The 72089-nt window shown below is 41.8% G+C and overlaps 1 pseudogene; it reads right to left on the bottom strand.

The window, feature by feature from the left end:
- Window positions 1–32556: 32556 nt before the first annotated feature.
- Window positions 32557–34284, bottom strand: LOC147427521 (uncharacterized; annotated as a pseudogene).
- Window positions 34285–72089: the final 37805 nt, after the last annotated feature.

Genomic DNA, 72089 nt, shown 5'->3' with positions numbered 1-72089 from the left:
TGAGAGACTTTATTAGTCATTTGAAGCATTTGAATTCTTGTTGTAATCCAAATGAGAGCTTTAATAATAACCAATTGATTGATAGATTCATTAGAGGATTACAACATGAGGATATCTACAATGGCCTAGTCATTAGAGGTATCACCACGTGGGAAGCAGTCACCACCAATGTGGTCCAATTGGAGGATAATTTAATGATTTAAGGAGAAAGAGTGTTTGCTGAGCCTAAATCTACTAGCTCGCAAGAATACGGGCATTAGCCAGTGACCCTAAAGCCTATTGCTAAGGAGCCAAAGATATTTGAGATGACTTTAGCAGATCTCACTAAGGTCATCCAAGAGAGTCTTAGAGACAATCAAGCTCCACAAAACAATCATATGTATCCAAGAAGGGAGCAATAATGGTGCTCAATTTTCTATGGTGTACATAGTACCAATGAATGCCCTAAGTTTAGAGTAAAATCTAATGGGAATTTCAATGCCTGTGGAAGGTTTGTTCATCAATCTAAGGGTTGCATAGTATTTAAGCACACGATAGCCAATAGACCAACCTTAGTATGGACGAACACACCTCAAGTGCCTGCATTGATGGTGGCCCCACCTTTTGAACAAACATCACAACACATGTCCCTAGGGCCCAAAATGTTGTTCAAACAACACCCTTACCAGCTCCAGTGCTAGGACCGCAACCACCACATCCATAAAATAGTTCTGTGAATCAAGTGGGTTGTGAGTCGTCTATTGCTTGTTGCGAAGGCTGTGAGGAATATATAGACCCTAATATTGCCTATGGGATTGATGCACTTAAAGAAAGTCCACAATACTACATGGAGGACTATTGGGGACAAGTCAAACCTGTCTATCAAGTAGCTACTCTTGCTACCACCTCTTCAATGCTATGAGTGTGGGGGTCCACATCGTGTAGCCGAGTGTCCTATTAGGCTACAAAAGAATGCTACACTAATGAAAACCAATCAAGTGAGCATGTCTACAATGCCGATACTCATGTGTAATTGATGTGGCATAGATCATTTGATTGTCCAATGTCCGAATAATCCAAATGCATCGAAGATCACGCCATTAAACTTGATTGAGGTTACCAAGGAGCCATCACAAAGTACACATGTGGTACCAATAAAGGTACTCACACAATCGATGCTTTAAAAACAAAATTATATTCTTGAAGAATGAGACACGACATTGATTGCCCAATCTCAGAAGAAGAAGAAAACACGAAGGAAGAGATCGCAAAAAGCAGCGAAGTCAGACCCCAGTTCAAAGACCAACATAGAGACTGGTGATGACCCCGTAAAGGATTCTAATTTAGGTGAAACCATGGCGACCAAAAGAACCACTAGGAAAGAAATCAACAAGGAAGATCGTCATGAGCCACAATGGACATGACCCAAGAATAAGATATGAACTTACCCAAACCCTAAAGAGGAAATCAAGCGAGTGAAGCAATTAAGGAGTTTGGTAGAAGAGACCCAAAGGGATCTAGAGCCAGCACCTAGGCAGCTCCAGATTACAGACACATTGTTCCCTACGCAATAACAACCTCACAAAGTCCATAGACACCTAGCCATACCTAGTGTCATCCAAGAAGAAAGTGACTTAAAGTCATGGGAATGTTGGCGTACTCACTTCTTGTTGGAAAGAATGTTTATAGAGGGACTACCTGACCCTATCAAAGATGGAGATCCCATCTTCCCCATGTCAAGGGACTGAAGCCCAAAAGATGCTGTTAAATATTGCAAAATTGATGGATTTCATGGCTTTAGAAGTTAGAACAACCATCATGTCCAAAATATATGGAGACCTCGAGCTATTCTTAGCTCTTCGAGATTTCCTCAATGGAGAACTAAAAGTCGATGGGCTACCACAAATTGCACAGATGGATGGAGCTAGGGAGATGCCAATAGAGGAGGAACACTTAGATCCACAATCCAACCTAGATGAGAACTCTGTTGTAGAAATACCTGTTAACAAGTTGGGACAATACTTTTAGGGCGACAAATCCAATGCAACCATATAAATCATTACCAAGGGATTAACTGTGAAGGGGATCCTTGATGGTGGCGCTGGGTTTAGCATTGAAACTAAAAATTTCTGGGAAACTATGGGAAGACCTCACCTTGGGACCACAAACATAGTAGTAAAGATGGCCAATGGGACTATTGCTAAACCTATTGGGATGTTAGAACATCTCAAGATTAAGGTCTTTGGACACAAAATAAGGAATACCTTCATTGTTATAGATTTCTCCAAGCACACTATGTCATTTGAGATGATCTTAGGACATCCTTTCATGAGGGAAGCACAAATGGTGCATGACTCGTCTAAAAACCATGTCTACTGTTCCAAGACTCTGTCATTTGAGTGGATCTTGTAACTAGTCGAGCACATCCTCTAGGAAACAAATTTATAATTGATCATAGATTTGACACCACATTTCACTCGGCCCCATTATAGTATTGTTTGATGTTGGGGAAGATTCTCCTTATATAGATGTTCTACCTAGGATGACTGAGTTTGACAATGTGGATTGTGTCCACCTAGTAGCAACCATAGACACTTAGGGCAATAGGTAGATGACCTGGGTAACACCTGAGGGGGATGAAATGGCCCAACTCTTATCCTTAAATATGATAGAAGCAATGCATAAAGCTTCCGATGACCTACAAGATGAAGGCTTGACTAACATTGGAACTAGTAGTGTCTCACAAGACTATAGCCCACATGATTTGGAGTCAGAGTCATCAATTGCAGTTGACTCTGAGGATGAAGAATATGAGTTAAATCTTAGTGCAAATGTGGGGAAAAACCATTCAGGGCCCACTGGTTCCCTAGGTGACAATCTATCCAAGGGAGCAGAAGACACAAGTATCTATTCATCTAGTGACTCTTCAGTAGAGATCGACCATAATAAAAAATTAGACAAGAAGAGTAAGAGATATAAGAGACAACGATATCAAGGAAATGTGTGTGCTAACCTTCAAAGCGTTATGTGGTGTAGTCCACAACCCACTGGTGTAGCCGTACCGTAAGGAGACAACAAAATCGAGAGTTAGCTCAACAACAAAAGGACCCCACAGACTTACACCTTGCACCTGAACATTTCAAATCCTACACCACAGAGAAAAGTAAGGTTGTGCATACAAAGTCTCAAAGAAAACCTATCGATGGAAGCAATGGAGTTTATGACAGTCCCAATGATAGTTAAGGAAATAGAGTTAACAGACCCAGGAGAAGAGTCAGACCTGTTTTCATTGCCCAAGATCTGACAGAGACAGAGAAGTATGTACTTAAAGAACCTCTCAAGGAATTCAAGGATATATTTTCGTGGAATTATCATGATATGAAAGGTGTTCCACCTTCTTTCATGGTGTAACACACAATCCCCATGAATAGCATGGCTAAACTAGTCCAGCAATGACCTTATCTAGTGAATCCTAAGTATGCAAAGATTGTTCAAGAAGAGATTGAAAAGCTTGTCAAATGCGGATTCATATACCCTATTGAGCACTCCAGATGGGTGTCTCCAATAGTGATTGTGCCAAAAAAGAATGGGAAACTCAGAGTGTGCGTGGATCTCAAGAAGGTCAATGTCGCCATTAGGAGGGACCATTACCCCTTGCCACATTCAAAACATGTGCTTGAAAGAGTTGCAGGAAAGGAAGCTTATAGCTTTTTGGATGGGTATTTTGGATACAATCGAATCACAATTGCACTAGAGGACCAAGCTAAAATGGCTTTTATAACCGAATTTGGAGTGATTCTCATTTCATGTTATGGCTTTTGGCTTAACAAATGCTCTTGATACCTTCAAAAGGTTAATAAACACGGCTTTTAGAGAATATTTGAGGGAGTTTTGCGAAGCTTTCTTAGATGACCTTTGTGCTTATTCCTCTTGGAAAGAACATCTATCATGTTTACGAAAAGTGTTTGAGAAGTGCAGATTGTATTGCATCTCCTTAAGCCCTTTTAAATGCCAATTTTGGGTTAAACATGGATTCATTTTAGGAAAAATAGTGTCCAAAAAAGGGATTTCCACAGATGAGAGAAAAATTAAAGCCATTGCTGAATTGCCACCACCTACAAACTATAAAGGAGATCAAAGGTTCATGGGCCATGTTGCTTATTATCAACGGTTTATTTTAAACTTTGCCAAGATAGCTCTTCCTTTGTACAAGCTTCTTATTGAGTTCCATTGAACCGCGGAGTATGACCATGCTTATGAGTCATTGAGAAAGACCTTGACAACCGCTCCCACTCTACGAGTGCCCGATTGGAATGTAATTCTTCATGTGCATATTGATGCATCGAACTTTGCTATTGGATGTGTTCTGGCTCAACCATGAGAACATAAATTGGACTAGACCATTAGCTTTGCAAGTCATCAATTGAATGATGGTGAGAGGAACTACACCACTACAGAGCAGGAAGGCTTAGCTTTGATTTATGCAGTGAAGAGATTTTGCTACCGCTTTCTTGCCAACAAGTTTGTTTTCTATGTTGATCATCAAGCATTGTTGTATCTAGTAAATAAACCTTGTTCCACGGGAAGAATTACGCAATGGTTGTTAATTCACCATGAGTTGATTTTACCATTGTGGTGAGACCTGGTAAAAGACATGTCACGGTGGATCATTTGTCTCGCATACCAATGGTGAAGCCCCTACTAGAGTCGATGGTGAATTGCCCGATACTTCCCTATTCCTAGTCGAGACCATGCCTGAATGGAGTGAGAAGATTGTGAACTTTTTAGTTAATGGTTTTCCACCCAAGGAGCTTCGTAAGGATATAGCTCGAAAATTGTTAAAAGAATGTGAACCTTATTCTCTCATTGCAGGAACTCTCTTCAAGCTAGGGAAGGATGATATTCTTAGACGTTGTGCTTGTGAGGATGAGTATTTATACATACTACAAGAATCTCACATGGGTATTGAAGGAGTACGAGCGAAAGTGCGACGCGAGAGAGAGTGCGAGAAGAAGAGCACGACGATATGGTGAACTTGCTCTACTGTAATGTGTAGAGCATAGTGAGTTCTTATTAGGTTTCTACAAAAGAATATGTGTACATACCTAGCGGCCCGCCCACTTACCTGGGCGACCACATTGGGATTTATACCCCAACAACCTCCCACTTAAATTCCAATGTGGTACTTTAAGTGTGAGAGAAGCTACTATACAAGCTAATATACAAGAGATGTAGAGAAGTGATGTACTACCCTACACCTATCTGCTTGCGAAAATGCGCAAAGCTCTCTGAGGGAAGTCCTTTTGTAAGTAGATCAGCGGGATTTTCTGTGGTGTGAACTTTGACAAGCTGAAGTTGCTTATCCTCGAGCATTTCCCTGATGAAATGATACTTCACATCCACATGCTTTGTCTTTGAGTGATAAACTGGATTGCGAGCCAATTGTATAGCACTTTGACTATCACAATATAACACAGGCATCTCTTCTTTGATTCCCAAATCTGTTACTAGTCGATTAAGCCAAATTGATTCTTTGCATGCCTCTGATGCTGCAACATATTCAGCCTCTGTAGTAGACTGAGCAACACAATCTTGTAATCTAGAACGCCATGATACTGCTCCACCAGCCAATGTAAAGACATACGCTGACGTAGACCTTCGGTTGTCTAAGTCACCTGTATAATCTGACTCTGTAAAACCCTTTACACTTAGCTCCTGACTCCCATAGCATATACGCATACTCTTTGTAGCTTTCAGGTATCTCAATATTCCTTTCACTGCCTCCCAATGTTTCTTGCCTGGGTTTGACATGTATCGACTTACTACTCCCACTGCAAATGCAATGTCTGGGCGAGTAGCAATCATTGCATACATCAAACTACCCACTGCAGACGCATATGGAATCTTATCCATTTCAGCCTGTTCTTCCTCAGACACAGGACAATCTTGTTTGCTAAGTTTTACATATGGTGGCAATGGAACACTCAGTGCCTTTCCCTTCTCCATATTGAAACATTGCAAAACCTTGTCAATATACTCTGTTTGAGATAACCAAATCAACTTCTTTGATCTGTCTCTCTCAATGCGCATACCAAGTATATGACTTGCCTCACCCATGTCTTTCATGTCAAACGATTTTGCCATCTTTGACTTCAAAGCTGAAATTTCTTCCAAGTGCTTGCCAACAATCAACATGTCATCCACATACAAAATAAGGATCAGCCAACTACCATCCTTAGCCTTCTTTGTATATAGACAATGATCGAACTCACTACGTTTGTAGCCTTGAGAAAGCATAAACTTGTGGAATTTATGGTACCATGCCCTCGGTGATTGTTTTAAGCCATAAAGACTCTTTAACAACTGGCATACCCAATCTTCCTTGCCTTTCTCAACAAACCCTTCTAGCTGCTGCATGTAAATTTCCACATCTAAATCACCATGCAAGAACACTGTCTTGACATCCATTTGGTGCAACACCAAATCTAATATGGAAACCAATGCAAGAAAGCATCTCAATGTAGTTATCTTGACCACCGGAGAGAAGACTTCATCAAAGTCAATGCCTTGTTCTTGCTTAAAGCCCTTGGCAACAAGCCTTGCTTTGTACTTTGGCTGACTATCATGAGCGGTGATCTTATACATGTAAACCCATTTACAGGGTAGAGCCTTTTTGCCCCGTGGTAATTTAACTAGCTTCCATGTCTGGTTTTTATGCAGAGCCGTCATCTCTGACTGCATGGCCCATTGCCAATTCCCGGAGTCCTTCATTTGCACTGCTTCCTTGTAACATGAAGGCTCATTGCAATCAGTCAACATGACATAGTTCATAGATGGAACAAACCTATCAGGAGGTCACGTGACACGTCCAGATCTACGCACAATAGGTGGCTCAGGCTCAGCCACAACCTGTGGTTCCACTCTATCCTGTCCTTGCTCCTCTTGAGCCCTGACATTTTGTCTTGCACGTGCAGGTCCATCTTCTTGGAAGACAACTCTTCTAATCTCCTCAATCCTCTCTGGTTTAGAATGATATTTGGATTTATTAAAGTGAACATCATTGCTGCGGACAACCTTTCTGGATTCGGGATCCCAAAGTCTGTACCCCATCTCACCAGAATGAAAGATGCACTTTCTACTCTTTGGCTCAAGTTTGTTACTAAATTCCTTTGGAACGTGAGTATATGCCTCACAGCCAAAGACTCTGAGATGCTTGTATGAGGGAATTTTGCCTGACCATACCATCTCTGGCACTGAATCCTTCTGCAAAACCTTGCTAGGAGATCTATTTACAAGATGAACAGCTGTTGATACAGCTTCAGCCTAAAACCCATTTGGCAGTTGTGCATTAGACAACATACTTCTGACCTTCTCTTGTATGGTCCTATTCATCCTCTCAGCAACACCATTTTGAGGAGGATTGTAAGGAGCAGTAAGTTCACGTTTTATACCTTTTGACTCACAAAAGTCCTGAAAGGCCTTTGAAACATACTCTCCACCATTGTCAGTGCGTAAGCATTTAAGCTTCTTGTCACTCTCATTCTCCACAAGTGTCACAAACGTTTTGAAAACACTAAACGCTTCATCCTTGTGCTTGAGAAAGTAAACCCATACTTTCCTCGAGTAATCATCTATAAATGTCATAAAGTAAGAAGCTCCCCCTAGAGATAGGTTAGGCATAGGTCCACACAAATCACTATGAACAAGTACCAACTGTGTATCTCTTCTACTGCTTCTATGCTTATGTGGCTGCTGTGTTTGCTTACCATACAGACAATGTTCACAGAATTCAAAATCATTAAATGAAAATCCAGGAAAATAACCAGAACGAGACAAGATTTCCATTCCCTTCTTGGACATATGTCCTAACCGGCTATGCCACAAAGAAACGTTCGGCTGCTCGGTTACATTGATTACATTTTTAGAGACATTTGATACATAAATCATGTAAAGTCCTCCAGACTTTACTCCATGTGCTACTGTCATAGAACCCTTGGATATCTTCCACATGTTCAGTCCAAAAGTGGTGATGTAGCCAGCATCATCAAGTAAACCTGTGCTGATCAAGCTCTTTGTAATTGCGGGAACATGTCTCACATTCTTCAGTGTGAAAGAAGAGCCATTCTGAAACTTCAATTGAACATCTCCAACACCTAAGATCTCACATGTCTGCCCATTGCCTAGCCAAACATGATCTTTAGTGGTCACATAAGAAGTAAACCACTCCTTGTTTGGAGACACATGAAGTGATGCCCCTGAGTCTATAATCCAGTCACTCAGTGCATTTCCATCAGATGCTGTAAGAAGAGCTGAGTCCATTGTATTCTTCAAGAAGTAGATGTCTCCTGACACTAGATTGTCATCCTCTGCAACAGTGTTTGTCACATTTATTTCTTGAATCTTCACTGAGGACTTGTTCTTCTCACCATGGTCTTCAGCTTTCTCTTTGCCTTTTTCTGCTTTCCATTCTCTGCAGTCTTTTTTCATGTGACCCTTCTTGCCACAATGGTAGCATTTTATGTCACTCTTGCCTTTAGCACTGCGGGACTTGCTACGAGACTGATTCCTCTTTCCACCTTTGTACTTTTCTTTGGTCCTTCCCCTGACAACTAAGGCTGTTCCTTTGCCTTTGTCCATTGTCTTTCTATTGGTTTCTTCAATAAGCAGACTTCCTTCTACACTTGGTATGTTCAAACCATCTGGAGGTGCAGAATTACTCAAAGCTGTGCAAAAAGTGTCCCAACTTTTCGGCAATGTGATCAACAGGAACATAGCTCTAACAGGTTCATCAAACTTGACACATTGAGCTGACAATTGACTATAGATTGTGTTGAATTCATTCAGATGATTGGACATAGGTGTCCCTTCTTTCATCTTCAAGTCAACAAGCTTCTTAAGCCAGTATACCTGTGAAGCTGCACTCTGCTTCTCATAAAGATCACTCAGCTTTAACCATGCTTGATAAGCCGACATCTCGTCTGCTACATTGAAGTAAACGCTTTCTGCCAAAGTCAGCATAATGGTAGAAAGTGCCAATTCATCCATTTCGCTCCATTCATCTTCGTCCATATCTTCTGGTTTTATCCCCTTGAGATTTATAGGTTTTATCTGCTTCTTTTGTACCAACACGTGCCAAATCTGCTTCTTCCACAATGGGAAATTGGTTCCATCCAGCTTCTTGATATTGTAAAGAGCAGTGTCCTGTGATTCAGCCATAGCTACGCTTCACAGTAGTTTACTTTCCTGGGAAAAATTCGGCAGAGTTTCACCTCTAAACTGACCTGTGAACCAATATCAACCTATCAACTGAACCAAGAAAGCTTCAGATTCTGCATAAATTTCGGCAGAGTCTCCTTTGTAAAATAGAGTGCTCTGGTGTACTCAAAAAACAGACCAAAAAACCACTGTCTCTCTAACACTGTAAGATGTGGGTAAACCTGTCCTGCACTGTCCTGTCTCTGTCACTGTCCTGTCACTGTCCTGTAAGCATAGACTGCGACAATGCCTCAACGGCAGTAAAGCAAAGATGCAATCCCAACTGTCTAACTCACAGTCAATACATCCTAGCTGCCTATCTAAGGGTGCTCGAGGGATCGCTCCAAGACCTGTATCACCGAAAGGATCTCAACATTCGAGAATCCCCCAGCTCAATAAAACCTCACTCGACCCTCAAAAAAGGCTGCAGTAAATCTGACAGTACATAGACTTCCCACAAAGTCATACATCCACAAATTTCCCACTGTATGCTGTAACCGCTGCGGCGGTTGTTTGCTGCGTGACTCACAGCCAACAAACCCTCAACAGACACACATCATCTCTGACAATACATCCCATGTGGAAGTACCTGCAATGTAAGGATGAAATCTGGAATATCAAGCAGCAAACACAAGCTACCTGATGAACTAGTGGATGTCGCCTATAGTCTGTGTGTAGATGCGTCCGTGTCGTATGTGACACGCCTCCAAGAACTGTGAGCCGTCCTTCGATGTGTAGACAGCCACAAATCAACACTCTGGGAGTGTCGATATCCTCAGCACCTGCAATCATAGGCCGAAAACCCCAAATTTGCAGAGTCGGATCTGCACTCGCTGAGACCACGTAGTCGAAAATGGCCTGCGTAGACCTTTGTCAAAGCCGAACGGTGGCCGAGATGACCTCAGAATGAATTTCTGACAACACCAAGCCCTTTGGGCTTACCCACGAGATTTGGGGCCGTGTCTTTGCTTGTCGAATTTCACTCCAATCTGAGCTGGTGACTCTAGCCTCCTGCAATGCTGCCCCGAGCCTCGATCTGAGCTCTGATACCAGTTGAAGGAATACGAGCGGAAGTGCGACGCAAGAGAGAGTGCGAGAAGAAGAGCACGACGATATGGTGAACTCGCTCTACTGTAATGTGTAGAGCATAGTGAGTTCTTATTAGGTTTTTACAAAAGAATATGTGTACATACCTGGCGGCCCGCCCACTTACCTGGGCGACCACATTGGGCTTTATACCCCAACAGGTATAGCCGGAGGACATTTCTCATGGGAACTAACTGCTAGAAAGGTGTTGCAATCAGGCTATTGGTGGCCTACCTTATTCAAGGATGCATCACTTTTTGCAAAAGTGTGATTGCCAATGTTACAAGATCACACAGTGAAAGGATAAGATGCCCTTAGATCATGTGAAAGTGACTCAACCATTTGAAAAATGGGGTTTAGACTTTGTAGGCCCAATTTTTGGCAGCTCGTAACACTCAATCTTGATATATTATCGTTGCCACTGACTATGTGATGAAGTGGACGGAAGCCAGGGCGACATGCAAGGCTGATGCAAGGTCAACTGCCAAGTTTCTATTTGAGAACATTATCACAAGATTTGATTTTCCCTTTGAGATTGTGAGTGACAATGGTACTCATTTTATGAATGAAGTGATAAAGGAACTGACAACAAACTTCATAACATCCCACCATAAGTCCACACCTTATTATCCACAAGCAAATGGCCAAGCTAAGATCACTAACAAGACCTTTATTTCTTTCTTGACCAAAAAAATCGATGCTCATCGCACAGGGATCTGAAGCTGACATCAACTCTATGGGCTTATTGTACTTCTTACAAAGTGGCTATTAATTGTATACCATTCAAAATAATAAATGGCCAAGAAGCAGTTATGCCATGGGAATTTGTAATTCCTAATCTACATGTAGCTTCATAAGAAGGTTGGGATGATAACCCTCTAGTTGAGCGTTTATACACCCTTGAAAGGTTAGACGAAGAAAGACAATTGACTTTGCAAAATGGGTGCAAAATGCACTTGTGGAGAAAGATAGGAGGAAGAAATTTTTTGACCATTAACGAAAAGAAAAAGTTAAAATATGCCGAAAAAGGACCATATAGATTTTGTGAAATTACCCCACAAGGTACCATTATGTGGAGACTCTTGATGGCGTTGAAACCATTGGATTCCTCAATGGGAGTAAATTTAAAAGATACTATGATCCTTTAAGCCAAGAGGACTACGTGCTATCTATCAAAAAAAGGCACTCAAGGTACACACAGAATTGAAGAAGATACAAGCTCAAGCTGAGGCTAAGGAGCGACAACAACGCATAAGACGCCAACGAGAGGCTAACCTTGGAGTTACACATGCATTCCACGTTCAAACGGAGGATGATTGGTTGGACTATGAAAAACCTCCACGGTACCCTATTGAACTAAATAACGCTTATGGGAAAGTGCTATATAACACCTTATTAGACACGGGTGCTAAATAAAATCTATCATCATATGGAGTGTGATGTCAGTTGGGAAAGCCATCTTTATCTGAGAGTACTATCCAAGTCAAGGGTGTCAACAAGAAAAAAGCTGTGGTTCTAGTATCTGGCACACTTCTGTCAGTTATGACAATGGGGTTGTAGCTCAAGACTTTTTGGTCATGCATGTTGAAACTATGGAAGTTCATATAAACCTAGGACGTACGTGGATGATAGCAAAAAAATGCACTATTGATTGGGGGACAAGGAGTGTCACAACACAGAAACAACCTCTTAGCCTTGTCACTCAAGCCATAGTCCCTGAAATATTACCTCCTGAGGAAATAAAACAAAAAACAATGCATGCCCAGGAGGTTGAACCATATGTCCCTATAGCCCAACTCTCTAGAGCTTCAACTTTTGTAGTTGAAACAAAGCTTGAGACACACAAGACACATCTAAATATAACGAATAAAATATACAAGTGGGCCCCTAAAGCTCCTTTAGCGACCATGGTTGATGCTAAAAAATAGGATCCTTACATAAGAAACGCCCCACTCATTCCCAGAAATGTAAGAAAACATTACATTGAATTCCCAAACGACTATTGGAAGCCCAAGGCTACTATCAAGGAAGTGTTCAAGTCTGGGTGCCAAAACGTAAATTGTGTTCTTGCCTGTCACCTGACCCATGTGAGTCAAATCCTGTGATGATAAAGGCAATTGAAGATCGTGGAAATGTAAGAAAACATTACATTGAATTCCCAAACGACTATTGGAAGCCCAAGGCTACTATCAAGGAAGTGTTCAAGTCTGGGTGCCAAAACGTAAATTGTGTTCTTGCCTGTCACCTGACCCATGTGAGTCAAATCCTGTGATGATAAAGGCAATTGAAGATCGTGGGAAAGGAAAGATCACAAAACACTATACATTTGATCCAAAGCTAGTTTGGGTACCTAAGCGAGAAAGGCTTGTTTCGCTCAGCTAAACCATAGAAAAAATGAAGGAAGCTTCTTGCTTTTCATGTAGTTCATATAAGGAAATAGAATCTTCAACACAACCTCCACATACCATTGTACATATCCATACAAACAAGAAAGAGTTTGCACCTCCTGTTGTAAGTTCAGCACCTATAACAACGTTGCAAATAAAATCATGGGCGAGTACCTTACCACCCTTGCAACTAGATAAAATGCCTAGGGCGGTCAACAACAATTGGTTAAAGTCTTCACCCAAGAAAACTTGAAACAAATGGTTTCAAAAGGTAACGACATCATTCCAAAAGGTATGATCTACCCAAGGAAGGGGAGAGTGTTTGCTTCACTTGCTCCCCTCTTAAACTTCCTCCCTGACCTCTCAATCTCCAATCTTAGGGAATGTATATATAAAGCCTTATACTCACAAAAACCAAAATAAAAAAGTAAAAGAGCAAGAGCAAGATCCACCAAACAAAGAATTTGGAAACCTACAAGTTCTATATATGACACAAAATCATAAAAACACATTATGCACAAGGACACGATCTTTTGACACGACCCTTGTAATATTTGTACTCTAGCTGTTATCTATCTGTGTGTACAGATATGGCTAGTACGCTAGAGTCATCCACTCCTATCTTGGGTCAGAGGTACCCTCTTTATTTTTCTCAAGTGTTTCACATAGTCTACCTGGTGCTTGCATGTGAATGGGATTTGGTAGGTACGCTAGCATGTGAGAGGAATTTCAAGGAGTTAGAATGGATGATACATCTGTTGACCACGACTGATCCATACTTAGTAGAGAACGTCTCTCCGATCGCACAAACTTACTCTCTTGACCAAGATGACTACATACGTCTAGTGATGTTCTTAGTGAACATTTGTGCCTCTAATGATGAGGAAGAGTTACATGATTACACGGATGGCACATATGGTCTCACGGATGATGACTTTATTTTTCTTGATGATGACAAGGATAGGGGTTTAGCCTTAGGGTTACCTCCCCATCTCTACAATATCTTGTTCCCTTGATTCTTTAGGGGGGGTGCAAATAATTAGGTTAGGGTTCCTTATGTTGTTTGATTATGTTCAATAAGGTTGGTGCCTCTTCCCACTGATGTGCCTCCTAGAGGTATTCCTTGTGTTTTCTGGTGTGTACAGAAACATGTTGCTGTGGTTAGGATTTGGAAGTTCATGGAATCTTTCTCTCATTCACTCTGCAAATTAAGCGCGATCATCAACATGAACATGTGTTTGTTGACCATTATAGCATTGCCCCTTGTCTTTGTTTTTTCATCCATGTTTGTCTGCTTTAAATGTGATTGGTAGCACAATATTCAACACATTTGCTTAGATTAAACATTAGATTCAATATAATTTTCTGTCATAATCCCTTGCTTAGGTTTAAGAATCAAGCAGTCTGACTAAGCTAGTTTGACCAAGTTAGGTGTTAGAGATCTTCTCTTAATACCATGGGAAATGCCTTCCTAATAATCAATGGTTACTTTAGGTTCTCAATCCAGTTTAGGTAGCATTGTGTGCAATGTACTAGGGCTCTCTAGTGGGCTTAGTCCCTATTGACCTTTAGCTTAAGTATTATAAAGGGAGTTTACTAGTGTGATGAGACTGGGGAGGGTAACAATGTCAGATGACCCCCCAAAGTTACAAAATCAAAAGGTTGAAAAAAAACAAACAAAAAAATCAAAAGTGCCACAATGTAAAAGTTTAAGCTGGAAGAGAAATCCCAGCTTGATTTGGTACTTCACTCACATGTATTGCCTATAGTACTAGAGCCCTAGAGGTTCCTAGTGTGGGTGTTTTTCCTTGAAAAGAAAAAAGCCTAAGGCATACAAAATAAGCATACACATCAAAATTGAATCAATGTGAAAAATCTTTGCGAGGTCAAACAAAGGGAATAATTCAAGCGATGATTTCATAAGCAATTCCTTTTATCATAAAGTTAACTACAAGGTCTTCTAGGTATAGCCTCTAGTTAGCCTTCAGACATGAAATACTTTGCTGTCGCGATTAAACAGCTTAAAATTGACCAGAGAGAATTGAGAAGCTTGCCCATGTTATTAATAGTTGAACTCTAATGCCTTTCGGCCGTTAAATATTTTTGACCTTTATAACTGCTTATGCGTTTGATTATATTATAGTTTAAAGTTTTACTGCTAACAAATTGTTTAATATTCTGTTACCAATCAATTTGTGTGCCTACAATTGCATATTCTTTTTAATTGTATATGAGAATGCAATTATTATGCCAATTTTGGTTGACTTTGTAGTGATTGAAGAAGGCTAAGGACATTCAATCTCAAATTCTCTTCCACCTCAATGAACGGGCTTCATCTCAATAGCTTTTGAAGAACATCAGGAAGGGGGACACGTTAACCCTCATGGACACTCTATCACCTTCAACGAATGCCTTATTATATATTTGATTGAGTCATGGACTGGGGTTATCAGTCCAATAGGTGTGTAGGTGATCACTGATGAGAGACGCACCACTTATCTTATTTTTATAGTAGTTTTGCAACAATCGGCCACTATGGGCGTCCATGTGTGAATGGGTCAAACTCTTATAAAAGGTTCATTTGACCTAAAAATCCTCGTTCTTTGAGGTGCAAGCTAAGAAGAGCTCTTTCTCCATATCTGTTTCCTTCTCCTTCGTGTGCTCACGTGTGTATGTGTATGTGTATGTGTGTGTGTATGTGTGTGTGTGTGTGTGTGTGTGTGTGTGAGAGAGAGAGAGAGAGAGAGAGAGAGAGAGAGAGAGAGAGAGAGAGATAGATAGATAGATAGATAGATAGATAGATTTTATTATCGTCCTCGGAGGTCAAATATGACCTATGGGACCAAAGTTACATGTGATGTAGTATGTGTACGGCTGATGAGTGACTCTCGATGCTCCAAAATTGTAGTGATGAGAGTCGCAATGGAGAGCCCACACTTTGGCTGGGAGAGGAAAGTGTGTAGGTCTAAGTTATGGCTGAAAATGTGAGAGAAGCAAGTTCGGATGTGATCAAAAGCTGAGCACTCTAGTAGTGTGTGGTACTCAGACTCTCGAACTTGCAGTGAGCATAATGTGCACAATCGATTTGACTCTTCTCCATTGCCCCAACGCCCTATCTCGCATCGAAGGAAATGGGAGCTAAGCCGAATTGCTGCGATAGTGCGTATCGCGGACAAGGGAATAGGCTCAAGCATGTAAGTGTGAGTACGGTTTCCTCTCTCAGCGAAGAACATGGTTTTGTAGTTGGGGGCAATATAGGTGGTGTAATGTATGAAGCGTGACCCACCGGATTTCTCCAAGCCGTAATACATTGGCGTTGTAGAAAAGCTTCATTCACTTGAGAGTCAATTGAAGCATCATGTAGCAAGTGTAATGCATCCCATCTCCCAAACCACTTCTTTATGTCTTTCATCCATCCCGTGCTCAAGATCTTGCTTTTATGCGTCTTTTGAACTTTTTTGCTTGCTTCCCATGCAATTTTAGGAAGTCGATGTGAGGGGTTTTGACGCATCTTTATCATGTACTCCACAACCCTTTCCATGCCCATAACCTCAATTGGAAGAGATCCCGACTCAAGAAGTAGGAGCATATATGGTGTTTGTGTCTTAACTTGGAGAAAGTTTGTAAGAAAACGCTTTTGGACATTCTCAAACTCTTTCCAAGTAGACTTTGAGATGCTCCCACCCCACACTTCAACTCCATAAAGAAGAACCGGTGTCACCAATGCATCAAAAAGATACTTCTTGAGAACCCAACACTTGATGTTTCCCGCATTACACATGCTCTCAAATGCATAATATGCTCTCTTTCCCGCTTCCAAACGACGCATAGCACATTCATGCCACTTGTGATTGGATGGAACCTCAAGGCCAAGGTACATAAAGCTCTCAACAACTTCAAGTGTCTCGTTGTTGTACACAATGCATGGCTTCTCCTTATGGTTGGTTTTCACAAGCATAACCTTTGTTTTGGATTCATTTACAATCAGCCCACTATGCAAGCAAAAGTTCTCAAGGACAACCATAAGCTTTTGTGCATCTTCTAAAGTGTGTGCTAGAAGCACTACATCATCCGCATACAACAAAAGCATGATTACCGCATTGCAAATAGTGACCTCTTCAATGCCTTCTTCTTGCATAAAGTCAAGTACCATTTGTTCCAATTGATCGATGCATAGACCAAAGAGAGTTGGTGACAATGGACATCCTTGTTTAACCCCAATAGTGCTTACAAAAATTTCTGAAATTTCTCTTCCCATGCGCAATTGACAAATCACCTTCTCATAGATTCGAGAAACCGCAAGCATAAACTCACTTGGCACTTGGAGTTCTTCCATCCTTCTCCACAAATTGTTACGTGGAATCATATCAAAGGCTTTCTTAAAGTCCACAAAACAACAATACAATCGCTTGCCTTTCAACCGACTTTCCTCCATGAGAACACGAAGAGTGACAAGATGATCAATGGTGCTATGGCATCGACGAAAACCCGCTTGTCCCTTTGCACGCTTGTCATTCTCTTCAGCCCAATCACTCAATTTCATCTCCATTATACACCCAAATAACTTTTCCATAAGAGACCCAATCATTATAGTCCGGTAGTTGCTTACATTCTTTACATCCCCTCCTTTATGCAAAGGCTTAACCCAATTAGTACTCCAATCATAAGGCATACCATGTTGAAGTGCAAGGTTGAACATATCACACATCCACTCATGGGTAAAATCTCCCGTCCATTTGATCATCTCCGGCTTGATACCTTGAAGATCTCCCGCTTTGTGAGTGGCCAACTTTTCAAGCCCACCGCATACATCCTCAATAGTAAAAAAAGACGGCATACATGGGAGTGCACCATAAAATGGCATTTTTTCAGTATTTTCTTGCTCATATAATTGCCTACAATGTGTGTACATATCCACTAGACTCAAGTTACCAAAATTCTCAACCCGCTTGCCTCTCAAGTTTCTCCAAAATCTTCCACATGCATGTGCCTTTTCTTGGACTTGAAATTCTTGTTGCTTTACTTCCCATCTTCTTCTCTTCTTTTGAATCAATGCCTTGTATGTATGCAAATGACTTTGATAGTTGTCTTTGTCCATAGTTGCATCAAGCTTTATCAAGGACTTTCGAGCATCTTGACATTCTTTATCAAACCACCTTTTGCGTGATCTATCTTTGTTGATACCATGGAGATGCTTTATGGCAAAGCATTCTTCCGCACAAGAACAAATAGCTTTCTTGAAAGCTTCCCATTTAGTTTCCAATGGTGCATCACATTGAAGCTTTGTCATCCATAATTTTTGCTCAACCATTTCAATGTACATTGGTGCCCGTTTGAAATCCATACATAGTGATAAATTCTCTTTCCTTTGGCTGAGATTATCATGCTTAGTTGCTTCTCCACATGAAAGGTCAATACATAAGGTGCGATGGTCGGATTCCGGGGTCCATTGACCAAACATAAAACTCTTTATGCGATACATGATGGCTTCAGAGAGTAGCATATAGTCAATCACACTATCCCCATTATGTCTTCTACATGTAAATCCATTGGTTCCACTCCACAAAGATACACCATTGGCAATGAGCATACCCGTGCTATTACACATGTGTAAAAGTAGCTTTCCATAGTGATCCGGCTCTTTCTCATCCATTGAAGTACGATCATACAAGTGAACTTCCTCCAACTCCCTTGAAATGTATGGCATATTAAATTGTTGAGTATCATGTTGCAATGTTTTTGTGCGAGCATTCATATCCCCAAATACAATAACATCACCTTCACCTTTGAAATAAGCAATGTCCTCTTCCAAATCAGAAAATGGTTGATCTCTATCCATGCAAGCATAAAAGGGAGAATCATGATGAGGAATGTAGCAACCGGCTACAAAAATGGGTGCTCTTTTTGGTGTCATAATTTTCAGCCATACATAACGTTTGTACTTGTCATCTTTCACAATTGATACAAAATCTTCCAATCCTTTCTTAACCATACATGCTAACCCTCCTTGTCCTCTTCGTTGCTTGAGATTCTTTGACCACATCAATGAATGTACATTGTAATCCTCCAAGCCGTTAATCCTTTGTGTATCATGCTCCCAAGTTTCAACAAGAAGTACAACATCGGCTTTGCTTGTTAGTTCATCAATGCCAACCCCCGCATTCCATGGGTATCCATTACAATTCCAAAAGCATATTTTCAATTGTAACTCGGTCTCATAGGTCACGCATCCCTATTTGCTTGAGAGACTTGCCTCCTCCTTGGGCACATTTTCTTCATGAGAGATTTCCTTGTTTTTATTATTCTTTTCCTCATATGCCTTGCGACGCATATTTTGTTGCTTAATAGTGCGATCTTCACATACAAAACATTTTGTATTCCTCAAATAGATCCAACTATTATCAAGGATAATCTTTCGCTTGGTCTCATCCGGCATGGTGCATACAATTGGCCGTTCTCCCGAGCGAGGAGCTCCTTGCTTCCCCACTCTAAGTGCTCCATAGACCATAACTCCGGACATGCCAAAGTGGGTTTTGAAGAAATCTTCAATAACAATGGCAAGAGAAGGAGGTGTCTCTAACTTCTCTTCGGGAATTCCACGAATAACAATGTTCTTGGAACGTCGCTCCCGTTCCTTCAACTCCTCCACATCTACATTCTCAACATTCTTTGTTTGAACCATAGCTTGCATGAGTGAGGAATTAGAAACCACATTGCTACCACATACATCAGCCCAAGACTTGTTTGTGCATACATTTTTCATGTCGCATACATCCCGGCTCATAGTGTCAAATTTCTCCTCTTTCAATACATGGTCATGCTCTACTTTGCTCATCCGCTCCTTCAAAGCATTCAAGTCCACAAGAGAGCGTTTACATTCCTTGAATTCCTCTTCAAGTTGCATCAAACGTGTTGTTTGCATCTCAAGTGTCCTCTTGAGATTCTCATTCTCAACCACAAGTACCCTTAGTGTGCCATTCTCCATTGCAAGTGCTCGTAAGTCTTCGCCTTGTTTGTTTACGGTCGCTTGCAATGATACCAAGTACGCCATGATCATGGTTTCCGATGTCGTTGGTTGGGTGGTTGTGTTGCTATCTCCACACTTAGGAGATTTTGGATCATTTTCCACAATGGTTGTGGACGTTGTTGAAGAAGAAGAACCCTTGCGAGTGCCGGAAGACATTGTATGTAAAATAGGAGATGAGAATCAATTTTGTTGAACCTGTTCACTTCGGAAATGCTGCTACAGAAACGCCTTCCATAACTCTGAAAATTTCTGTCTTTACATCAATGCGTAGAGGACTTCGTGCTCTTTGATTGAGGCTATAGAACAACCGCCTCTCCGTCGCCATGACATCGCAATGCTTGATCACACGCACTCTCTATCTGTGTGTGTGTGTGTGTGTGTGTGTGTGTGTGTGTGTGTGTGTGTGTGTGTCTCACGCAGACACACACATACACACAAGGAGATGAAGAAGAAGATGGAGATGGAGCAAGAGCATTCTTCAATTGCACAAATGAGAGAATGAGTGATTTTTAGGTTTAGGTGACTTTTATACGAGCTCGCCCATTCACACTTGGGTGCCCATGCTTAGCCACACTCTCTCTCTCTCTCTCTCTCTCTCTCTCTCTCTCTCTCTCTCTCTCTCATGCAGACACACACGAGGAGATGAAGAAGAAGATGGAGATGGAGCAAGAGGATTCTTCAATTGCACAAATGAGAGAATGAGTGATTTTTAGGTTTAGGTGACTTTTATACGAGCTCGCCCATTCACACTTGGGTGCCCATGCTTAGCCAAGTAACCCTTGAATGTTCCAATTAGAGTGCACCTCTCATCGGCTATCACTCTTACCCTTTTCCTATTGGACTGACAAGCCCGGCCCATGACTACTAGAAGTGGATGCCGGTGGTTAACATGCCCCCCTTCCTGATGTAGATTCCACCCTCGGAATATAACACTGAAGCATCGGGATCCACGATAGGAGTACCTGTAGTAGCAGAAGAAAAACAACATTGTGAAAGCTCAAAGGCAGCATGTGCAAGCGTGCAATAAGTGAGATGCATAGATGATATTCTAGGAAATGAAAAAAATAAATAAAGAAATCTATGAATGGTAACGTTGCCATCTAGAACAAGCATAGTACCTGAATAAAATGCATTTGAGTTAAGGCCTATTAGGTTGACTCTAAGAGAAGTACACAAGAGCTAGGGCTAAAGTAAGTACTAGATTGATCAACGTTAATTAAAAAATGTCAACTAAAGAGTAGTTAACACTAGGAATGCTCGTCGAGGCCTAAAGACTAGTGATCTTGTCACTTATACTACTTAAGTGTGATCAACATAAAATACAAAGAAGTTTGTGCTATTTGCTTTCTCTCTTTTTTTTTTTTTTTTTGTTTTTATTGTCAAAGTTGCTACAAGCCGCTGGGGGACTCGAGGTCTCAAATACCAGCTTAACACATGGACTTCAACAACACAAGTCACACTTAGGTGGAATAAGCTAGAGAGAACTATATCCTCATAGCCTAAAACATTACTATAGACTATTTAGGAATTAAAGTCAGCAAATAAGTGGCTTAGTTTAGCCTAAAGTCCTGATACCTACTTAAAACCAACTAATAGACCAAAATCAAAGAGAAAAACAAGGTATTAGAAGCTTTAAAAAATTATAGCATCTAAATTTGCAATGTCATAACTTCATAAATTTTATGCATTGTTAGAAACTCAAATGACAAGATGCAAACATGTAACTGTGGAAAGCATAGATAAAATGAAGTAGTGTACCTAATATAATGGAGAACATGCGTTGTAACATGTAAACATCCATTGTCATTGTTCTTCAAAGGCATCCTTATGTAGTCACAAACTACACAATAGTCACCACCAAACATCCACCTTCCAGAGGCACATTAGTGGAAAAAAAGAACTTTGCTAATCACTAAACTCTAAAACAGAAACACTCCTATCATACTAATCCTACCTACCTCCATCACTCGAGTGATGAGGATCAAAGTAAGTGGAGGTTGGAGAGCTTGATCGGTAGCTTTAAGGATAAACCGCCATCCTTATCATCAAGGTAGGTGTAATCCTCTTCAGTAAGGCCGTGTGTCTTGTCTGTGCAATCACCATTATCGTCCTCACCCTCTTCGGTGCAGAATAGTATTAAGAAGGTCATGAGACGTGCATACTCAGCGTGTGCAAAAGGGCAAACTTGGGCAATTGGGAAAACTTACTCGATAGAATAGGGACCCGTCGTAGCCAAGAGGCAGACCAACCACTCTAACTCCTCAGCATTTCTCTCACAAGTGAGTGTTTCAACCAAATCCTATTCAAAGGAAATATGAGGATAACATAAATGCATTACTTGGGATAGGTAAAAAGAATATTCGTAAGAATCAGCCATATATGTAAACACAAATAGAGGATGGTTAGGTGTTTGATGACATAGGTTTCTGTTTCAGTGGATGGAAAGCTCAAGGGACAGGGAAAGAAGGATAAGAGAGAAATAATTCAATAGGCTGACGTGAATGAAGACTCCCCCCTTCCTTGGGTAGATCATACTTTAAAAGGATGTCATCACCTTTTGGAACCAGTTATTCCAATTGGTAATAGGTGAGGATTTTAGCCAATAGTTCTCTATTACCTGGGGTGCCTCATCGAGTTGCAAGGGTGGTAAGGTACTCTCCCATTAACAAACTTGAAGTAGTACATCAAGTAATAATTGAACAATGGGAGGTGTCAAATCTTTTGTAGCTTCATGGAGGCTGCCTATGGTATGTGGAGGTTGTGTAGAAGCTTTTACCTCTATGGATACATTACATGAGGAGCTAAAAGCTTTATGGAACTCCCCCTTTCCTGAGCTAAGCCAAAAAGATTGGTTTTGCCTTGGAACCCAAACTAGCTTTGGAATAGGTGTGTAGCATTTTGTAATCTTTCCCTTCCCACAGTCTTCCATCTGCTTTGGGATCACAAGGTTTGACTCACATGGTTTCATAGTGGATAGAAAAGAACACAATTTACATTTAGGTGCCCAAATTCGATCATTTCCATCATAGTAGCCTTGGGCTTCTAATAGTTGTTTAGGAATCGAACATGATTTGGTTTTCACCTTTTTAACCTGAGTCGATGCCTTCCTTCAAGGTTTCCTTCATGGACTAGCTTGAACCATAGGGGGGTCGAATAACAATACCTTGGGGACCCATTGATATGTACCCTTGGTCAGATCATGTGAAGCCTTTGATGTAGCACTGTGTGCCGTAGCCATGGAAGTTGAAGCTTTAGAGGGTTGCGCTACTGGCAAGGATGTTGTGACTTTTGGATTGCCAAATATTTTGTTTTTTGTGTTATGAAGCTGAGGTGAGATTTTAGGTGTTATTCCTTGATCTGTAGGGCCATGAGCTGGTTTCTATGTTGGGGTACTCCTCATATCCCAATGGATATTACGTTTGACTGCAGACATCCATTTGTCTCCCAGGTTTATATTACCCTCCATGGTACCAACAACCATGACCAAAAAGCTTTGAACCATGGTTCCATTGTCATAAATAACAGGAGTGTGTAGGATTCCAAAAACATTGGTCTTCTTCTTATTGACACCCTTGACTTGGATGGTGCTTGTGGATAGGGGTGGTTTTCCTAGCTGAAACCAAACTCCATAGGACAAAAAATTATGTTGAGCTCCTGTATCCAATACTGCATTATACAACACTCTCCCATAGAGGCTATTTAGTTCAAATGAATATCGTAGAGGTCGCTCAGATTCCAATGAATCATCATCAGTGTCTTCAAAAAATGCTTCTGTGATTCCCAGATTAGTCTCTTGTTGGTGTCTAAGACGTTGTTGTCTTTCTCGAGCCTTTGCTTGGATCTTTTTAAGCTCTACCTATTCTTTGGCTGCTTTCTTTTGATGGATGGCTTGTAACTCTTCCTGGCTTAGATGATCATAGTACCTTTTGAATTTACTCCCATTGAGGAATCCAATGGTTTCAACTCCATCTAGAGTCTTCACACAAATGGTGCCTTGCGGGCTAATTTCACACACTCGATATGGTCCTTTTCCCGCATATTTCAACTTTTTCTTTTTGTTACACACTCCATACATAAGGCCTTTATCACCAACATTGATATCTTTGTTCTTTAGATGACAGTCAAACCATTTCTTCCTTCTATCTTTCTCCACAAGTGCATTTTGTGCAGCCAATTATCTTTCTTCATCTAACCTCTCAAGGATGTATAAGCGCTCAACTAAAGGGTTACCATCCCAACCTTCCTGTGAAAATATGCACGAATTGGGAATTACAAACTCCCATGGCATAACTACTTTTTCGCCATATACCATTTTGAATGGTGTACAATTATTGCCACTTTGTAAGAAGTACGATAAGCCCATAGAGCTAAAGTCGACTTCAAATCCCAATCTGTGTGATGATCTTCCGCCGTTTTGGTCAAGATAGAGATTAAGGTATTGTTGGTACTCTCAGCTTGGCCATTTGCTTGTGGATAATAAGGTGTGGACTTATGGTGAGCTATCATGAAGGTTGTTGTGAGTTCCTTTATCACTCCATTCATAAAATGAGTACCATTGTCACTCACAAATCTCAAAGGACAACCAAATCTTGTAGTAATGTTCTCAAAGAGAAATTTGGCAGTTGACCTTGCATCAACCTTATGTGTCGCCTTGGCTTCCGTCCACTTTGTCACATAGTCAGTGGCAATGATAATATATCGAGATTGAGTGCTACGAGTTGCCGGAATAATTGGGCCTACAAGGTCTAAACCCCATTTTTCAATGGTTGACTCACTTTAACAGGATATAAGGTATCTTATCCTTTCGTTGTCTAATCTTGTAACGTTGGCATTCATCACATCCTTCTGCAAAAAGTGATGCATCCTTGAATAAGGTAGGCCACCAATAGCCCGATTGCAACACTTTTCTAGCAGTTAGTTCCCATGAGAAATGTCCTCCGGCTATACACATGTCGGCTTCTTGCGGTATGTATAAGTACTCATCCTCACGACACAATGTCTAAGAATATCATCCTTTCCTAGCTTGTAGAGAGTTCCTGCAATGAGAGAATAAGGATCACATTCTTTTAGAAACTATATCCGTACGAAGCTCCTTGGGTGGAAAACCATTAGCTAGAAAGTTCACAATCTTCTCACTCCATCCAGGCATGGTCTCGACTAGGAATAGGAAAGTATCGGACAATTAATGATCGACTCTAGTAGGGGCTTCACCATTGGGTATGCGAGACAAATGATCCGCCATGACATGTTTTTAACTAGGTCTCACCACAATGGTAAAATCAAACTCAAGGAGAATTAACAACCATTGTGTAATTCTTCCCATGGAACAAGGTTTATTTACTAGATACAACAAGGCTTGATGATCCACATAGAAAACAAACTTGTTAGCAAGAAGGTAGTAGCAAAATTTCTTCACTGCATAAATCATAGCTAAACCTTCCCGCTCTGTAGTGGTGTAGTTTCTCTCGGCATCATTCAATTGACGACTTGCAAAGCTAAAATGGTATATTCTCCTGGTTGAGCTAGAACAAACTCAATAGAAAAGTTTGATATATCAATATGCACTTAGAAAATTATAATCCAATTGGGCACTCGTAGAATGGGAGCACTTGTCAAGGTTTTTTCAATGACTCATAAGCATGGTCACACTCCGCAGTCCAGTGGAACTCAATAAGAAGCTTCTACAAAGGACGAGCTATCTTGACAAAGTTTAAAATAAACCGTCGGTAATAACCAACACGGCCCATGAACCTTTGAACTCCTTTATAGTTTTTAGGTGGTGGCAATTCAACAATGGCTTTAATTTTGCTCTCATCTGTGAAAATCCCATTTTTGGACACTATATGCCTTAAAATGACTCCATGTTTAACCCAAAATTGGCATTTGAAAGGGTTTAAGGAGATGTGATACAATCTGAACTTCTCAAACACTTTTTGTAAACATGATAGATGTTCTTTTCAAAAGGAAAAAAGTCAAAGGTCATCTAAGAAAGCTTCGCAAAACTCCCTCCAATATTCTTTAAAAGCAGTGTTTATTAATATTTGAAAGGTAGCCGGGGCATTGGTTAAGCCAAAAGCCATAACACGAAATGCAAACACTCCAAATTCTGTTATAAAAGCCGTTTTAGCTTGGTTCTCTAGTGCAATTGTGATTTGATTCTATCCAAAGTTCCCATCTAAAAAGCTATAAGCTTCCTTTCCTGCAACTCTTTCAAAAACATGTTCTGAATATGGCAAAGTGTAATGGTCCCTCCTAGTGGTGGGATTGACCTTCTTAAGATCCATGCAAAGTCTGAGTTTCCCATTCTTTTTTGGCATAATCACTATCGAAGAAATCCATTCTGAGTGCTCAATAGGGTATATGAATCCGCATTTCACAAGCTTTTCAATCTCTTCTTGAACAATCTTTGCATATTTAGGATTCATTGGGTAGGGTTGTTGCTGAATTGGTTTAGCCATGCTATTCATGGGAATTGTGTGTTGCACCATGGAAGGTGGAACACCTTTTTGGGTAGGGTCGTTGCTGAATTGGTTTAGCCATGCTATTCATGGGAATTGTGTGTTGCACCATGGAAGGTGGAACACCTTTTATATCATGATATGTCCAAGAAAATATATCCCTGCATTCCTTGAGAAGTTCTTCAAGTACACACTCCTCAGTCTCTGTCAGATCTTGGGCAATGAAACAGGTTTGGACTCTTCTCCTGGGTCTGCTAAATCTATTTCCTTAACTATCGCTAGACCGTCATAAATTACATTTCTTCCATTGATAGGTTTTCTTTGAGTGTTTGTATACACAACCTTACGTTCCTCTGTGGTGTAGGCTTTAAAATTTTCAGGTGCAGGGTGTAAGTCTGTGGGGTCCTGTTGCTCTGTGGACTGTGATTTCACTTCGGATTCCTTTTGTTGTTGAGCTAACTCTTGATTTTGTCATCTCCTTATGGTACGACTACACCAGTGGGTTGTGGACTACACCACATAATGCTTTGAAGGTATTCAGCCCAGTTATCTACCAACTTTCGATAAGCATCACATGCCCCTATATAATTAAGCCATTCTGCGATAGATTTCTTTTAATTTATTCTAGCACACACATTTGTTCGATATTGTCGTCTCTTATATCTCTTACTCTTCTTGTCTAATTTTCTATTACGGACGATCTCTAGTGAAGAGTCCCTAGATGAATTGCTACTTGTGTCTTCTGTTCCCTTGGATAGATTGCCATCTAGGGTACCACTGGACACTGAATGGTTTGTCCCCATATTTGCACTAAGATTTAACTCAGATTCTTTGTCCTCAGAGTCAACTCCAATTGATGACTCTGACTCCAAATTGTGTGGGCTATAGTCTTGTGAGATGCTATTGGTTCCAATGTCAGTCAAGCCTTCATCTTGTAGGTCATCATAAGTCATATGCATTGCTTCTATGATATTTAAGGGTACAAGTTGGGGCATTTCATCCCCCTCAGGTGTTAGCCAAGTCATCTCCCTATTGCCCCAAGTGTCTATGGTTGCTACTAGGTAGACCCAATCCACATTGTCAGACTCAGTTCATCCCATGTAGAACATCCATATAAGGAGATTCTTCCCCAACATTAGTGTCCATTTTACATGTGTAACAATACTGCAATGGGACCGAGTGAACTGTGGTGTAAAATCTTTGATCAATTATAAATCTGTTTCCTAGAGGATGTGCTCGGCCAGTTACAAGATCCACTCAAATGACAGAGACTTGGAACAATAGACATGGTTTTTAGACGAGTCATTCACCTTTTGTGCTTCCCTCATGAAAGGACGTCCTAAGACCATCTTAGATGACATACTAGTGCTTGGAGAAATCCATAACAATGAAGGTATACCTTATTTTGTGTCCAAAGACCTTGATCTTGAGATCTTCTAGCATCCCAATAGGTTTAACAATAGTCCCATTGGCCATATTTACTACTATGTTTGTGGTCCCAAGGTGAGGTCTTCCCATAGTTTTCTAGCAATTTTTAGTCACAATGCTAACCCCAGTGCCACCATCAAAGATTCTCTTCATAGTTAATCCCTCGGTAGTGATTGGTATGGTTGCATTGGATTCATTGACCTCAAAGTATTGTCCCAACTTGTTAACATGTATTTCTACAACAGAGTTCTCATCTAGGTTGGGTTGTGGATCTAAGTGTTCCTCCTCTATTGGCATCTCCCTAGCTCCATCCATCTGTGCAAATTGTGATAGCCCGCCGACTTTCAGTTTTCCATTGAGGAAAGCTTGAAGAGCTAAGAATAGCTCGAGCTCTCCATATAGTTTGGACATGATGGTGGTTCTAACTTCTGAAGCCATGAAATCCATCAATTTGGCATTATTTAACGGCACCTTTTGGGCTTCAGTTCCTTGACGTTGGGAAGATGGGATCTCCATTTCTTTGATAGGGTCTGACTTCGCTACTTTTTGTGATCTCTTTCTTTGTGTTTTCTTCTTCTTTTGAGATTGGGCAATTGATGCCGTGTCTCTTTCTTCAAGAATATAATTTTGTTTTTGGAGCACCGACCATGTGAGTACGTTTATTGGTACCACAAGTATACTTTGTGATGGCTCCTTGATAACCTCAATTAATTTTAATGGCATGATCTTTGGCGCATTTGGATTATTTGGACATTGGGCAATCAATTGATCTATGCCACATCCATTACACATGAGTATCGACATTGTAGACATGCTCGCTTGATTGGTTTACATTAGTGTGGCATTATTTTGTAGCCTAATAGGACACTCGGCCACATGATGTGGACCTCCACACTCATAGCATTGAATAGGTGGTCTCTTGGCAGTGTAACTGATATTTTAGCCTCTTGCATCAAGAGTAGCTACTTGATAGATAGGTTTGACTTGTCCCCAATAGTCCTCCATGTAGTATTGTAGACTTTCTTCAAGCACATCAATTCCATAGGCAATATTAGGGTCTATATCTTTCTCACATCCTTCCAAACAAGCAATAAATGACTCACAACCCACTTGATTCACAAAATTTATTCTCGGATGTGGTGGTTGCGATCGTAGCACTGGAGGTGTTAAGGGTGTTTTTTGAACAACATTTTGGGCCCTAGGGACCATGTGTTGTGACGTTTTTTCAAGAGGTGGGGCCGGCATCAATGCAGGCACTAGAGGTGTGTCTGTCCATGCTAAGGTTGGTCTATTGGCCATCGCACTCTTGAATACCATGCAATCCTTAGCTTGATGACCATACCTCCCACATGCATTGCAATTCCCATTAAATTTTACTCTAAAAGTAGGGCATTCACTGGTACTATGCGGACCATAGCATAGTGAGCACCATTGTTCCACCCTTCTTGGATACATATGATTGTTTTGTGGAGCACGATTGTCTCTAAGACTCTCTTGAATGGCCTTGGTGAGATCTGCTAAAGTCATCTCAGATTTCTTTGGCTCCTTAGCAATAGGCTTTAGGGTCATTGACTAATGCTCCGATGCTTGCGAGCTAGTAGATTTAGGCTCAATAGACACTCTTTCTCCTTTAATCATTAAATTATCCTCCAATTGGATCGCATTGGTGGTGACAGCTTCCCAAGTGGTGATACCTCTAATGACGAGGCCATTGTAGATATCTTCATGTCGTTATCCCATAAGGAATCTATCAAGAAATTGATTATTATTGAAGCGCTCATTTGGATTACAACGAGAATTCAAATGCATCAAGCGACTAATAAAGTCTCTCACCGACTCTCCTTCCTCTCGTTGGGCTTTCTAGAGCTGAAAGGCTACACCCCAAAGCACTTCCTCTTGTATGTATTCTTTCAAGAACAGTTTCCTAAGAGTAGGGTAAATCGTTTTTTCTTCCACCCTTAGGGTTCTATACCAATCCCCAGCCTTTCCACTTAAGGTTAGGCTTAAAGCATTACTCTTATGCAGGTCATTGTCTTCTCCTAGAGAATCTCATATTTGTTCAAACAGTTCGATATGCTTTCTCACATCCCCGTCTTCACTAAATTTTTGTGCGAGCTTGGCTATTTGTACTGCCTTACTTCTAGGCTCTCCATCAGGTGTGTTATGCATATTCTCAGCAATAGATCGATCAATGGTTTGAGTAAAATGCTGCAAAATCTCCTAAATAAGTAGATATAGTAACCGCAGGTGCAGGCGCTCCTTGAACTACATGTGGGATGGGAGTTGGCCTTGGCCTTGGCCTTGGCATACACACGGCCTTGAGGTCCCATACCGCGTATGGTGGTGTACCACGTGGTGGTCCAAAGTTCATAGGTGTGGCCCTAGGCATAGCCGGCGCCGAATACTCCATGTTATTGCTAAATGGTATGACCCCACTTGAATAAGAGCTCGGATAATGCCATTGTGAAGTGTAAGCCCTTGGCATAATTGGGGGTGTGGGAGCTACGTGGGCATGAGGTGCGACAGGTACATATGCTTGATGCACACCTGTAGGTATTGTTGGGGGCATTGTGCTACTAGGTAACAGATCTAATTACTACACCTTACAGATCTAACATTATAGATCTAATACCTTAATCTAACACTTTATCAACAGAAAACAATACATTGCAGCAAAAAAATATAACACCTTATTAACAAAAAACAGTACACTACAGCAAAAACAAAGTTCACAAATCCTTCTCAACAGCCACACACCTTCTTTCTCTACCTTTCCTACATCTCACATTGCACCACAAAGTAGCATAGAGTGCTATTCGAGCTTAGTGCAGGGAATCTCCCCAGCAATGATGCCAAAAATATGCGCTTCTGTCACACATGTCAAAGGAAGGGACTTGCTATATAATGTATGCGAGCCACAAATGGCTGCAAGCACACAACCAGAGTAATATAGCAAGCTCAAGAGAGCAAGAGTGTGTCACTCACTGCCCTACGCTTTCCTTTGTGGAGGATTCCTTGCCGCAAAGAAGAGGGAACTACCATCGTGCCGCGCTCCACTGCCTCGCCGTTGCCGTGCCGTTGGTACAACTCGATTTGGTCGACCTCAGAAAGTGTCAGTGGCAGGTGCACGGCATCAGGTAGGTTGATGGTCGCAAGCTTGCTCATGTACTAGATGCAGCTTGGAGCAGGTGTGGTGGAGATATGTATGTCAAATGCGGAAATTTACAGGTTGATGGTGGTTTTTGGGATCTCTACTAGCTGACAACTTAAAGGCGTGTGTGCCAATTCGGTGGACAAGTTCACCGGGATCAAACATTGCAATGGTCGTGGAAATCATCACTTTGTCGTTGGGATCTCAATGTCCCGATATTGTCTATGCGGAGCTATATGTGTTTTTTTGCGGCCATGTTGACCTTGGGCACAAGAGCACGGGTCACCGTGCTAAGGGATGCGAAGCTATACACGGAGGATCGACCGCGGGTTGCTCTCATGGTGTGGTGCTTGCCATAAGGAGTCAAAAGTGTGTGCCAGAGGAGAAGTTGAAGGTGATTTCTTGAACCGATCAACAAGGGGCAAGTAAGGGCCGTGGGAAGGCAACCCAAGTTGCAAGTTCATTTTTTTGAAAAGTTTGCCATGCTAAAACAAGGTCGTCTACAGTAGACGAGGGCACTGCCTTAAAGTAAATGTTAAAATTGCTGGCTCAAAGTGTTATTAAATTATGCTTGGCGATTCATAGTAGTAAATGATATAAATTGTGATCTGGGTTATGGAAGATATGTGGTTTACAGTAGTAACTTACTGAAAAAGTATGGTGCAGGAGAGGAAGTATTCAAGATCTGAACCAATATGACCCACTCCTCAGGTGTTGTATGTTACTCTTGCTGAGAGAATTTCTTGAGAACAGCATTCAAAAATGACTATTTATTGCATTGTGTCCTGACATTTGCAACCTTCCCAGCAAGAAGAAAAATACACATTACGAGGGTTACAATCAAAAACCTGTTCCTATCATTTTACATGTTCACTAAGGTCACCGTTGCGCTAGCTGTTGTAACTCAAGCATGTTTCGATTCATGAGCAAAAATTCGCATTGTCACACTGAGTTAACCTTCCTCGAGTAGTTTAAGGTGAGTTCCGTAAGGCGCGAGGTATTGAACTCTTTGAGAGGCTGTGTGTAATGGTCTCACACTTTGACATGTTGAGCTAAAGTATAGAATGTTCCCTAACCTTGAGCTAGTTTTTTTGGGCGAAAAAAACACCTTAAAAAATGAACAAATTCTAACATAGAATAATAGGTATCATAAAATCAGAATCTCAAGGCATTTGCTTTGTATTGATTCATTGCCTTAAGGGCTTGAAATGAAATAATTCAACATTTGTGAGGATGGTCTGTCTTTCCTTGTTATTGGTTCACATGTAATTGATGGTAGGTAGCATTACTGCCCTCGCCACTGCAACCAACCAAGGAAATTCTCAACATGGAGAATCACCAAATCAAGGCTCAGCTATGCCATGCAAGCCCGCCTTGGTTTCTAGTGAAGGGGCAAAAGTAAAAGGTCCTGAAAGTGAGTCAGAAGCCACCGATTCCGTACATTTATCAACCCAGAATGTATTAGGCTCTAAACAGTCTGATTCTGTGGTCATTGGGTCAACGAAGTTCACCGAGCAATTGACAAACTTGAAGACTTGGTGGAAAGATGTTCACGATGCTTACAAACTAAGGAGGACTCTGACACATGGGGTTATGGTACAAGTCCTATTTTTACAATACACTTGGGACCAAGTGGCCAGATCGAGAAAGTTACGAATTGCTCAGAAAGAAATTTAAAGGCGACGATCAACAGATGATGTCATTCCCGGTTTTGATGGAGAGAATCTCACATGATGGAGAACAAAGATTGAGGCTTCTAATTAAGTTAGGTGAGGGCATCGCCTTCATTCCACACAATGAATTGAATTTGCACTCAATGGAAGAATTACAATTGAATTGAAATTTAAGGGTGTGTGCAGATTTACATTACAAGAAAGCTCTTAGGCTCAATAATGTTACAAAGAGGAATTAACCAGCTTACTTAAGCTTCAAGACATTGTAAAACTTGGAAAAAGGCGAGGGCTATGGTGGGGTGAAGGGTTGGAGGATTTAGTTGGATGTAGCGGCAGTACAATGCATGCAGCGCATCGTGTTGTCCAATCAGCTGGTGACACCGCACGAGCTCTTCAATCGACTCTTCAAAATCTAGCAGGAGGTCCTCAGAATAGCATGTCTCGCCTACCATGGTTGCGCCATCCGCATCCATCATACTACATGGCATGCGCATCCTCATCATCATCGTTATGGGCACCTGTGTCACGTGCATGGCGTGCATCCACGTCATCCTCGGCGCATGCTCTGTCAGCATGACCCTGTCCTACGGCGATGCCATCCGCCTGTGCAACGCCGTGCCCTGCAATCCTGTGGCCGCAACAGTCAGACTCATCACATGAATTTGCGATGATCTCGCTCATGCCATCTGTATCTGCACTGTAATCAAGCCCTGCAGACAGATTTGCGCTATACTGGCTGTAGCTGTCTGAAAGGAGCAGCTACATTGCCGGCCTGGTGTTACCTGAAAGCTTGCAGAGGACGCCGTACTGTTGTAGTGGCCCTCCTCAGAATCTACAGTACTACGACTGAATGCTGTATGTGCTGCACTGAATGCAGTCCTGGAGCTTCCTGCTGTGCAGTTGCTGAGCCGGCTGCTGCAACTGCTCATCACATTGGCTGACGCCGCTTCAACGTCATGCAAGAGGTGATCCCCGTCGCGGATAATGTCGAAGCTGCAATTAAAGGACTCTTCACACTCAAAAGGGTTCGTACAAGATGTCGTCGCCAAGATGGGCTTGGTTGTCCAGGACGAGTTGGGAGGGCACCCTGGTTGACCATGTGGTGGATGCGGAAGGAGTCGCTGTGGGGCCGATAAGCACAGCTCAGCAGGTAACAAGTCTTAACAACAAAAATAGCAATCCAATGCATGCCGTCCACCTAAAAAACATAGCCTTGCTCGGCAACTCCCCCCTTTGGCCCTATGGCCATGGCGTCAAAATTCCTCCCTATAGACCCTGCCTAACGGCAATGCCAAAAAACGAGGGCGAGCTGTAGTCGACGGAGTAAAGGGGGCACTGTTTTTGGGAGGCCCTGCATGTAGGAAGGTGGCGCCTTCTGTTGGGCTGCATGGGGAGAACTGAAAGAGCCAAGCCAGGCCGTGACCAAAGGGGAAAGCAGGGCAGCCACTAAAAAGGGAGAAAAAAACGAGGGCGAGCACAGGTAGGGGAGAACCCGTTATACAGAAAGGGGCAGCCATGATCGAGGTGGACTACAGGAGGGGGGTTTGCTTGTGAGAGGTCACCAGTAGGTGAAGGAAGGCCGCCAGAAGCCATCATCGAGGGGGTGATCGTTGCAGGGCAGCGCCACAGAAGGGCTGGCCGTGAGCAAGCCACAGGAGGTGCTGAGGCGAGGAGGGTCACGGAGAAGCCAGCTTCAGGGGTGGATGAGTCGCCAGGGCGTGGGGAAGAGAATAGAGCCAAGAGGGCTGCTGTGAGAAGGGCTACAAGGAAGGAGGCAGCTCGGACCTGCTGAGTGGAGCAGAGTGCTACATGCCAAGGCGGGGCTGAAAAAACAAGAGAGTGGTGCCAGCTATATGGGGAGCATGGCGGCCAGGAAGGAGATGGTGCTACGCAAGGTGCGTGAACCTTCAGGTTGAAGGGGTGCTCGAGGACCGAGGGGCAGAGGAGTCATGACAGTGGATGGCCAGTGAGGGCTGCAAGGAGGACCATCAGTGGCATAGAGGTTCGAGAAAGGCCAAGATGGGCGGGCTCGGCAGGAGATAGAGAACAGATGCAAGGGAAGGGCCTGGTGCAGTAAAAGGAAGGTTGGAAGCAGATTATAAGGTTTGTGGGGGCCGTGAGTGGTCGTAAGCCAGGCAGGTTGGAGGCCGACAGGAGCCAATGCTGCAAAGTGGAGAGCCGCCAAGTGGGGGTTGAAGAGCATGAGAGGGGCTTGTTGAAGCCCAGCCAATACGGGTGAGAGATTGAAGAGGGGATCTAGTGCGAGTTCATGAGGATTCCAAGCTGAAAAGGACCGTGAAAGCCACACTATCAAAGGAGAGCTGCAAAACGGGGTTGCCGGGTTTTTTCACATGGATTGATGAAGCAAGGCGAAGCGTAAAGGCTTCAAGGCATATTTGTTATTAGTGCCATATTGTATCCAATTTTTTTTGTGTTGGTATTTAGCTACCATCTTCTCGTCTATTCGTCGTCTCGTGCATAGCGCCCGTGGTAGCCTTGGCTCCGGGTCTTTTTTGTGTGTGTGTGTGTGCGCGCGACACACACACACACACACACACACACACAGAGAGAGAGAGAGAGAGAGAGAGAGAGAGAGAGAGAGAGAGAGAGAGAGATTGGGCAGGCTTAGTGTGTGTGGTTGCAGATTTGGTGAGGGTACTATGCACTAGAAGGATGGAAATGTGTTGTCGAGCCAATTATGCTTGGAATTTATAAGTGATTGTGTGTATTCGGTGATGCTCCAAGGCGAGTCTGGTAGTAGAGCATTATAGAAAGTGTGCATGTGTGTGTGATTCTGTGTGGGTAGGGGTGCGGACTATTACCTTGGGCTATAGAGAGACAGTGTATTGTGTGCAGGGTGTCGTTCTCATTTCCCCCATCCCACCGTCGCAATGCTAGATCACACACACACTCACTCTCTCTCTCTCTCATGCATAGGCACACACACAAGGAGATGAAGAAGAACATGGAGATGGAGCAAGAGCACTCTTCAATTGCACAAACGAGAGAATGAGTGATTTTTAGGTTTGTGACTTTTATATGAGCTCGCCCATTCACATACGGGTGTTCATGCTTAGCCAACTAACCCTTGAATGTTCCAGTTAGAGTGTACTTCTCATTGACGATCACTCTTATCCTTTTTCTATTGGACGAACAAGTGTGACCCATGACTACTAGAAGTGGATGCCGGTGGTTAAGAGAGAGAGAGAGAGAGAGAGAGAGAGAGAGAGAGAGAGATTGAGCATTGCAGTGACATCAGCGGCAGTGAGGCCGTTGAGCGCGGCCTCAACGGCGGCTCCTCCTCCTTTGCAGCACATGATCCTTACGACGGAAGCATTGAGTGCTGAGTGACACACCCCTACCCCTTTAAGCTTGCTAGGATCTTCTAGTTGTGTGTTTGTAGCCTTTCAAAGCTCGCACATAGTGCACAGGCAAGTTCCCAGCTTCGACACATACGACAAATCGTACAACTAGTTGATCACAGAAGCACATACGACAAAGCATATAACTAGTTGATCATAGAAGTGGACACATGCATGAGTATGTATGCTGGGAGCTATGAGCCAAGGTGCTAAGGTAGGTATGGAGGACCAAGGCAAGGATGTGATAATGGAAGTGTATGGCTCATGCGGTTTTTTAGACCATGAAGGCTTCAAAATGGGCCAATTGGGATGGTAGGTCTAGGTGTTCTAAGCATTGGGAATATGCTATGGAATGTAGTTTTTGAATTGATCCACGAGCCAGTATTTTGGGGATGATTGAAGTAAAAAACGACGGCTTTCACCCGGTCTTACGACCCAGAAATTGATCCACCATGCAGCAAATGGCAGTAGGAGAAATTTGTGGGGGGAAAAGAAAATTTTTGGAAGCTTTAGGTGACTTTAAAAAATTTGGAGGGGCAGTCGAACAGGGTGCCACCATGTGGAATAGAAGAAATTCCACATGCAAAGTGTGGAGCCCTAGAGGCATGGTATAAGTCTTGGAGTGTCCCCCTATTGGGGGTAGCAAAGGTGGAGAGAGAACTTAGAGGTCATGGTGGCTATGGCGTCTGTACCTAGGCACTGCATGCACGCGCGAGATGAGTTGTAGTTGCAGACTTTGGCGGAGCCGAGTGGTGGTTGAGCGTAAGGTGGGTGATGATGTGGTAGTTGTTCATGGGCCCATTCCCATGCCCATGAGGCAAAAGTGTTTTTGAAGGAAAGTGTGCAAAGGAGTAATGATGGTGCCATCATTGCCCCCCATTGAGTAAAGGGTGCTCATATATGTGTGTGTGTGTGTGTGTGTGTGTGTGAGAGAGAGAGAGAGAGAGAGAGAGAGAGAGAGAACCACCAACCTTCAAGAAATTCCAAGTGGCACTCGTAGGGTGACTTCTCACTATTCTATTTTACAAAGTAGCCATAGTGGCTTAATGATAAACGATCTAAAATACTGTGCAAATATAAAATGGATGAGGAATTTTTTTCTTGCCACCGCCTTTTCCTCAACTCCAATAACTCCAATCTACAAGTCATCAACTCACAATTAGTAAAAAATAGAAAGACAACACAATAATTACCCATTACGCTCCAATTGTAGGTAACCACATACAACTGTTAAGAAATAAGACAACACAATAATTACCCATTACACTCCAACTATTCCAATTGTAGGTAACCATATACAACTGTTAGGAAATAAGATGTAGCTAAATAGATAATTGAGTAGATTACTTAATGGAGAGAGACAGATTTACATACATGAGATTATAGAGTAGAGAGAGAGAGAGAGAGTACACATGATATACGTGGTTCACCCAATGTGGGCTACGTCCATAGGAAAGCAGCCACTCAATGGCTTTAGTACTTCGAAACAAGAAGTAGTTTACAAAGGGATTATACCCTTAATGGAGCTCTCGCCTTACTTCGCTCTCACCACCTCACACTCACCTTGTTGCATCAACTTGACACTCTAAAATGTGTGTAGAAATGGCCTCCTTTTATAGGCCAAAAGGGCTGCCCTCTCTCAGGAGAGGCAGCCATGTGTAGCCGCCCTTGTGTAGATAAGTCCAAATCGGACCCTCCAATCCGCCCAAGTGTGGCCGCCCTTGAGAAGGCAAGTCCGCTTTTGAATTCGACCACCGGCCACCGGCCATTGACTTCCGACCACCGGCCATTGAATTCGGCCATCGGCCACCGGCCATTGACTTCCGGCCACCGACCACCGGCGGTTGTTTTCCGACCACTTTTCGGCCGCAGTCCGGCCATAAATTTCTGGCGAGGGAAAAAAAAAGTCTTGAGGGCGGCCACCCCCGAGGCCCCTAAATTGCCCCTGGTTTTTGATTGTGAAAATTTTGGTTTCCGGTGAGTGATTTACCTTCACGCACGATGGCTTCTCCTCATAATGGGGGCCTTACAAATGTGCGCTTTTACCACAGAAAATTACAAGGGTAAATCAGGCTCCATACTTAACAATCTCCCACTTGGAGACTGATCTCCAAACCAAACCTGTGACTGCTTTCCATTCTGGCTTCTTATCCTTGAATGCCGATTGAAGATGAACAAAAGCTCAACTTCTCCTTGTTGACCACCTTTGTAAACATGTCTGTAGGATTTTCACTTGTATGCACCTTTCCTAGCTTTAGCTGTCCCTTTTCCAAAAGAGTGCGTATGAAGTGATATCTCACCTCAATGTGCTTTGTCCTTGAATGAAAGGCTGAGTTCTTTGCAAGATGGATAGTACTTTGGCTATCACTGTACAAGACACAATTGTCTTGTTTGAATCCAAGCTCTTCTAAGAATCTGTGAAGCCACATAATTTCTTTGCTTGCCTCCGTCATTGCTACATACTCTGCTTCCGTGGTAGAAAGTGAAACCACTTTCTGCAGCTTTGAAGCCCAGCTTACTGCTGTGCCTCCAACCGTGAACACATAGCCAGTAGTGCTCCTTCGAGTATCTTTGTCACCTGCCATATCTGCATCAGCATACCCTTCTAGAAAAATATCAGTTCCTCCAAAACACAAAGCATTTGTTGTTGTCCCTTTTAGATACCTAAGTATCCACTTCACAGCTTGCCAATGCTCTTTACCTGGGTTGTCCATGAACCTACTCACAACTCCCACTGCATGTGCAATGTCTGGCCTTGTCCAGACCATAGCATACATTAGAGAACCTACCGTTGCACCATATGGAACTTTAGACATATAGGCTATCTCCTCTTGTGTCTTTGGACACATATCCTTCGTTAGTTTAAAATGACCAGCCAAAGGTGTAGAAACTGGTTTTGCATTTTGCATTGCAAACCTTTCTAGTACCTTCTTGATGTAATCTGCTTGAGATAGCTTTATTGTCTTCTTCGTCCTGTCCCTTGATATTTTCATACCAAGTATCCTCTTTGCAACACCTAAATCTTTCATTGAAAAAGATTTAGACAGCTCCTCTTTTAGGTCTTTGATGTCCTGCATGTTAGCACTTGCAATCAACATGTCATCAACATACAACATTAGGATGATGAATTTCCCATCTCCCAAATTCTTCGTGTAGACGCAGTGATCCGAGTTGCATCTTGTGAATCCATGATCCAACATCACTACAAGAGGTTGTGTGCTCTTGTGACGCTGTTAGCGACGGAAATACACTGGGTTTTTATAACCCCCGGCGTCGCTAAAACCGTCGCTACGAGAGCGTCGCTATATGCGTCGCTTTATAGAGACGCTCATAGCGACGGTCATAGCGACGTTTACACAGAAGTCTATAGCGACGCTTATAGCGACGCTCCAGAGCCATAAATAGCGATGGTTATAGAGACGCCCGAGAGAATTTTTTTTTGGTGACAGAGCATTGAATGCCCTGCCACCCATCAATCATATTGTACTTGATTCACTTTTAAAAAAAAGTGCAAGGGTAGATAATAGACCCAAAATAGTCACCCACAAGACGCATTGTTTGCAAAATTGACAAGCGTAAAATTGACAATTGTACACATCATAGGCAAAATGAATTGATTGGCAAATGTAATAATGACAATTGTACAACATCATAGGCATAAAGAATTGATTGGCAAAATGAACTGCGGTGACAAATATAATAATATACATGGTTCAAAAAGACGTATAAAATCCGTCTCATGATACATAAGCTATGAGAAACCCTAAACTAATGCTATCTAGCTACGGCTAAACTGACGTCGTCTAGTCAGACGTCTCATCGCCTCCAAGTGGCGTATCTGTCGGATTCTACAAAAAAAGACAATAAGACAGCTTTCAGTAAGTATAAACATATAACGACATTTATAAAACAATACAAAAAATAGAAAAGAGTAAACCCTAATACTAACCATGCCGCCGCGAGAACTGAGAATGTCCATCAGGGCGTTTAAGCCCTTCCTGCCTGCGTACTCGCGCTCGTACGGTGTGGGATCACGTCCTGTCATCGACCACTGTCAAAACATACAAAGATTTCATTATGTTAGAATTAAAAAACTCATAAACCCTAAACTATCGAACATAAAGAGCAATGCGAAAACACTTACAAAATCGGCCTCAAATGATGCCCATCCACCGCTCCCCAAGTGGTGCGAGCTCCTTGCCTCTACTCGCGCTCTGGCTGCATCCTTTTGTTGCTTCCACTTGTCGGGATTCTCGCGCGCTGCTTTCTTCGCATTCTTCCAATCTTCTTTGGCTAGCCAATCTGGCCTGTTCGACCCATGCTTGATTGCTTTTTGCACTTCGGAACGCTTGTGTTTGCAGTATTCGCGCATTCGAATCTTCATCAGGTCTTTATTGAAGCGTTGATCCCGTGTTGGAACGGGAAACTCATCATGAAGTATGCTGATGACTCTGTCTTTTAAATCACTTGGTACTTCACTCCATTTGTTTAGTATGTAGTGTCTAAACAGCTGAGAGCAAAGACCACGCATGCGCGAGATCACCTTCTTGCCGTCATCATCCATGATGATGCCGCCGCTGAAGTCGATGGAGTAAAGCAAGCCCTCTGGCCGGTGACGCGTGAAACTGGGTGTCCGGCAGGGGTCTCTAGCGGCGTGTCGATGGGGGTACGGACGTCAGGTGTCTCCACCGGTGTCTGGGCCCCGAAGCAAGGAGTGTCGAGTGGGGTGGCTCCTGGCGGAGTAGGTAGAGGTGTGTAGCTGCTAGGAACAGTCAGCCGTGCAAAACCTGGCGTAGATGGAAATGCTGTGGCTGGTGTGGGGGCGGGCAAAGAAGGGGAGGGTAAAGATCCTCTTCGAACACGAGGCGGTATGGAGGCATCGGCGGAGGAATCCTCACAACAACCGCCACCGCCACCACTAGAGCGCCGGTGTCTAGACGAGTGTGAAGATCGTCTCGTCGACACCGAAGCTTCGGAGCGCGCCGAATGCTCCGAAAGAGAGGGAGATGCGGATGGAGTAGGAACGCACGATGATGCGCCAGAGCGATGACGCTCCACGTACCACTGTCTCTGCTGCGGTGACAAAGAAGAAATAAACTCCTCATCATCCATACCTGCATTAAACACACGAATATTTAAACTTAATATTGAATGAATAGAGTAGACAATGACGCAAAGACCATTAAATACAATGACGTAATGACGCATATAAATACAATGATGCAATGAATTGAGTGATAGAAGAGGCAAGTCGAAAACTCAGAATTTTCAATCAAAAGATGTGAGCGCGAGTAGAAAAGAGCGTTATACACCATGGAAGGTACTTAGAGAGCCAGAGCTTTTACAACATGGAGCAAAATTGTTCAAATACAATATTTGTGGCTTTAAGAGATCTCTCTCTCATCCTCGCATAACTCAGCATAACTTCCTATACCTATATAGAGCTCTCCGTTTAAACACATATCCTCTGTTTCATTTTGTAGATCCTCTGCATGCACCCCATATAGAGTAGTAGCATCTTGATGCTCGTCTGGCACCACCGCAGCGGCTTCTGATTGAGCATCTTCTCTGATCTCCTCCATTGATGCCGTTGTGATTGGCACATGGTAGCCTTCATACGTCCTTGCACTACGAGCTGGGGCTACCTCTATGACGTACCACCAGTTTGATGTAGACTTTGTAGGATGAAATATTACCTGCCAGAGCCATATAACTTACATGAGAGCTTTCAAGCACATAACTTGTAAAAGGGGGATGTTAACTATTTACATACTTACTTGTTCACAATGCTCGGGTAGTACGAAAGTGTCTCTTAGGTCAGTCCATTTCTTAGTAGAATCCACCTCAAGAAAACCAGACTCTCCTCTACGCACAGTAGCGTTGCGACCCTCCATGATTATCTTGAACCATTGCATGTCGAACAAGTCGACAAAAAATCCTCTTTAATCGATCCTCAAAATATCTTGTAGCGTGCCGAAGTAAGTGAGTTCCGCCACCACAGGATCTGCATCAGAGGAACGTCGTCAACTAGACTGTTTAAATTTTGCCATGATTCCACAATCTTGAGTAAAACGCTTTTTGTCGATCCGTTCCATCCTAAAATGTCGACCTTTACACCATGCTGCTGTGTATGACTTATACTACAACGAACAAAGATTATGAGTGGCCGTTCAAACGTTTAGAAATAAAGTCACTAGCTAGTCGTACGTTGCAAACTTACCTTGGTCGCGCAATCCCGAGAGTACTCCCACTCTTCCTCAGTCACTTCGTCACCGCATTGTTGTGCGCTTTTCAATTGGTTGTGCAACCATCTTAAGCTCATGAATGTTGGTAGGCTCTCCAGACCCGTCGGATAGTGCATCGGTGGTCGTCTTCCCCGTCTCCACTCGATTCGTGCCCTTTGTCGCTCTTGCTTTGCATCCTCATATTGTGAAATCCACTTTTGCATCACTGGATTGTGAAGCATGCAAAATCGGTTGATTTTAGCCTCTAGATCTTCCGTCATCTTCTTCTCAACACCGAGATTGCACATGACAATCCCAGATATGCGCTCATCATCTATGGTTCGCCATAGCATGTCCCGGGCTTTATCAAATCCGTCTAGCCACTCTCCAATGTACACTAGCGACTCTGATACCAACCAACCTTCTGCCATGCTACCCTCCGGACGTGCCTTTTGACGCACATATCCCTTAAGAATTTTCATGAAACGTTGTAAGAAGAACATCCATCTAGAATGAACTGTGCCAGCTATTTCCACCTCATCAACTATGTGAACAAGAAGATGCACCTGAATGGTTAGCATGGTAGTAGGAAAATGTTTCTCAAACATGCACACAAGCTTCGCAGCATTTAGTTTGGCGAATGGTATGGAGTCTACGTTGATCTCCTTTTGTGAGATCCATTGCACCAGCTTTGCAAGTTTGTAGATTGTGTTACGGACGTCGAGAGACAAACATCCCTCAATGGCAACCGGTAAAATAAACTGTAAAGTATGTGCAGCAATGATATTAAAGTCCACATTTTATGCAATGATATTAAAGTCCACTATGAACGTACTTGATAAATTTTATGCCAATCGTGTGACTTCAAACCGGTAAGCTTTCCTTCTTTAGTAAAACACGTTCGGAGCGAGTGCATTACGCCAGTGGGGGTCCACAAAGATCGAATGGTCTCTTTTACTTTGCGTTCTTGGGCTCCTGTGAAAATCCATGGTGCTTTAGGGAGTTTTATCGATCCATCAAACGCTGTTTGCGGCCAATATTGCTCCATACGATCCACATTTCTAAGGTCAACTCTGGCTCCCAAAGTATCTTTCTTGCCGGTCAGATGGTCCCATAGTAGATTACCCACATTCTTGAATATGTGCATTGGATCGAGCAAGTGATTGATCATGAGTCGGGGCCAGTATGGTAACTCGTACCATAGAGATAGTCTCTTCATCCCTGGAGGCAATCCGTCATCGCACATCTCCTTCTGCTCTAACCATGCTTGTGCAAACATCCTTGGTGGCTCTCTTCCCAAAAAGCCATCGCGTAACACATGATTCTCTGGAAGATACGCTTGATGACCTTCGTAGATTTTCTTCTTCAGTGAGGGCACCCTACGTGCATTTAGTCTAGGTCCACATGTGACACATGCTCTGTATCCGCTTCTTTGAAGCCCTGCATGTATACACATGATAATAGATCAACTATGGGGAAAAACAAGATTTACAGTGTCTGAGTGAGGAGTGTCAATAGATCACCTGAGCATTCTGTTAGCCCGGGATAGTCATGCATGGTCCACATTAGAATGCCTCTGATCAAAGCATTCCATCGTCCTGTGTGTCGGCTCATATCCACCACCTCTATGCCAATCCACAATTGTTGTAGCTCTTCCAATAGTGGACGAAGATACACATCCATATTCTTCACTTTATATCGCCCTGGCACAATCAAACTTAGTCATAGGTGCCCCTTCTTCGTAGTCAACCACGGGGGAATGTTGTAGTTGACGATGACAATGGGCCATACACTGTAAGATGTTGATCTTTGACCAAATGGATTTACGCCATCCATAGCCAGGCCTAAGCGCAAATTTCGAGCTTCCCTGGCAAAATCCGACCATGTTCCATCTATATGTTTCCAGGCTGCGCAATCTGCAGGAATTCGTAGCACACCGTCCGAAGATTTATTCTCCTCATGCCATGATGCTAGGGCGGCCATGGACTTACATTCGAAGAAATGCTTGATGCGAGGAGGAAGAGGAAAATGTCGCAAAACCTTTTGTGGAATTTTTGTCCCGTGGAGATCTACTCGATATCTTTCGGAATCACATTTCGGACACTTCTCCATGTCTATGTATTCCCCTCTGAAAAGAATGCAGTCATTAGGACAAACGTGGATAGAATTGTAATCCATCCCCAAGTTTCGCAAAATCTTTCTTGCTTCATCTCGGGAATCTGGCATCACATTGTCAGCTGGTAGTATGTGCTCTTTAAGCAATCTACACAACATAAAAATACGATACAATCGTGTAAAAATCTATCAGATCATTATACATTTAGAGTTTTATTAAAGTAAACTAATTGTAATAGATCACCTGAAAAGTGCTGTGACGCTAGTGTCACTCCATCCAAACTTTGCCTTCTTGTTGAGAAGAACCAGGAGTGCTTTCAATCTAGACATACGTGCTCCATTATACAATGGCGTATCGGCTTCACTTTTCATATCATCATAGATAAGCCTTTCTGAATCCATGATCGTCTCGATCATTTCATCAATCTCGGGCTCAAACATTGCCTCGTTGGGAATGTGCTCTGCATGATCATCCCCCGAGCTGTCAGAGGCTACATCTTGTGGCCTCACATATGCTGCTTGACCAAAGCGCCTGCGAACACGTCTATTGGGTTGCAAGATTGCTGCTTGTTGGCCAGCGTCAGAGTCCGACGAGTTATAATTGGCAACAACTCGATCTATAATAGATGGATCGAACTCGCCAAATTCGCGAACGTGCTGCAAAAAAACACGTCTTGTCCGTCGCACAGCATGCTTGCATTGATTACAAGGACATAAGACCCTCGTTGAGAGATAGGTGTTTCGGTTGGACGGTCCCACATCCTCGTCACTACTCGTAATGAGGATAAAAATCTTATAACCTGAACAACAAATTTAATATTCTATTGGCATTCTTCGTCTTATCTCTCTCTCTCTCTCTCTCTCTCTCTCTCTCTCTCTACCTCACATTCTCTAGTCATGTCCAATCCCCGCACACCTCGGTCTAGAGGTGCACGGAGATCAGAACCATCGGGTTATAATCTCGTCTTTATTGGTCAATACCTATATTTGTGGGTACAAGAAATCTACAGACCCACGTCTACATGATACTGCATGTAGTGGACAAAATCCCTTTGCCTCTTCTCTAGCTGTAGCACTTCACCGCATCTTAACATCTTTTCACAGTAGATCTTTTCACTGTTCGTCTAACTCTAAACCCTAAACCGTAAGTAATTCTTGCATGGACTCGATCTAACGTAAATAAGCGTAAATCTAAATAAATGTAAATCTAACTAAAAATAAACCTAAATCTAATTTAACGTAAGTCTACATCTAACCTAATCTTTAACGTCTTTTGGGATAGTTTTCTACGACGTTAAAACTCTCTTCTTCTTGTGTGTGTGTGTGTGTGTGTGTGGGTAAACCTAAATAAACCTAAGTCTAATCTAATATAACATAAATCTAAATCTAACGTAAATTATGCTATATTAAAAACAAAGAACTAAACTAGCAGGGATTATAAGAACCTTAAAACTGATTTAACACATAATTTTTCACATAACTCGGCAAGAGTTGGCATTCTCATCACTAAAGATGTGAGAGTTAACTTCCGGCGGTGACGCTGCCTCATCTCCATCCACATCTGACGACAGCAATTGGCCCTTTGGACCGTTCTTGCTCTTGTTACTAACTTTGAAGCTGCTGTTGAATGACTAGAGGTTGTCTAGATGGTCATTGTCGGGGATGTAGTGACTCTTGCCTCCCTGAAGATCCACCTTCTTCCCTATCTTCTGAAGACATTTCACCAGTACTTTTGGATCGACAGAGCCCACCATGAGTGAAGGCAGCAATACCCTATATTCCATTGAGGGCTTTCTTCACCCGCTTCATGCAGGCATCGCAGTCTGTGGAGACCTAAATCTAATCTAATATAACGTAAATCTAAATCTAGCGTAAATAAACGTAAATCTAACTAAAAATAAACCTAAATCTAATCTAATTTAACTTAAATAAACCTAAATCTAATTTAACGTAAATCTACATCTAACCTAATCTTTAATGTCTTTTATGATAGTTTCCTACGACGTTATAACTCTCTTCTTCTTGTGTGTGTGCGCGTGTGTGGATGTGTGTGCCAATAAAAAGAGATAAATGGTATAACCTTTCTATCACCCATGCCAAGTATGATAGATTGGTTATGCCATTTCCCTCTTGAATAATAGGTCTTGAGTTCAACTCCTCGTCGGCTAGATCTTTAGGTCTTTTAATTTTAATTAGTTTCCTACGACGTTAAATTAGTTTCTCTCTCTTTCTCTCTCAATGTGTGTGCGTTTTTTTGTTTATGCATGTTTTCTCTCTCTTTTCCTCTCTCAATGTGTGCGTTTTTTGTTTATGCATGTTCTCTCTCTCTTTTCCTCTCTCAATGTGTGCGTTTTTTGTTTATGCATGCTCTCTCTCTCTTTTCCTCTCTCAATGTGTGTGTGTGCATTCTTTGTTTATGTATGTGTGTGTGCGTTTTTGTTTATGTTTGTACTCTTTCTCTCTCTCTCTCTCTCTCTCTCTCTCTCTCTCTCTCTCTCAAAAACACTATGTGTGTGTGTGTGTGTGTGTGTGTGTGTGTGTGAGAGAGAGAGAGAGAGAGAGAGAGAGAGAGAGAGAGAGAGGGAGACAGAAAGAGGGGAAGGGAACATGAGAGTGAGGAGAGGGAAGGAGCATACCTGGCTCTCCTTCCTCTCCTCGTGTGTGTGTGTGTGTGTGTGGTGTGGAGAAGAAAGAGAGGGAGAGAGAGAGAGAGAGAGAGAGAGAGAGAGAGAGGGAGAGCGTTACCTACTCCTTGCTTGAGGGTGCCGAAAAACTCAGATCTGAGATCTGAGTTTTTGGGCGCTCTCTGTTATTTTTTTTAGCCCAGCTGGCGTCGCTATGAGCGTCGCAAATTTACAAGTAAATTTGCGATGCTCATAGCGACGCCGGGATTTTTTTTTTTGAGCGTTGCTGTGTGAGCGTCGCTAATATGAATAGCCTCTTGTAGTGCATCCATCAATCAAACTTCAAGTACCATTGTCTTGATGCTTGCTTTAAACCATACAAGCTCTTCTTTAATCTGCAAACCATTTTCTCCTTACCTTTTACTTCATACCCCTTTGGTTGAAGCATGTAGATTTCCTCCTCTAAGTCACCGTGAGGGAATGCTGTATTTACATCCATTTGCTCAAGATTTAGATCATGAGCAGCCACAAGGCTTAAGACAAGCCTAATTGAATTCATTTTTACAGCATGAGAAAATATTTCATTGAAGTCAATACCTTTCTTTTGAGAAAAACCTTTTACCACAAGCCTAGACTTGTACCTTTTCTTCCCACCTTCTTCTTCCTTCAGCTTGTACACCCATTTGTTTTGAAGTGACCGCTTATCTTTAGGCAACTCAACCAACTCCCATGTTTGGTTGTGATGTAGTGAGTCCATCTCCACTTGCATGCTCTTCGTCCATTCTTCTTTGGATTCATGTTGCATATCTTCTTCGTATGATTCCGGCTCTCCAGAATCTGAGATCAAGAGATGGTTGAAGGAAGGAACAAACCTTTCTGGAGGTGTACTTGCTCTTATAGATCTTCGGGGAATAGATTGAGGCTCCTCATTTGGTTGACGTTGTTGCACATTGTCATCGTTTGCAGTCCTTGAGTCTTCACCGTCCTCAAGCTCCATGTACTCATCACCTGTTTCTTTTGTTTGTTTTCTTTCCAAGTAATCTTTGTACATATTTTGTTCGTTAAAAAATACATCCCTACTCCTTAAGATTTTACCATCTTCAGGATTCCATGGGCGATATCCAAAGTCTCCTTCTCCATAGCCAATGAAGAAACACTTTTTGGACTTTGCATCTAGCTTTGATCTTAGGCTTCTATCTATGTGCATGAAAGCCTCACACCCAAACACTTTGAGAAATGCATAATTCACCGGTTTACCTGTCCATGCCTCTTCTGGAACTCCCCCATCCAATGCCGTTGAGGGTGACCGATTGATTAAATACACAGACGTACTTACAGCTTCCGCCCAAAGCTCAAGCGGTAGGCCTGCATGTAGCCGCATGCTTCGTGCTCGCTTCATGATTGTCCTGTTCATCCTTTCTGAAATCCCATTTTGTTGAGGTGTCCTTGGGGTTGTCCTTTGCCTCCGAATGCCATTGCCAGCACAAAAGCTTTCAAAATCTTGACTGCAATATTCGCCTCCATTGTCGGATCTGAGGCATTTAACCTTGGTACCTGTTTCATTCTCCACAAAGGCTTTCCACCTTTGAGATATGGAAAATACATCGGATTTATTCTTCATGACATAAACCCATGTTTTTCTAGTAGCATCGTCTATGAATGTTACATAGTACAATGAGCCACCAAGTGATGGTGTACTTGCAGGACCCCAAAAATCAGAATGAACCAACTCAAGTTTTTTATTTTTTCTTTCATTTCCTGATTTTTGAAATTTTATCCTCTTTTGTTTACCATAAACATAATCTTCACAGAACTATAAGTCCACTTCTTTCAAACCTGGTAGAAGCTTCTTTGTTTGAAGGATTTGCATTCCTTTGGCACTCATATGCCCAAGCCGGTAGTGCCACACCGCACTGTCAACTTCTGTAGTTGTTTCACGTGGCTGAAGGTTGCGTGCTCATAGTACACAAGTAAAGTGTACCAACCTTTTCTCCCTTGGCAACCACCAAAGATCCCTTTGAGATCTTCCACCGTTTGTTTCCGAATGCAATGTTGTGACCTTCATCGTCCAATTGTCCTGTAGAGATCAAACTTTTCCGAAGAGAAGGAACATGCCTAACATCTTTAAGCTTCCATTCATTTCCGTTAGCAGTTTTGACAGAAACTGTACCTTTGCCGACAATCTCACAAGCTTCATCATCTCCCAAGTATACATACCCAAAATTACCTTTGGTGTAGTCTTGGAAATGTTGCTTGTGTGGTGTCGCATGGAATGAAGCCCCAGAATCTACTATCCAAGAATTAGACACATTGTCTAATGAGAGAATTAGAGCATCTTGCTCTACTTTACCTTCCACATTGGCCTCCGATGTTGGCTTGTTGTCTTTAGACTCAGTCTCCTTCTTCTTCTTGGACCAGCAATCCTTCTTGACGTGGCCCTTCTTGCCACAGTTCCAACATTCAAGAACTGACTTTGTGTGTGACTTGCTTCGTCTTGAGAGATCACGACCCTTCTAGTTTTTAAACCTCTCCCTAGGCCTTCCTCTTGTTTTAATTGATAGTGCAGCACTTGATGATTCTCCTGTGCTTCTCCTTCGTATTTCCTCGCTTAGGAGAACACCCACAAAATCATCAAACTTAAGAGTATTTGTGCCAGAAATAGAATTACTTACAGCCATCACGAGGATGCCCCAACTATCCGGTAGAGATGATAGTATAAGGAGAGCTCGCACTTCGTCATTTAAATTGATTTTCACCGATCGAAGTTGACTTATGTTTGTGTTAAAGTCATTTAGGTGTTCTGGAACTGAACCATTCTCTGTCATCTTTAGATTGAACAAGCGCTTCATAAGAAATACCTTATTGGATGCCGATGGTTTCTCGTAGAAGTCGTCAAGTGACTTCATCAAGTCCTCCGTGGTCTTCATCTCCGAAACATTGAAGGCCACTGTTGACGCCAAGATTAACCGGATTATTCCTAGTGCCTTTCGATCAAGGACAATCCATGCTTCATTTGTCATTGTTGCGGGCTTCTTTGAAAGACCGCCTAGTGGCAAATAGAGGTCCTGATACCAGTTGTTAGGAAATAAGACGTAGCTAAATAGATAATTGAGTAGATTACTTAATGGAGAGAGATAGATTTACATACATGAGATTAGAGAGAGAGAGAGAGAGAGAGAGTACATATGATATACGTGGTTCACCCAATGTGGGCTACGTCCACGGGAAAGCAGCCACTCAATGGCTTTAGTACTTCAAAACAAGAAGTAGTTTACAAAGGGATTATACCCTTAATGGAGCTCCCGCCTTACTTCGCTCTCACCACCTCACACTCACCTTGTTGCATCAACTTCACACTCTAAAATGTGTGTAGAAATGACCTCCTTTTATAGGCCAAAAGGGCTGCCCTCTCTCATGAGAGGCAGCCATGTGTAGTCGCCCTTGTGTAGATAAGTCCAAATCGGACCCTCCAATCCGCCCATGTGTGGCCGCCCTTGAGAAGACAAGTCCGCTTTTGAATTCGGCCACCAGCCATTGAATTCGGCCACCGGCCATCGGCCATTGACTTCTGACCACCGGCCACCGGCCATCGGCGGTTGTTTTCCGACCACTTTCCGGCCGCTGTCCGGCCATAATATTCCGGTGAGAAAAAAAAAAGTCTCGGGGGCGGCCGCCCCCAAGGTCCCTAAAGTTGCCCCTGGTTTTTGACTGTGAAAATTTTGGTTTCCGATGAGTGATTTACCTTCACGCACGATGGCTTCTCCTCATAATGGAGGCCTTACAAATGTGCGCTTTTACCACAGAGAATTACAAGGGTAAATCAGGCTCCATACTTAACAACAACAAGAGGGTGCAGAGTCTTGTCCCTTCATGGATAGCAATTGTCCTCAGTTGCTCAATAGAGAATCAACTAGATTGTGAATGATGAAATGTGTGGAGAAGATCTAGGAAGTTCCAGAAAAAAATCCAGGCATTCATTTAGTATCTTCTCTAGGGTGGCCTTTAAAAGTCAAAAGATAACAATTATAAATCATGCCAATGCGTGTAGTGGTGGTTTCATGATCAAGTTTTTGGTCAGGGAAGAGTTGATCTTCTTGATCTACAAGTGTAGGTGGTTCCTCATATATATGATGTGTAGGTAGGGGTTCTCGAGGGGTTGTAATAAACTGATGTGAAACACATTGTGAATGTGTCAATGTCAAGGTAATTTTAAATGAAATGAAGCATCATTGATAATAGTAAAAATGGACTATAAAAACGAGGAGCAATGTGTGCTTCTACTGCACGTGTTGTAGGTTGGAGACTTGCCGAACACTGTGTGCGAGCCACAAATGGCTGCATATAACCAGACTATCCTAGTAAGCTCAAAGGGGGCAATGGTGTGTCACTCACCGCTCTATGCTTGCTGTCATGAAGGATTCCATGCTACAAAGAAGAGGGAGCCGCTGTCGTAGCGCTCAACCGCCTTGCTGTCACCGATGTCACTGTAATGCTTGATCTCACACACACACACACACACAGACTCTCTCTCTCTCTCTCTCTCTCTCTCTCTGTGAAGCGCGCGCGCGTGCACACACACACACACACACACACACACTTGTGAGCACAGGATGGAGAAGAAGGTAGAGGTAGAGCAAGATCACTTCTTTAGCATGCACCTCAAGAATGAGGATTTTAAGTCAAAATGGATCTTTTATATGAATTTTATCCATTCACACATGGGAGCCCATAGTGCCCGCTTATAGCAAAAATAATATAAAAATGATATAAGTGGTACGCCTCTCATCGGCAATCACCTATGCATCCATAGGACCGACAAGCCCGGTCCATGACTCAAATAAAGTGCTACAGCGTCCGTCAAAGGTGATAGGGTGTCCATAAGTGCTTAACATGCTCCCCTTGCTTATGTAGATTCCATCCTCAGAAGCTAGTGAGGTGAAGCCCGTTCATCAAGGTGGAAGAGCACGAGGAAGAGCATCTAAGATTGAATGTCTCTAGCTTTCTTCAAACACTGCAAAATCAACCAAAAATGGCACAGTAATTGCATTCTCATAGAACATGTATAATTGAAAAGAATATGTAGTGAATAGACACACAAATTGATTGGTAACATAATATTAAACAAATTTTCAGAAGTAAATATTAAACTGCAAATAATCAAACGCATAAACACTTGTAAAGGTAAAAAAATAAACAAGTCTAGAGTCGTTAATTTAACGATCGAGAGGCACTAGAGGTCAACTATTAATACCATGGGAAAGCTTCTCAATTCTCTTTGGTCAATTAAGCTGTTTAATCGTGAAGAGCAAAGTATTTCATGTCCGAGGGCTGACTAGAGGCTATACCTAGAAGACCTTCTAGTTAAGCTATGATAAATGAAATCGCATATGAAATCATCGCCTAAGTTATTTTCTTTATTTGACCCCCCAAACTGTTTTCCACATTGATTCAATTTTTGACGTGTGTGCTTATTTTGTATGCCTTATACTTTTTGATTCTCAAGGATAAGCACCCACATTAAGAACCTTTAGGGCTTTAGTACCATAGACAATACATGTGAGTGAAGTACCAAATCAAGATGGGATTTCTCTTCCAGCTTGAGATTTACATTTTTTAAACTTTTTTTTTTTTCACAGCATTTTAATTTTGTAACTTTGGGGGGTCATATTGAAAATGTTACCCTCTCAAGGCTCATCACAATATAAAACTCCCTATATAATACTTAAGCTAAAGGTCAAGAGGGATTAAGTCCACTAGAAAGCAATAGTACATTGCACACAATATCGTATTAAGAACCTAAAGTAACCATTGACAATTAGGAATACATTTTTCATGGTATTAAGAGAAAATCTCTAATGTCTATCTTGGTTGAACTAGCTTAATCAGACCTCTTGATTCATAAACCTAGACAAGGGACTATGACATAAAATTAATGTTTAATACTAAGTAAATGTGCTAAATATTGTGATGCCAATCATAGTTAAAGGAGAAAAACATGGATGATAAAAAAGACAAGAGGAAATGATAATAGACAAGAAACACATGTTCGTATTGATGATCGCACTCAATTCGAAGAGTGAACAAGACAAAGATTCTTGGGAGATGCACTATGTAATCATGTTAATGTATAATGTGAGTTCAAAAAGAGGGGTTCTAAAATACAAAAATTTTAGACAACTTAACAGAGATACATTGAAATAAGGGGTTTTTATATTCAATTTTGACAAAAAATCATAAAATAAGGGGTCATTTTATTCATTCAAAAATGTTAAAAGAGGATGGTTTTTAATACCCCGCGAATGCACATTATATGGGGGTAACTGAACGATGAACCCCACGAGCAAAGATTGCATGAAGTTCAAAATCCCAACTACTGCAATGCGTTCTACACACTAGAAAACACAAAGAATGCCTCTAGGAAGCACTTTAATGGGAAGAGGCACCAATACACAATCAAAACAACGTAAAGAACCCTAATTTAAGTATTTGCACCTCCTTAGAGGGTCAAGGGAACATGCTATTGTATAGATCGATAGGTAGCCCTAAGTCTAAATCCCTATCCTCATCATCATCAAGAAAAATAAATTCATCATCAGTGAGACCATACATTCCATCCGTGTAATCATGTAAATCTTCCTCATCATTAGATGCACATATGTTCACTAAGAATATCACTAGGCGTGTATAGTCATCTTGCTCAAAATGGTAAGCTTGTGCAATCAGAGAGACATTCTCTACTAAGAAGGGATCAGTCGTGGTCAAGAGACGTATTAGCCATTTTAATTCCTCAAAAATTTTCTCACACGCTAATGTATCTACCAAATCCCATTCGCCGACAAGCATTGGGTAGACTATGTGAAACACTTGTGAAAGGTAGAGAGGGTACCTCTCACCCAAGGTAGGAGTGGATGACTCTTGTGTACTAGCCATATCTATACACACAGATAGATTTTGGTTAGTGTGAAAATATTATAAGGGTCATGTCAGAAGGTCGTATCCTTGTGCATAATGTGTTATTATGCTTTTTGGGTCATGTATTAGAATGTATAGGTTTCAAGATTTTTTTTTGGTGGCTCTTGCTCTTTTACTTTTTTATTTTTGTTTTCTTGAGTATAGGGCTATATATATATATTCCCTAAGATTGGGAGATTGAGAGGTCAGGGATGAAGGTTAAGAGGGGAGCAAGTGAATGATGGATGTTAGCAAACACTCCCTCCTTCCTTGGGTAGATCATAGCTTTTGGAACGATGTCATCACCTTTTGAAACCAATTGTTACAAGTTGTAATGGGTGAAGACTTTGACCAATAGTTTTTCACCACCCTAGGCATTTCATTTAGTTGCAAGGGTGGTAAGGTACTCTCCCATGATTTTACTTGAAACGTTGTTTTAGGCGATGGATTTACAATGGGAGGTGCTATTCTTTCCTTTTCTTTTGTATATTTTTAGTAGTAGGTGGCAGTTGTGAAGAAGTTTATGTTTTTATAGAAGAACTCTATGAAGAGCAAGAAGCTTCATTTGTTTTTTCTATGTTTGAGCCGAGCGATAAAAGTCGTTCTCGCTTGGGTACCCAAACTAGCTTTGGATTCGGTTTATAATATTCTGTGATCTTTCCCTTCCACGGTCTTCAATCGGCTTTATCATTACAGGATTTGACTCACATGGGTCTATAGGTGACAAGTAACAACACAATTTACATTTAGGCACCAAGATTTGATCATTCCTTTCATAATAGCTTGGGCTCTCAATAATCGTTTAGGAATCCAACGCAACGTTTTTTTTACATTTCTTGGGGTGAGTGGGGTGTCTCTTACAAGGCGTCTGTTTTTTAGCATAAAAATGATCGCTAAAGAAGCTTTAGAGACCCCTTTGTATGTTTTCTTTGTTATATTACGATGAGTCTTGTGTGTCTCATGCTTTATTTCAGCTACATAAGTTGAAGCTCTAGAGGGTTGGGCTATAGGTATAGATGGTTCAACCCCTTGGACATGCAATGTTTGGGTTGTATTTCCTCAGGAGGTGATATCTCAAGGACTATTGCTTGAGTGGTAGGGCTGTGTTGTGACACTCCCAGTCCCCCAATCAATACTGCATTTGGTCGCTAACATCCACTTGCGTCCTAGGTTTATATTGCCTTCCATAGTTCCAGCAGGCATGACCAAAAAGTCTTGAGCTACGACTCCGTTGTCATAACTGACAAAAGTGTACAAGATTCCAAAAACCGTAGTTTTTTTCTTGTTGAAACCCTTGACTTGGATAGTACTCTCAGATAGACATGGCTTTCCTAACTAACTGACACCACACTCCATATGATAGCAGATTATATTTAGCACGTGTGTCTAATAAGGCGTTATATAGCACTTTGCCATAGGTGCTATTTAACTCAATAGGGTATCAGAGAGGTGTGTCAGAGTCCAACCAATCATCCTCTTGGCCTCTCGTTGGCGTCTAATACGTTGGTGTCTCTCCTTAGCCTCAGCTTGAGCTTGTATCTTTTTCAATTCTTCTTGTGCCTTGGCTGCCTTTTTTTAATGGATGGCACGCAGCTCCTCTTGGATTAAAGGATGATAGTATCTTTTAAATTTACTCCCATTGAGGAATCCAATGGTTTCAACTCCATCAAGAGTTTCCACACGAATGGTACCTTGTGGGGTGATTTTCCATACTCTATATGGTCCTTTTCTTGCGTATTTCAACTTTTTATTCTCTTTATGCACTCCATACATAAGGACTTTATCCCCAACCTTGATATCCTTGTTATTTAAATGATGGTCAAATCATTTCTTTCTCCATAAGCGCATTTTTCACAACCAATTATCTTTCTTCATCTAACCTCTCAAGGATGTATAAATACTCAACTAAAGGGTTACCATCCCAACCTTCTTCTGAAGATACCTGTAGACTAGGAACTACAAACTCCCTTGGCATAACGACTTCTAATCCATCTACCATCTTGAATGGTGTACAATTAATAGACACTTTGTAAGCAATACAATAAGCCCATAAAGCTAATGTCAGCTTCAAATCTCAATCTGTGCAATGAGCTTCCACTGTTTTGGTCAAGATAGAAAGTAAAGTCTTGTTAGTGCTCTCAACTTGGCCATTTGATTGTGGATAATAAGGTGTAGAATTATGGTGGATTATAATGAGGTTTGTCGTGAATTCCTTTTTCACTCCATTTATAAAATCAGTACCAATGTCACTCACAATCTCAAGGGGACAACCAAATCGAGTAATAATGTTCTCAAAGAGAAACTTAGCAGTTGAATCATTAGGAGATTTTGGAGGTCTTTTGGAGGGCCTTTTGGAAGAGAGAGAAAAATAAGCTCCTCCAATGAGAGAAGAGCCTACGTTACATAGAAAAATAGACTGATATTAGCAAAAATATAATATCACTCTCTTTCATTTAATGTGAGCACCTTTTTCAGAAGGTAGATGCGGTGCATTTGATACGGCTTACATCATCACTAGAACTCAAAAAGTTACAAAACTATCAAGTGGTGGAAGATTTTGAAACTTTTGATACTGTCAATGCGTCCGGAACGACCAAATATCCTAGAAATGAATGTCCAATTGCCTCGCTCCGACATCCAAAGAGGCAAAGAATGCCAAAAACCCCTAAAAGAACATTTTACTAATGACGCGCGAGGGGGCATTCCAAAATTTTGGAATGCCTCCTCGCGCGCCGTTAGTAAAAGGTCCCTTTTTTCCTCTTTTAGGGAGCTTTTTGAGAGGAAAATGTCAAAAAACCTCTAAAAAAGGGCTTTCTTGAAAGATAATTGTCCAAAAATCACTATAAGAAGCTTTGTACTAACGGCGCACAGAGGGGCATTCTAGAATTTTAGAATGCCTCCTCGCGCGCCTTAAGTAAAAAGTCCATTTTTTGGGGTTTTTTGACATTTTTTGCCTCTTCGGATGTCGAAATGAGACAAGTAGACATTCGTTTTTAGGGTATTTTGGCATTTCGGACGCATTGGTGGTGTCAAAAGCCTCAAAATCTATCACTATTTGACAGTTTGTGACTTTTCAACTTTCAGTGATGACGTAAGCTGCATTGAATGCACCGCACCTGCCTCCTGAAAAAGACGCTCGCATTAAATAAAAAAGTGACCGTTTTCAAGGAAGATTGGGAATATAAATCTACTTTTTAGAGTGTCTAGTTGTCCTTTTGGATGTACTCACAAGGTGCAAGTGCATTTTAAAAAAAGTTTCTAGAGAGAGAAATACAATTTCTTACAAGGCCCTCCAAATGACCTCCGAAATTTTCTAATGTTGAATCAACCTTGAGTGTCACCTTGGCTTTTGTCCACTTTGTCACATAGTCAGTGGCAACAATAATATATCGAGATTGAGTGTTATGAGCTGTCAGACTAATTAGGCCTAGAAAGATGAAACCCTATTTTTCAAATGGTTGAGTCACTTTAATAGGATGTAAGGGCATCTTATCCTTTTGTTCTGTGATCTTGTAATGTTGGCATTCATCACACCCTTTTGCAAAAAGTGATGCATCCTTGAATAAGGTAGGCCACCAATAGCCTAATTGCAACACCTTTCTAGCGGTTAGCTCCCTTGAAAAATGTCCTTCGGCTATACCCATGTGGGCTTCTTGTAGTATGTATAAATATTCATCCTCACGAATACAACATCTAAGGTTATCGTCCTTCCCTAACTTGTAGAGAGTTCCTTAAATTAGAGAATAAGGTTCACATTCCTGTAATAGTTTTTGAGCTATATCCTTACGAAGCTCTTCGGGTGGAAAACCATTAACTAAAAAGTTCACAATCTTCTCACTAAATTCCGGCATGGTCTTGACTAGGAATAGGGAAGTTTCAGACAATTCATCATCGATTCCAGTAGGGGCTTCACCATTGGGTATGTGAGACAAAATATCCGCCATGACATGTCTTTTACCGGGTCTCACAACAACGGTAAAATCAAACTAGAGAAGAATTAATAACCATCATTTAATTCTTCCTGTGAACAAGGTTTATTTACTAGATACAACAACGCTTGATGATCCACATAGAAAAACAAACTTGTTGGCAAGAAGGTAGTAGCAAAATTTCTTTACTGCGTCAATCATAGCTAAATCTTTCCACTTTGTAGTGGTGTATTTCCTCTCAGCATCATTTAATTGATGACTTGCAAAGCTAATGGGGTAGTTCAATTTATGTTCTCTTGATTGAGCTAGAACACATCCAATATAAAATTTTGATGCATCAATATGCACATGGAAAATTAAATTCCAATTGGGCACTTGTAGGATGGGAGCACTTGTCAAGACCTTTTTAATAACTCATAAGCATAGTCACACTCTGCGGTCCAATGGAACTCAATAAGAAGGTTATACAATGGGCGAGCTATCTGGGTAAAGTTTAAAATAAACTGTCGGTAATAACCAACATGGCCCATGAGCCTTTGAACTCCTTTATAGTTTGTAGGTAGTGGTAAATTAACAATGGCTTTAATTTTTCTTTCAGATATGGAAATCTTATTCTTGGACACTATATGTTCTAAAATGACTCCATATCTAACCCAAAATTGGCATTTGAAAGAATTTAATGAGATGGAATACAATCTGCACCTTTCAAACACGGTAGATGTTCTTTCCAAGAAGAATAAATACAAAGGTCATCTAAGAAAGATTCATAAAACTCCCTCAAATATTCCCTAAAAGCAGTGTTTATCAATCTTTAGAAGGTAGTAGGGAAATTGGTTAAGCCAAAAAGCCATAACACAAATGCGCACACTCCAAATTTGGTTATAAAAGCAGTTTTAGCTTGGTCCTGTAGTGCAAGTGTGATTTGATTGTAGCTAAAGTACCCATCTGAATATCTATAAGCTTCCTTCCCTGCAACTCTTTCAAGCACATGTTCTGAATATGGAAAGGGGTAATGGTCTTTCCTAGCGGTGGCATTGACCTTCTTAATATCCACACACACTTTGAGTTTTCCATTATTTTTTGGCACAATAACTATTGGAGACACCCATTCTAAGTGCTCAATAGGGTATATGAATTTACATTTGACAAAGCTTTTCAATCTTTGCATACTTAGGATTCATTGGGTAGGGTCGTTCCTGGACTACTGGTTTAGCCATGCTATTCATGGGAATTGTGTGTTGCACCATGGAAGGTGGAATACCTTTCATATCATGATATGTCCAAGAAAATATATCCTTGAATTTCTTGAGAAGATTCTTAAGTACATATTCCTCAGTCTCTGTCAGATCTTGGGCAATGAAATAAGGTTTGGACTCCTCACCTAGGTCTGCTAACTCTATTTCCTTAACTATCACTAGACCATCGTAGACTCCACTACTTCCATCGATAGGTGTTCTCTAGGCCTTTGTATACACAAACTTATGCTCCTCTGTGGTGTAGAATTTGAAATGTTGAGGTGCAAGATGTAAATTTGTGGGGTCTTGTTGTTGTGTGGACTATGATTTCTCTTTCGCTTCCTTTTGTTGTTGAGCTAGCTCTTGATATTGTCGTCTCCTTACAGTACGACTCAACTTTGGCTTCTCTGTAGCTTTTAGCTGTGCGATGTCAATGGGTTGTGTACTGCACCACATGAAATTTTGAAGGTATTCACCCTATTTACCAACTTTTGATAAGCATCACATGCCCCCACATAATTAAGCCATTTTGTGGTAGATTTCTTTTCATTTATCCTAGCATGCACATTTACTCGATATCATTGCCTCTTATATCTCTTACTTCTCTTGTTTAATTTTTGATGACGACCTTCCTCTAGTGAAGAGTCACTAGATGAATTGCTACTTATGTCTTCTCCTCTCCTAGATAGATTGTCAATCAAGGCACTATTGGGCTCCGTATGGTTCATTTTCATATTTGCACCAATATTCAGTCAAATTCTTTGGCCTTAGAGTCGGTTTCAATTGATGATCCAGAATCCGAGTCATGTGAGCTATAGTCTTTTGAGATGCTACTAGTTTCATTGTCAATCAAGCCTTCACCTCGTAGGTCCCCGCAAGCTATATGCATTACTCCCATCATATTTAAAGGTACGAGTTGTGGCATTTCATCTCCCTCAGGTGTTACCCAGGTTGTCCCCCTATTTCCCAAGTGTCTATAAAGTCACTTTCTTCTTGGATGACACTAGGTATGGCTAGTGGTCTATGGTCTTTGTGAGGTTGATTTCACATAGGGAACATTGTGTTTGTAATCTAGATCTGTGTAGATGATGGCTGTAGATCCCTTTGGGTCTCTTCTACCAAACTCATTAATTGCTTGACTCTTTTGATCTCCTCTATAGGGTTTGGATAAGTTCCTATCTTCTTCTTGGGTGCCTTAGGTCCTGCCCATTGTGGCTCCTGATGATCTTCCTTGGTAGTTTCTTTCCTAGTGACCATTTTAGTCTCCATGGTCTCATTCGAATGAGAATCCTCTTCAGCACCTCGTTCATATACACAGGGTGTTCACGAGTCCCTATGTTGGTCTTTGTACTGGGGTCTGACTTCGCTGCTTTTTGCGATCTCTTCCTTCATGTTTTCTTCTTCTTTTGAGATTGGGCAATTGATGCTGTGTCTCTTTCTTCAAGAATATAATTTTGGTTTTGGAGCATCGATCATGTGAGTACATTTACTAGTACCACAAGTGTACTTTGTGATTTCTCTTTGATAACCTCAATTAAGTTCAACGGCATGATCTTTGGTGCATTTAGATTATTAGGAAAGTGGGCAATCAAATGATCTATGACACATCAATTACACATGAGTATCGACATTGTAGTTGTACTGTCTTGATTGGTTTGCATTAGTGTTGGCATAATTTTGTAGCCTAACAGGACACTCGGCTACACGATGTGGACCCCCACTCTTGTAGCATTGAAGAGGTGGTCTCTTGGCAGTGAAATTGATATTTTGGCCTCTTGCCGCAAGAGCAACCACTTGATAGATAGGTTTGACCTGCCCCCAATAGTCCTCCATGTAGTATTATGGACTTTCTTCCAGTGCATCAATCCCATAGGCAACATTAGGGTCTAACTCATCCTTGCAATCCACACAAGCAATAGATGACTCACAATCCACTTGATTCACATAAGTGATTCTTGGATGTAGGGGTTGAGGTCTTAGCACTAGAGGTGGTAATGGTGTTGTTTGAACAACATTATGGGCCCTAAGGACCATGTGTTGTGATGATTGTTCAAGAGGTGGGGCGAGCATCAATGCAGGCACTTGAGGTGTGTCCGTCCATGCTAAGGTTGGTCTATTGTCCATCACACAGTTAAATACTATGCAATCCTTGGCTTGATGACCATACCTCCCACATGCATTGCAATTCCCATTAAATTTTACTCTAAACATAGGGCATTCATTGGTACTATGTGGACCAAAGAAAATTGAGTACCATTGTTTGCTCCTTTTGGGATACATATGATTCTTTTGTGGAGCACGATTGTCTCTAAGACTTTCTTGAATGGCCTTGGTGAGGTCTGCTAAAGTCATCTTAGATATCTTTGTCTCTTTAGCAATAGGCTTTATGGTCATTGGCTCATGCCCCGATGCTTGCGAGCTAGTAGATTTAGGCTCAACAGACACTCTTTCACCTTGAATCATTAAATTTTCCTCCAATTGGATTGCATTGGTGGTGACTGCTTCCCAAGTGGTGATACCTCTAATGACTAGGACATTATAGATATCCTCATGTCTTAGTCCCCTAATGAATCTATCGAGCAATTGGTTGTTATTGAAGTGCTCATTTGGATTACAACAAGAATTCAAATGCCACCGGCTTTCACCATAAAAACACTACCATAATCTATGAGGGAATCTCAACCCTTATCCACAAATCATATTCTCACTGAACCAACTGCCACACTTGGAGTTTGACATATCCTCCATAATCAATCAGAGTCCACACACATGGCTCCTAAGACATGAGCTTTTCATGCATAAAATAAGTTTGACCATCAACTAAACATGATATAAAAATCCAATATTGACAACATCTAATCATGCAAAGTTGATGCATCATATGTGCACTTCACCTCTCTGGCACATAGAGCTAGTTTTGACCTAGAAAGATGGAAAGAAATCATGCCCATGCACATGAGGAATCTAGTTCTATCCATAAGGTTACATACATCATATGATATCATTCCATCACCATAAACATGATGCAAAAAAACCCTAAACCATACCATAACCATAACTTCACACATATGCAAAAACAACTTTTTTGTTATTTTTGGGAGTATACATAACATGCGAATGAAAGTGTTTGGCTTCAAAATAATGCATCAATCTCAGATCCATAATATATACTAACACCCTATCACATTACTTTTCCCATTTGATACTCACACAACAAATGGTAACACAAAAAGAAAGCCACTTTATTCATATCTGCCTATGCGGTTCGGGTTGGCTAACCATATACCCTCACATGAGTTTATGGGCATCTAATACTTGAAATCAACTCACCAAAATAAACCATAAATCATATATAATTGGCTCGGTTAACTCACGATGTCATATGTTACTCCCCCTAGGTAGCACCCCTACACGCGTATGTAAACCCAGTTATGGAAGGATTAATAACTCGCATACCAAAGGTGATAATGGAGACCTAAATACATTTATGATCATGTTTAATTAAGATTTTCAATTGGCTATGTGGGTTTTCCCATCCGGTGAATCTATATAGTGGTTCTCCAAGGAGCCTGGGGTCCAAAATTTTGACTAAGTGCAGTGGGCGGTGCAAGCTATTTTTTTACCATATCTCTTAGCTCGTGCGTGATTTTCACATAACACCAAAGAGAGAAAATGTTCTAAATTCTGTGTGTTCTCTGGTTTAAAGGGTTTGGGCTGATTCATAATGGTTTGTGAGTTATGACCAAAACAATGTTCCTACCGCTTCTATGACGTGAAACGAAAAGCGCTTTTTATGTACGCACGTGATCATAAACACATCATTTGCATAAATCAACATGTTAATCATGATAAAATAATCATGAGAAAACTTGACATGCACTCGGTAAATCCATACATACACTCGTATATGACAAAACAATCACCGAGAGGGTGCCTACTCAGAAAAATGACATAAAAAGAGAGATGATGATGTCTATGGAGTTTAAAGCTTCTCATCGTGCTTTAGATTGGTTACGGGCTGTCTCAAGGCTTCTTGATTTTCCTCAAGAGAGCAGTGATGAGAGCTACATAGAGGTGTTCACCACGAGAGCTTTTGGATAGCACGTACATCGTGAAACGAGAGAGGAGATAGTAAGCAAGTAGAGAGAGAGTATCCTTCTTCTTCTTCTTCTTCCCGTAAACGAGAGAGAAGAGCTTATGGATATGGTGATGAAGAGCTTGCACCACTCAGTATAATAGGTATGTATTGCCTTGCGGTAGTAGGCGCAACACATGGCTGAGCACTCCCTGCCAATTCATAGGCACTACAACAATCCAGAGTGATACCCAAGGCAAGCTACTAGCGCCGCCTCGCATCCTGGATTGGATTAGGTGCAAACTTTTGGAAAAAGACTCAGTCTTTTCTAAAAACATGGCACAGTTTTTGGAAGTCAACTCTTCCACTTACCATTCAATTTTTACAGTAAAAATTGACTAATTGGCTAGTATCTTTGCCACGAATAAAATCGTGACTAGACTATGCCGCACTGTGATGTCCCAACATAATTATGACTTTCTCGTATTGCCCTAGTGTATTTACGATATTGCTTTTTATAAAAATAATTCTCGTAAAAGTCTCTTTTTTTCTCCTGGTGGTCATTCTTAAATCCGAGGATTTTTATGTTTAGGTCATCATTAAAAGCACATTGCTTTTCAAAAATGCCGAAAAGCACGAAAAGCTAAAATTAGTGTAAAAAGCAAAAAACAAAAAAAAAATCTAAAATTAAACCACGGGTTCCCCTTGTCCACTGGAATAAGAAAGTGGACTCGCTTTTCACTAAAAAGCACTAAAAATTATGAAAAGCTAAAAATAGCGACAAAAGCACTCAAAAAGTAAATTTCTACCAAATTGAACCATAGCTTTCTTGGAACATGTAGAGTAAGGATTTGATCCTGCTTTTTGCATAAAAGCACCTAAAAGCATAAAAACATGAAAATGCTAAAATAGCGGATTTTCTCAAACCGAACCAAACGTCCGTCTGACCTACTCAAACATGGAAACGACCTTGCTTTTCACTTTGGAACCTTACAATACTGTCAACAATCAAGCATTATAAACCCGAATTTGATGAAATAGATATTGAAAACTATTACTCTTATTTTTAAAAGAGACTCAAAAATTGGGGATCTTACATCAAGCTACTAATAAAGTCTCACAGATTCCCCTTCCTCTCGTTGGGCTTTTTGGAGCTGAGAGTCTACACCCCAAAGCAGTCCCTCTCGTATATACTCTTTCAAGAACATTCTCCTAAGAGTACGGTAAATAAGTTTCTATTCCACCCTTAGGGTCCTATACCAATCCCTAGCCTTCCCACTCAAGGACAGGCTTAAAGCATTACTCTTATGCATCTCATTGTGTTCTCCTAGGGAATCGCATATTTGTTCAAATAGTTCGATATGCTTTCTATCTCCACTAAATTTTTGTGTGAGTTTGGCTATTTGTACTCCCGTACTTCTAGGATCTCTATCAGGTGTGTTACGCATATTTTCAGCGACCCGATAGCTTCAACGAATATTGCCAAGTCACCCAAATGAGCAGGTATAGTGGGGACAAGTGCTCTCGAGACTGCATGTGGAATGGGGTTGGCATTGGGTTAGACATATGGGTGATCCTCGAGTCCCAAGCTGGGGACGATGTTGTGCCATGTGGTGGCCCAAAGTTCATATGTGTGTCCATCGGCATAGCAGACGTGGAATGTGACATGCTAATGCTAGCTGGTATGGTCTCATTGAAATAAGGAATTGGATGTTGTGGTTGTGGAGCATAAGTTGTTGAAACAATGGGAGGGATAGGAGCTACATGAGCACGAGGGCCCATAGATGCATATGATTGATACACACTTGTAGGTACTTTTGTAGGCATTGGGCCACCATGTAGCGGTGCTTTACTAATAAATGAGGTCCATGGCATATCTTTTGTCATGCCCATCATTGGGGTAGGTAGGGTAGCCATGGTGTTATCAAGAGAAAGATGAGCTAAACTTGGAAAGGTAAAGCTCTTGTTTGTGGGCTCAAATTGTAATGAGACCCTTGGAGAAACAACATATGGAGGATCCATCAGGCTTACCAAAGGATTCTCCATTTGTGATAAAGTTGGTTGCTTAGACTTCCTTGTATCCAAGAATCCCATGAGATGCATTGAAGGCATGTCGATCCCTCTGTTCTGCCTCTCCAACTCAATAACCCTATGGATGACATACAAACTATTTGTTGTTTCTCCTCTATGCTAGTAGTACCCGATGTGGATTGTAGGACATCTAACCAACCCACGTGACCTGTGTATATGTCGATTAAAGTATCTGTTTGTAGCCTTCATACTCCCAATTTTCATTTAGAAACGTTCCATCTAGGATTGTGTGCTAGGGGTGTCCATTCAACTAGATGCAATGTGGCTCTCTATGGTTTGACCCTTAGTGGTTTCTAATTCATGAGCACTCGATTACTCAATTAGCATGGATGTTGATATAGGGGCCTTCACCTTTAGCTCTCTCCATTGCTCTATCGTAATCTTTCAATTTCTTTTTTCCTAGCTGCAAGGATATATCACTCAACCTCTTGCACTTTGGCAAGGCTTCTACCATCATCATGTAATTTAACCTTGGAGGGGAATAACTCTGAAGAGTCAGGGAGTGCAGTGAATGGAGTATTCACATACACACTCTCTAGGAGCATGGGGTCTACATTGGTCATGAATGGTGAATTTACTTCTCCACCCCCTTCATTTACACCACTAGCTCCATGTCTGGAGCGAGTGGCTCTACTAAAAGACTTTTTCAAGCGGATGAACACTCTCGACTCGGACCGTGGACCCATGGCATGCATGTCTTGGCTTGAACTATTGGGATTGGGATTTGGGTAACCTTTCATGACATCATAGTGAGAGGAAGAGTCACCAGATGCAGTATGTGGGTCCTGAGTGGTACTACCTTGGGTTCCTACTGAGGGCTTAGAGCCTAATGTGGAGGAATAATGGGTGCCCGCGTAAACAGAGACACTCTTTATATGATCCTCCTCTAGAACATAACCAGAGCATAGGTGAATGTGACCTCAACATCCAAGAAGTGTTGTTGAGTGCCCGTGAAGGTCACTCACCTAGTTTTTTGGGTGTTTTGCAACACAATTTTTTTAATTTTTTTTTTATTGGTCCTTTTTTTTACCAAGCCACGAAATATGGCGTATGATAGCTCAAAATGAGCGTCTTGGTTAGAGGGACATGCTGCAATTTATGGCCCTTGATTCGGTTACTTAAGGCTCTCAAAATCCTAAAAACAGTCTTTTTCTAATCGCCTTGAAGGACTTGTCTCACATGCCCTCCCTTTCTCTTGAGAGGTAGTCTATATATATATAGTAGTGTCTATACTATATCATAAGACTAAGACTAAGGCCCGGGCTTGGGCCCGGGGGATTCACCATGGAAAACTTACCGCACCATGTAAGTGTAGGGGAGGGGTTTTTCTTTACTGTTGAAGATAATGAAACAGGAAACAGAAGGAAAACAACAACTCAGAGTAGGAAGAAGATGGAGAAGGAGAAGACACAGAGCTTGCGTACGAGATCTCTGTAGTCTGTCTCTCTGTATTAGAATAATTGTGTATATAAACTTAGAGCTACAAAGCTTATATGAAACCCTAAGAGATAAGGTGTCCTTTCACACCAGATGTCCAGGGGGAAAAACCCAGTGGGAGAAAAGTGCCCCTGGTGAAGCGCGTATACACACTAACACTACTACATGTCTACAAATCCCCCCTGTAGTGATAGTGTTGTTGGGGTATAAAGCCCAATGTGGTCGCCCAGGTAAGTGTGCGGGCCGCCAGGTATGTACACATATTTTTTTGTAAAAACCTAATAAGAACTCACTATGCTCTACACATTACAGTAGAGCGAGTTCACCATATCGTCGTGCTCTTCTTCTCGCACTCTCTCTCGCGTCGCACTTCCGCTCGTACTCCTTCAACTGGTATCAGAGCTCAGATCGAGGCTCGGGGTAGCACTACAGGAGGCTAGAGTCACCAGCTCAGATTGGAGTGAAATTCGACAGGCGAAGACACAGCCCCAAATCTCGTGGGGAAACCCGAAGGACTCGGTGTGCTCAGAATTTCATTCTGAGGTCATCTCGGTCACCGTTCGGCTTCGACAAAGGTCTGCGCAAGCCATTTTCGACTACGTAGTCTCGGCGGGTGCAGATCCGACTCTGCAAATTTGGGGTTTTCGGCCTACGACTGCAGGTGCTGAGGATATCGACACTCCCAGAGTGTTGATTTGTGGCTGTCTACACATCGAAGGACGGCTCACAGTTCTTGGAGGCGTGTCACATACGACACGGGCGCATCTACACACAGACTGTAGTCGACATTCACTAGTTCATCAGGTAGCTTGTGTTTGCTGCTTGATATTCCAGATTTCATCCTGACATTGCAGGTACTTCCACATGGGATGTATTGTCAGAGATGATGTATGTCTGTTGAGGGTTTGCTAGCTGTGAGTCACGCAGCAAACAACCGCCGCAACGGTTACAGCATACAGTGGGAAATTTGTGGATGTATGACTTTGTGGGAAGTCTATGTACTGTCAGACTTACTGCAGCCTTTGTTGAGGGTCGAGTGAGGTTTTATTGAGCTGAGGGATTCTCGAATGTTGAGATCCTTTCGGTGATACAGGTCTTGGAGCGATCCCTCGAGCACCCTTAGATAGGCAGCTAGGATGTATTGACTGTGAGTTAGACAGTTGGGATTGCATCTTTTCTTTACTGCCGTTGAGGCATTGTCACAGTCTATGCTTACAGGACAGTGACAGAACAGTGAGAGATAGTACAGGTGCAGGACATGTTTACCCGCAGCTTACAGTGTCAGAGAGACAATGTTTTTTGAGCTGTTTTTTGGTTTCTTTTTTAGTACACCAGAGCCATTTTACAAAGGAGACTCTGCCGAAATTTATGCAGAATCTGAAGCTTTCTTGGTTCATTTGACAGGTTGATATTGGTTCAGAGGTCAGTTTACAGGGGAAACTCTACCGAATTTTTCCCAGGAAAGTAAACCACTGTGAAGCGTAGCTATGGCTGGATCACAGGACACTGCTCTTTACAATATCAAGAAGTTGGATGGAACCAATTCCCCATTGTGGAAGAAGCAGATTTGGCACGTGTTGGTACAAAAGAAGCTGAAAAAACCTATCAAGCTCAAGGGGATAAAACCAGAAGATATGGACGAAGATGAATGGAGCGAAATGGATGAATTGGCACTTTCTACCATTATGCTGACTTTGGCAGAAAGCGTTTACTTCAATGTAGCAGACGAGATGTCGGCTTATCAAGCATGGTTAAAGCTGAGTGATCTTTATGAGAAGCAGAGTGCAGCTTCACACGTATACTGGCTTAAGAAGCTTGTTGACTTGAAGATGAAAGAAGGGACACCTATGTCCAATCATTTGAATGAATTCAACACAATCTATAGTCAATTGTCAGCTCAAGGTGTCAAGTTTGATGAACTTGTTAGAGCTATGTTCCTGTTGATCACATTGCCGGAAAGTTGGGACACTTTTCGCACAGCTTTGAGTAATTCTGCACCTCCAGATGGTTTGAACATAGCAGGTGTAGAAGGAAGTCTGCTTACTCAAGAAACCAATAGAAAGACAATGGACAAAGGCAAAGGAACAACCTTAGTTGTCAGGGGAAGGACCAAAGAAAAGTACAAAGGTGGAAAGAGGAATCAGTCTCGTAGCAAGTCCCGCAGTGCTAAAGGCAAGAGTGACATAGAATGCTACCATTGTGGCAAGAAGGGTCACATGAAAAGAGACTGCAGAGAATGGAAAGCAGAAAAAGGCAAAGAGAAAACTGAAGACCATGGTGAGAAGAACAAGTCCTCAGTGAAGATTCAAGAAATAAATGTGACAAACACTGTTGCAGAGGATGACAGTCTAGTGTCATGAGACATTTACTTCTTGAAAAATACAATGGACTCAGCTCTTCTTACAGCATCTGATGGAAATGCACTGAGTGACTGGATTATAGACTCAGGGGCATCACTTCATGTGTCTCCAAACAAGGAGTGGTTTACCTCTTATGTGACCACTAAAGATCATGTTCGGCTAGGCAATGGGCAGACATGTGAGATATTAGGTGTTGGAGATGTTCAATTGAAGTTTCAGAATGGCTCTTCTTTCACGCTGAAGAATGTGAGACATGTTCCAGCAATTACAAAGAGCTTGATCAACACGGGTTTACTTGATGATGCTGGCTACGTCACCACTTTTGGACAGAACATGTGGAAGATATCCAAGGGTTCTATGACAGTAGCACATGGAGTAAAGTCTGGAGGACTTTACATGATTTATGTATCAAATGTCTCTAAAAATGTAATCAATGTAACCGAGTAGCTGAACGTTTCTTTGTGGCATAGCCGGTTAGGACATATGTCCAAGAAGGGAATGGAAATCTTGTCTCGTTCTCGTTATTTGCCTGGATTTTCATTTAATGATTTTGAATTCTGTGAACATTGTCTGTATGGTAAGCAAACACAGCAGCCACATAAGCATAGAAGCAGTAGAAGAGATACAGAGTTGGCACTTGTTCATAGTGATTTGTGTGGACCTATGCCTAACCTATCTCTAGGGGGAGCTTCTTACTTTATGACATTTATAGATGATTACTCGAGGAAAGTATGGGTTTACTTTCTCAAGCACAAGGATGAAGCGTTTAGTGTTTTCAAAACATTTGTGACACTTGTGGAGAATCAGAGTGACAAGAAGCTTAAAAGCTTACGCACTGACAATGGTGGAGAGTATGTTTCAAAGGCCTTTCAGGACTTTTGTGAGTCAAAAGGTATAAAACGTGAACTTACTACTCCTTACAATCCTCCTCCAAATGGTGTTGCTGAGAGGATGAATAGGACCATACAAGAGAAGGTCAGAAGTATGTTGTCTAATGCACAGTTGCCAAATGGGTTTTGGGCTGAAGCTGTATCAACAGCTGTTCATCTTGTAAATAGATCTCCTAGAAAGTTTTTGCAGAAGGATTCAGTACCAGAGATGGTATGGTCAGGAAAAATGCCCTCATACAAGCATCTCAGAGTCTTTGGCTGTGAGGCATATACTCACGTTCCAAAGAAATTTAGGAACAAACTTGAGCCAAAGAGTAGAAAGTGCATCTTTCTAGGCTATGGTAATTCTGGTGAGATGGGGTACAGACTTTGGGATCCCGAATCCAGAAAGGTTGTCCGCAGCAATGATGTTCACTTTAATGAATCCAAATATCATTCTAAACCAGAGAGGGTTGAGGAGATTAGAAGAGTTGTCTTTCAAGAAGATGGACCTGCACGTGCAAGACAAAATGTCAGGGCTCAAGAGGAGCAAGGACAGGATAGATTGGAACCACAGGTTGTGGCTGAGCCTGAGCCACCTATTGTGCTTAGATCTGGACGTGTCACGCGACCTCCTGATAGGTTTTTCCATCTATGAACTATGTCATGTTGACTGATTGCAATGAGCCTTCATGTTACAAGGAAGCAGTGCAAATGAAGGACTCCGGGAATTGGCAATTGGCCATGCAGTCAGAGATGACAGCTCTGCATAAAAACCAGACATGGAAGCTAGTTAAATTACCACGGGGCAAAAAGGCTCTACCCTGTAAATGGGTTTACAGGTATAAGATCACCGCTCATGATAGTCAACCAAAGTACAAAGCAAGGCTTGTTGCCAAGGGCTTTAAGCAAGAACAAGGCATTGACTTTGATGAAGTCTTCTCTCCGGTGGTCAAAATGACTACATTGAGATGCTTTCTTGCATTGGTTGCCATATTAGATTTGGTGTTGCACCAAATGGATGTCAAGACAACGTTCTTGCATGGTGATTTAGATGTGGAAATTTACATGCAGCAGCCAGAAGGGTTTGTTGAGAAAGGCAAGGAAGATTGGGTATGCCAGTTGTTAAAGAGTCTTTATGGCTTAAAACAATCACCGAGGGCATGGTACCATAAATTCCACAAGTTTATGCTTTCTCAAGGCTACAAACGTAGTGAGTTCGATCACTGTCTATATACAAAGAAGGCTAAGGATGGTAGTTGGCTGATCCTTATTTTGTATGTGGATGACATGTTGATTGCTGGCAAGCACTTGGAAGAGATTTCAGCTTTGAAGTCAAAGATGGCAAAATCGTTTGACATGAAAGACATGGGTGAGGCAAGTCATATACTTGGTATGCGCATTGAGAGAGACAGATCAAGGAAGTTCATTTGGTTATCTCAAACAGAGTATATTGACAAGGTTTTGCAACGTTTCAATATGGAGAAGGGAAAGGCATTGAGTGTTCCATTGCCACCATATGTGAAACTTAGCAATCAAGATTGTCCTATGTGTGAGGAAGAACAGGTTGAAATGGATAAGATTCCATATGCGTCTGCAGTGGGTAGTTTGATGTATGCAATGATTGCTACTCGCCCAGACATTGCATTTGCAGTGGGAGTAGTAAGTCGATACATGTCAAACCCAGGCAAGAAACATTGGGAGGCAGTGAAAGGAATATTGAGATACCTGAAAGCTACAAAGAGTATGCGTATATGCTATGGGAGTCAGGAGCTAAGTGTAAAGGGTTTTACAGACTCAGATTATGCAGGTGACTTAGACAACCGAAGGTCTACGTTAGGATATGTCTTTACATTGGCTGGTGGAGAAGTATCATGGCATTCTAGATTACAAGATTGTGTTACTCAGTCTACTACAGAGGCTGAATATGTTGCAGCATCAGAGGCATGCAAAGAATCAATTTGGCTTAATCGACTAGTAACAGATTTGGGAATCAAGAAGAGATACCTGTGTTATATTGTGATAGTCAAAGTGCTATACAATTGGCTCGCAATCCAGTTTATCACTCAAAGACAAAGCATGTGGATGTGAAGTATCATTCCATCAGGGAAATGCTCGAGGATAAGCAACTTCAGCTTGTCAAAGTTCACACCACACAAAATCCTGCTGATCTACTTACAAAAGGACTTCCCTCAGAGAGCTTTGCGCATTTTCGAAAGCAGTTAGGTGTAGGGTAGTGCATCACTTCTCTACATCTCTTGTATATTAGCTTGTATAGTAGCTTATCTCACACTTAAAGTACCACATTGGACTTTAAGTGGGAGGTTGTTGGGGTATAAAGCCCAATGTGGTCGCCCAGGTAAGTGGGCGGGC

The sequence above is a fragment of the Adiantum capillus-veneris genome, chromosome 23 (genome assembly GCF_014529385.1).
Source record: "Adiantum capillus-veneris isolate H3 chromosome 23, ASM1452938v2, whole genome shotgun sequence".
NCBI classification, from domain to species: Eukaryota; Viridiplantae; Streptophyta; class Polypodiopsida; order Polypodiales; family Pteridaceae; genus Adiantum; species Adiantum capillus-veneris.
Note: the sequence above shows the minus strand (reverse complement) of the source record. Positions and strands in the feature narration are given on the sequence as shown.